Below are 72,089 nucleotides of genomic sequence, written 5' to 3' on the forward strand. Positions count from 1 at the left end.
AGTTTTGACTGTTTAGTGGTAGAATTTTGACTGATTCGGTGATAGTAGGCTGGTTAAAGTTTTGGCTAATTCTTTGGTGGTAGACTGGTTATCGTTTTCTTGATTTAGCGGTATAATTGGCCTTTGACTTATTCATTTTTAGAAGATTTGATGGCCTTTGACTGATTAGATGGCAGCAGGCTGATTAATCTTTTTATTGATTCGGTAGTATTGAGCAGGGTGTAATTTTTAATTCGGAAAAAAATCACATGATTCTGTTGACTGACCAATTACCAAGCTTAACCAAGTGTTTATCGTCTAACTAAGAGATCTCATGAAAAGAAATTCGAGTAAAAATATTTCCTCCATTCTGAAATCTGCACCAAACTATGGCCAGATGTGTTGTTCCACACATAATTGAAATTTGTCTCCTCTATAATTATATCGAACCGATTTAGGAATTAATTTAAAAAAAACACGCATTTTATTTGGAATGTAAATATTCTGTAATTGTCACATTATATAAGCCATTAATTGTCGCATTATTCAAATCAATATAAAAATCCCAAATATGCAAAATAAAAAAAAAAATTCTAGAAATTTGCTTTGCAAAAAACAAATGACGAAGCATTTTTATGAGTTTAAAAATTTCAACTTTAAGCCAAAAAGAAATTATTTTTGCTTTTCTTCTTTAAAAAATGATTTATACTATACATCAAAAGAAAAGCTTAAATTTACCATAATTTATTTTTAATAATTTTCTTATAACAAGTAACCTTTAAGTTATTAATTATATTCTTATGAAATGCAAGCATATTTTTTTGTTGTATATTATTAAAAAATTAAAAATACTGGACAAGTTGAACAAACTGATGATTGCTGTTTAAAAGAAACTGATTCCCTTATTAAAAAATCTGCCACTTTGACAGAAAATAACTAAAAGTAAATAAATAAAATAAATAACTAATTCTACTATAAATTTAATGTATCACAATATTCCTTAAGAACTTCTCTAATATTGTGCAAAATATTTAATCGTTTTAAAGGTATGAAATTAAAAAGCTTACACAGAGAAAATTTTCTAAAATTGCGATAATTTAGCCTGTTATTTTTTTTTTTTTTTTTTCATTATTATAAAAAATTTATTGAAAGATATATAATTATTCTTATTATTTAAAGTAAATAAGTAAAAAGTTGAAGTTATTTTAATTCAGTTTAAGTTATTAAATAAATTTTATCTTCATTTTTATCATTATTTTCGTCATTTATTACCATTATTTTTATGACAACATAAAAATTTATATTAAACAAAAATTAATACTAAATAAAAATTATTGTATAATTTTATATTAAATAAAAATTAATTAAAAAATTGAAATCAGCCCTGTGAGCTTTTAACAAATTTTAAAATTAGAGCAAAGCTATTTGATGAGTAGCTATCAAAATTTACATTTGGAGCACCGCCACTTAGTATTGCGCATTACTTGATTAACTTGATTACTCAAGAACTGATTTTAACTTGGGGAGGAACTTAATGAGTTGAGTCTTTTAATGACTTTTTCTCTTACAGGTCACCAAAACATTTAACTGATATCCCTATTTCTCAGGAGTGCAATAAATTGCGGAGGTCAATTAAACAAGGGGAAGGTATGTTAATCTCTTTAAAACTAAACAAATCTATTTAAGTGAGGAAGTGAGGAAAAGTGATGTTTTAAGAATAAATACTTCATTTCGAATACTTAGATTTGCTCGATTTGTCGAAGGATTGGTTTAAAGTAGAGACTCCAAACCTTTTTTCTTTTTCGTTAACCGACAATTTTGCAAGGCAAACTTTTTAATTGCCCCCTTTAAAAATTCTTTTACGATCGCTTACTTTATTTTATAATCGGCGCGGTACAGATGACCCAATTCTGAGTTTACGACAATGAATGTTCATCTCCAAAACATTGTAATTTTGAACCCTACCCAGAAGACGAAAGAACTTCTGAAACAAACATTGGAAAAAACTAACCTTCGTGAAGGACATTTGTTTGCATTTGCGTTACATGGAGAAGCAAACCACAGATACGGAAAGCTGACGCCAAAGAAATTCCAGCAGATGATATATCAGCCACAGAGGATACTTTACGTTAGAACCACGGTTGTTAGTCGCAGGGATCAGAGTTCGTATCAACCAGTCGCCATTGGGATTTGAACTTGGGACACCTCATTGGGTGGCGAGAGCTCTATTCCCTGAGCCACCCCGCCACAATTGTTTATTAAAGAAATTTAATTTTTTACACATTCTTTATTTTTAATCAATACACTTATTTAGTTTATTTATTGAAAACTCCTACTGTACACTGATTTTATATTTGATATTTTTTTGGTAAATCTTTTAAGGAAAATAGCCATTGCGTAAAAAAACAATTATTATTTGATGCGAGTTTTTAAGTAAAGCGTAGAATAACTTATAAGCAAATTATTTTAAAATTTCAAGATTGTAACATTCTGTTCATGATAAACAGAAACATGTAATTTAAATAGAGTTGTATTAATGAGTCGAGTAATCTATTGATTTTCAATACTTATCAAAATTATTAATTTTAAAAGATGCTCGATTTGATTAGATGAGATGATTAGATGATTTGATTTGATTAGATGATTTTAAAAGATGCTCGATTAAAAGATGCTTTGTTGTCAGTGCATATAGTTAAATTAGAAATATTTAAACTCTGCAAATTAAATAGTTTTTTCGTTATAAAAGTATACATAATGCATTTATTATTGTTACGCTCACAGATGTGATGGAAAAAAAATATAGTATAAAATTGAAAATATAACTTGTTAAGTCGTGCTGTATTTCTAAATTTCAGGTATATGTTTAGGTAATATAGTGTGAAAGGGGAGCGGGGAAGAGATCAAAAAGATTAAAACAATGCGTGACATCATTTACGGATGGTAATTAGTTACCGTTCGTTGATTTAAAAGCGACTTTGGCAAAAATTATTTGACAGTTATTCTGTAGTTAATAAACAATTTTGAGTTAAAAAATAACATTAATTAGACTAGACAAACTAAACTAAGAAGTTAACACTAAAAACAAGTGTACAAGTTCGCTACCTTTACGCTACAGAGCGTATGGGAAACCTTTAGACACCTTGGTAAAGGAGAACCCAACTAAAATCAATTAAATTAATTAAATGAATACAATCTAATCAATTAAAAACTTTAAGTTAAAAATAATATCATTAATTTCACAAGATAAATTAAATAATAAACAGTTTTAAACTAAAAACAATTAAAATGGGGGTATACGAGTTCACTACCTTCACGGTGCAGAGGGTTTGGGTAACTGTGAGATCACTTGTCAGGGAAAACCACACTAAAAACAATAACATTATTTAAACAATTAAAAAATTTAAATTAAAAACTAGTTATTTCATTTATTTATAGTTACACAAATATTACAGGTTTGTGTGCTCATAAAACATACAGCTTATTAGCTATTTGAGGAACTGATAGTAGGGGAGAGTGGGGTCAATTGTAACAGGGTACGATTGTAACAGAGCAAAAATTTTGAGTGTCGGGTTCTAGATTTGGTTCCTAGGTGGCGCACAAGGTGTATTTAATAAATCTACATGTACACCCCTGATGGCAACCATTTTTATGTACTTTTGAAAGAGTTACATCACAAAAGATATTTTCACGCCACGCAAGTACTTTTTTTTGGTATTAGAATATTATATTGTAACAAAGTAATTTTGTTTAAACAAATAAAAATATGTAAGTGGACACTTTAATTAACATTTCAATAAAAAAATGATTAGTTTTACTAATTAACTAGCATTGTTTTTAGCAAATGAAGCTGAAATGGCGTCTTGGGGACAATTGTAACAATAAGTAAAGGGACGATTGTAACAGCTGAAAATAAATAATCTTATGTTTACAAACCATTACTTAACTCTTTAAGAACCACCAATAGTTTCCTATATCATTTATATTATGTTGCATGTGCATTATGTTATTTGTCACCTTTCACAGCATAAATTAAAATTTTTAACCCCTTAAAGTTAAAAGTTTAACCCTTTAGGTCTCTGCTCATTATTATTTTTACTCCTAAAATATCACTACTATTTTGATCAATTAAAAAATATATCACAACTATGATAATATGTATAATTAACTATGTTTTAGTTGAATTTATGAACTGTTACAATTGACCCCGTAAGTGGGGACAATTGTAACAACTGCACGACTGTCAAAAATTGTTAATAACTAATATAATAATATTTAAAATCAGGTATTTATTTTTTTTCTAGTAGAGGATAGTCTACTTTACTCGTCTGTCAATTAATACTAATAATATATTGGATTTTTTGTTAGTTAAAAATAGTTAAGTAAAAAATGTTACAATTGACCCCACTCTCCCCTACAAGTTAGAGACGGACATCGCGCAGATGCATCCAGGTCGGGTTCGTTCTTTCAGCGTTAGGCGGAAGGGCGAGATCACACGGTCTGTCCCAACTAAAAACAATTACATTATTTAAACAATAAACAATTTTAAACTGAAAACAATTTATTTCATTTATTTATTGTCACATAAATATTACAGGTTTGCGTGCTCATGTAACATGCAGCTTATAAGCTATTTGAGGAACTGATAGTACAAGTTAGAGAAGGACATCGCGCAGATGCATCCAGGTCGGGTTCGTTGCTTCAGCGTTACATAGCGTTAGGCAGAAGGGTAAGATCACACGGTCTGTCCCAACTAAAAACAATTACATTATTTAATCAATACGAACTAAAAACACAATTAAACAATCATTTAAAACATTATTTTTATAACAAGCACACTTAAAATTAGAAAATTTTCTTTTGTGCAATATACATTCTGTGCTAAAATCAATCGAAACGCAAAAAACAAAAATATTGATTGTCGAGTTTTAATTAGAGTTATCAAACCACAATATCCTAATTATCGAGAGTCTGTACACAAATCTCTTAGATTACAAATTAAAATCTGAGATCTGAGTTTGGCTCTGCGTCACATCTGCCTTTAACTCTTAAAGAAATTATGAATATGTGAAATTTTCTTAGAAAATCAGTCTGAGTCTTCTCTTTTTATCGTCTTCTGTATTTAAATCATTCTTATTAAGGCTTTGTGCACTCATTCTGTTGTAAATTATTTCTTAAAATGATTAAAATATTAAACCATTTCTGATGAAATGAATAGTTAAAGTGGAAACAGTAATTGCATATTACTATAATGAAAGTTTTATTAGTATTTATATGCTTTTCATTACATTTAATTCTGATAATTATTTAATTCCAAGAAAAGCCTTTGTTTTTCATAAAATCCTTTAATAATGGTAAAAATTTCATAACAGATACATAGAGAACATATGTATTTTAACAAAATTTATTCCCCCAATTTATCGAGAGTAATTGATTTTGGCATAGAAGGTTTTTTTTTCAAAAATCGAAATCCGTTTAAAGGCGAAGCTACTTTTAAATGATCTATTTAATTCGTATTTTATTACATCTTTATGATGAAATATGAATACTTTTTGTTTTTATGAATACATTTGCATGCGGAATCTGAGTCAAAATATAAAACAGCACTCTAGTTTGCTTACGAATAGTTTATTTAAATAAAATAAAATTAATTGTATAATGGTCTATTATTCAAAACAAAAAGAAATTAATCATTACAATATAATAATTTATATGTGAAATATGATTTAGAACTGAATTTTAAAACTACATACTTTATTTTATGCACATTTTAAAGCATAATTTCATGAGAGTTATTCCTATTTTTGCATCACTGAAACTCAACCAATTAATATATTTTTTCTCTTCTTTTTTTCCTTTTCTTTTGTGTTTATTCTGTATTTTTGTTGGCCCCGTCGACCGGTACGTGATGTCGAATCTGTTTTATCTCCCGAACTAGGCTCCTTGGCTACTGTTCTGAAATTTGCACAGAGAAAATAAATCTGGTAAAATTACCATACTGTATGGTAATGATATTTCTGATAAAAAAAATCTATGATTCTGGTAGTAAAATCAAATTATACGGTAATTAAACCATTCATTTTTCAATTTTTCTATTCATATGGAGATGATTTACCGCTGGTATGGTAAGGTATACCAAAATTATCATTCTGATTACCACACATTTCAATAAAATAGTACAAAATTGAAAATACAAAATTTAACCGAATAAATGGTTTTTAATGTCATGCTCTAACAGAACATGATAAAAATTACCAAATTTTATCACATTTGCCAAATTTTATCACGTATTATAAAAACATATTTTATCGTTAATTTCACCAAAATCATGACCAAAGTGTTTCGCTGAAAATTACCGTGCTTTTCATTGCTTCCGTAGAGACAGTAACACGGTAAATGCTACCATTTTCTGGTAGTTTTTACCATACGTTTCTGCTCTGTGTGATGCTGCAATCATAAATTGGTGTTTTGGTTTTTCTTTTCACCCATGGTTAAAAAAGTATTGTTTCATATTAATTTTTTATAATAATAATTTAATTTTCATCAATTTATGTTTATTCCTTTATATCTGCTGTTCAAATATCAGGACGCTAGCGCAAATGGTTCCGAAGTTATTAAAAAGGGACTCTTCTAGTCAATAAAACAAATTTTCCTTATCACTTTTTAGTATTTAATTTTTTTGCAGTTTTTATTTCCTTTATATGCATAAGAAAATTAATCTCAAAGTATTTTTCATCATTTTTATATTTTTCGGGGAAGTTTCAATGACCCTAACGACTCATAAAAAAAAAAGTTTATTCAAAGGAAACTATTTAAAAGTAAATAATATTATTGCAACGTATATAATAGATAACAAACCAGCAGGTAATTTCCTGGTAGTTTTGACCATACTTTTTTCTCAAAGAGCATCGACTTCAAGGATCAATTTTGACACCCAATCATAAAAATCGTTCAGAAATTTTAATTAGTTCATTTAAAAAAAATTGAAAAATGATTTTTTAGCATTGGCTTAACATTAGTCATTGTTATAAATAAAACTGTAGTTGATTCTGTTTAAAATTTTATTGTGTGTTCGTTGATATTCAATTAATTTTTTGTAGTAATCAACATGAATAGCATATAGATCAGTGCTACGTCACTGAATTAGTATTCCTAAAATTACCTGAAACCAAGTGTACATTTTGTTTATAGTTGTGTTTTTATAACATGTTTTCATTAAATGCTAAATAGTTTAAAATCAACAGTAATGAAAATTAAGAAAAATAAGTTAAATACTAAAAGGACAGATTTATGTGATCTTGTCTCTTTTATATGTAGTACAAACATAAATGACCTATTATCGAATTTTTCTGCCAGTATTAATTTTACAAAGATGAGAAAATATTAAGAACATAATAACGCGAAATTTTTTTAAAGTCTTGACAAATATTAAAATGAAAAATTATGACATAAAATTATTTCAAAAAGTTTTTAAAATTTGTTGCCAGATTTTTTTATTAACTAGAATTATAAATTAAACAAGAATTTTCGACTAACTATAATAACATCAAATATACCTCCATCTTTTCATCTGTTTCTTCATTTTTTAAAAAATTTTTTTAAATTTATTTGGAAGCTCTAACACCACATTTTAAGATAAAAATTATATAAAATGAACATAATACAGCATGGTTATTTCAACAGAATTTTTACTCTGTGTAGGTTTACTTTTTACGTTGTATATGTTGAGTTGCAATTAAATATGTTTCTTTTCATATTGTTAAAGTTACTATAAATTGAGGTATCTTTTCATAACTTTTCATAACGTATTATACAGGGTGTCCCAAAAGGTCGTTTACAAACTTAACATGCTGGTCTGTCATATCATGATGAACAAGATTTACATAGGAACTTGTGTCCGAAAATTAAAACTGCGACCGCTAGAGGGCGATAATTGCACGAAAACGGGAGAGTGGGAAAAACAATCATTTCAGGCGTGGACGTTGAAGGAGAAGGATGAATGAGTTTAGGAACGCAGAAATGGCCGACATGCATTACGTATACGGCGCTGCTGATGGAAATGGACGAGCCACGGCACGGACGTACCTTGAGCGCTTCCCAAGCAGACGTCAGCCAAGTCATGTTTTGTTTGGACGATTGCACCGCAGATTTTGTGAATCAGGTGCTTTCGTAGCACGTAGCCACATCAGTCAAGAACGTGCTACACGCACACCAGTCGTAGAGGAAACCGTGCTACAGGAGTATGCCATCAACCCGCAAAGAAGTCTCCGAGAAGGCGAACGTGTCTTGGGTGTAACTCGTTCCACCATAATGCGCATACTGCACGAAGACATGCAACACCCTTACCACTTCCAAAAAGTACAGGCATTGTGCGCTGACGATTATCCCAAACGCATTGCATTCTCACGCTGGTATTTGCAACAGCGGGTCCACAGCCAGATTTTCCATCATGGATTTTGTTTTCTGATGAATCCTGCTTTACACGGGATGGTGTCGTGAACCTGCACAACATGCACGTATGGGCGCATGGAAACCCAAGATGTACACGTGCCCATGCACATCAACGTTTCAGCGTAAACGTTTGGGCTGGTATTATCGGTGACATGTTGATTGGCCCTTACCTTCTACCTGAACGCCTCGACGGAAATACCTATCGCATTTTTTCAGAAAGAGTTTTGCCGGATCTGATGGGTGACGTTCCAGCCGCTACACACCGAAACATCTGGTTTCAGCATGATGGAGCGCCTGCCCACTTTAGCTACGCTGTTCGAAAATACCTCGATAGGATTTATCCTAATCGCTGGATCGGTAGAGGCGGACCAGTCCCATGGCCGCCGCGATCCCCCGACCTGACTCCCCTGGATTTCTACCTGTGGGGACACATGAAGTCCATAGTGTACGAGACACCTGTAACATCGGACATGGATCTTATCGCCAGGATCGCGGAAGCGACAGCACGCGTCCGTGACACTCCTGGCCAATTTGAACGGGTTCGTGAATAAATGCGCCGACGCTGTGAAACGTGCATTGTGGCGAATGGAAGGAATTTTGAGCATTTGCTGTGATGTAATGATGTTTTATAATAAAAATCATATTAACACCGCTATCGATATCATTTTTTTTCTCCTCATCCAAACCTGCACTTATCGCCCTTCGAGCGGTCTCAGTTTTTATTTTCGGACACAAGTTGCCTATATAAATCTTGTTCATCATGATATGACATACCAGCATGTTAAGTTTGTAAACGACCTTTTGGGACACCCTGTATAATTTGAAGCATGATTGTCTAAGTTTTTTCCATAAATTTTATAAGTTGGAGAACAATTTATTTGTTTGTTTAAAAAGTTGAAGTAGATTTGAATTAGTGTGAATTTGAAGTAGTGTGAATTTGAAGTAGATGCTGCCTTCATAGAGTAAAAAACAAGTAATAACAATATTAGTAGAATATAATTTTATACGTTTGCTTTCATACATTGAATAAAGTGGGTATAGTTAAGAAATAATTGTATACGTCTGAAGAATTTTTGAATAAGTTTGCTTTTATATAGTGAATTAATAGAAGCATACAATTTGATTAAATTTTTTTTAATACGTGCACTGAGAAAAAATGATCAAAACTACCAAAATATGACAAAATTTACCATATTTCTGGCTCTATGGGAACACTTAAAAGCTCGATAATTTTTATTGAAGCACTTTGATAATGATTAATTATCAAAAGCCATTTACTACATTAACTAAATGCAAATAAACAATAAAATATTGTTTTATACTATATGATAAAATTTGACAAAGGTGGAAAAAATTTAGTAATTTTGTAATGATATTTTAGAACATGGCGTGAAATCTATTTATTCTGCTAAATTTTCTTTTCAGTTTTGTATGTAGTTCTAAAAGTATAATAATTAATTTTGAAAACCAGAATTTCCGGTAAACCGTTAGCATATGAACGGAAAACATACGAAGTGGAAAAATTTAACGGATAAATACGGATAATTTACGAAAAAATTTAAATATTGCTATTTCAGTTTCAATTTTTGTAACCTGAAATATCATTATTATAAAGTACGATAATTTTACCAGAAATTTTTTTCTCTGGGTAAGATTATTTTTTACATTATATATGTTGAGATACGATTAAGAATGTTTTCTTTTTTTATCTTCTAAAAACCAGGGGTGCAATTTGCACAAGTTTACAATAAATTGAGGTATATTTTCATAAGTTTAGTTTCAAATAGCATATAAATTAAGGTATGATTTTCTAAGTTTATTTCCATAAATTATATAAGCTGGGGTGTAAACTCATTAGTTGGTTTAATAAATTAATTAGATCTATATAAAGCTTCTTTCATCCAATAAAAAAGCAATTATAAAATTAGTAGAATATACGCTTATAAGTTTGCTTTCATATATTGTACAATTGCGGGTTTATTATTATACGTATAATTTTATAATTTTACTATAATATAATTGCATAAATTTACTTTTATATAGTGACTTAATAGAGGCATAGAATTTGATTAACTTTACATGGTATTAATTGAAGTAATTGACGGTTACATGCATGTGTTTAGTATCATACATTGTTTAAGTTTTAGTATCATACATTGTTTAGTATCATACATTGTTTAAGTTAAGTTCATACATTGTTTACTTCTGTGATTTCTTCTATGGTATAAGTTTGAGTGCAACTATGTAATTTTAGGAATCTTTGTGAAAGTTTTTTGTCATACAGTGAGATAATTGCTTAAGTTTACTTACAAAAATTAGATACAACGAAGTATAATTGTATAAATCTGTTAATTTGTAAATAAATACATGCGTTCTCTTTCCAAAATTTTCCAATTTTGATAATAGCAGTAAATATTTACTCCTACACATTGCATAGTACTCGGTAAAGATTAATGTAATAAAAAAATAAAAATAATTAAATTAAAATAATTCAATTCAGCACAGTATCAGTGAGTATTTTTAAGGCAAATGCAATGAAAATTGGTTTAATAATTGTGTCAACACAAAAAAAAAAAAAATATAAATGAAAAATAAATATAAATAAATATAAATAAATAAAAATAAAATAAGACGTTAAAAAATACAAATCTAAGTAAATACTTTTTTTCAAAAGCTTTTCGCAATTTTTTAAAAACAAATTAAACATCAATATAAATAAAGAAAAAATTTTTTTGCAAAATGTTTTCATTAATCATTATAGCACCAATTCCTGTTGAAGTTTAAGTGATTCTTGAAGAAAAAGCATTGTCATTCAAATAAAGCTAGAATTAAGACAAGGGAATTGACAGGTGTTAACTCTGAAACACAATATACTATAATTATTGCCACTGACAAAATTAAGGGAGGTATCAACTCATGTGGAAAGTTTTGGCACGAGACTTCTTTTTTAATGAATTCAGATTGTTTTCAACATCATTATTCAACAATACATGAATTAATCATAAAATAAATAACTGAAAAAGGAGGATTAACTTTCATTTTTTGGCCATTAGCTGCAACAATCACCTGTTGTTTACTAACAGTAAGCTGTTATTTTGTTACATTAAAAGGGGACACCATTATCAATTGTATAGAACTGAATTTATTAAGTTCAGATTGAAAAGTTTGAATCATATTGTTTATTATATGAAAAAAGATTAGTTGTATCAAAGTAATTTGTTTAATAAAATTAGGAAAGCTTTTATGAACATTACTTTTAGAATGTTTATAAAAGCTTTCCTAATTTTAATTAACAGTGAAAATATGTCTAAAGTGATTTTAAAAATATTTCAGCCTTTCGGACCCTAGGAAATATTTTAATGTATGAAATATTTTAATGGAACCTTGCTAAAAGGAATAGTTTAAAAATGTTTCATACTAAATAATTGCAAGCTGTGCTTAAAATGAATGTTCTCATTTTGCTTAACTATAGCCAGGTGTCTATTAGCAAAATTTTTAAGTTGTTTGGTTATTGACAGATGGAAATATTTCATATTGAAAATACTTATGCTATATAGTGCAATGTATGTAACCATATCATTGATTTTTTATCTGCTCAATTCATAATTCAGGGCCGAAGGTGTTAACAGTGCCGTTCCTGGCGGGTATGCAGCGAATGCCCCGCACGCAGGAGCCCAATTTAAGGGGCGCCAAATTCAACTATTCGAAAAAAATCAAATTATAGCAAATTATTAAAAATCAAATTATAGCAAAGCTGTAAACTTTGATTACAGGAAGAAACAGTAAACTAATATAAGAAGTAACTTCTACACTTTGCTTCTACACTGGAATTTATGACCTATATTGTACGTTAATAGTCTATTTTATTTGATGTCGAAAATAAATTTTTTGTCATATTTTTTCGTTGTTTTATTTTATTACGCCCATTTTCATTATCAAACACTTACACTAAAGTGACTTTAGTCTTTAAGGAAACTATTCAGTTTAAACCTCAAACTAAAAATGATTATGAAAATTGGCCTTATCATCAAAATTTAAGCATAGTATATAGGGGCGCACAAAATTATTCTTGCACGCAGGCGTTCGCCACCCCAGGAACGACACTGGGTGTTAAGGAAGTCCTTATCATGTGGAAAAAATTTACATGAATATAGTAGGTTTGTGAGTATAACAATAATAAGAATAGTGTGTTTATTTGGACGAAAAAAGGTATTTAATTTACAGTTTTAAAGTGTTTTTATTTTAACTTTATGAGCTGAGAAAGAAAAGCATTGTCAAAACTACTAGAACATGGTAAAATTTACAGTATTTCTGGCTCTGTGCAAGGACACCAAAAAGTTCGTTATTTTTCTTCATAAAACAAACTAAAGCATTTATTTCAATTTCATTTGAAATTCGAATGTTATTTGGAGAAAACAGAAGAAAAACATTTATAAATGAGCTTAATGTTTATTAACATTCAATAAAGATTTATTAGCTGATTATTGTCAGAAATTTTCGGTTAAGTTACCAAATAAGTTTTGTCTCGTGATCATTAGTTTTAATTTCCATATTCAGGTCATTGCTTAATTCTGTTAAAATTAGTGTTTTATTCGTAGAAACATCGCCTTTAGCGAAATGATTTAATCGTGATTGTTTAATAAATTTGTGAGCTGAATGGTTGCAATCAATATTATGAATTTACTTAAGTAATTAAATATTGAAAACCTGTACATATGCATTTATACAATTAACTTTTTTTAAATTAAATAATTTGCTTAGTTTCTTTCTTTAGCAATGCCGATCTATAATTATAATTGAATTAAAATTTAAAAAATAACCTGAGTGATCTTTACTAGCTTGTAGCTCTCATTAATCAAAGACGCAGTTTTTAATATTTAATTGGTTTTTTTTTTCGTTAAATCAATTTAACTTAATTAGGGAGCTTTCGCACTTTTACGTAAGCTTCTGTACGTTCCCGTACGTAAGATTTGAAGCAGCTTGCTCGCTTTTATTTTAGATGCTATGTATCTTTACGTTACGTTATGTTACAAAGACAAAGCTACAAGCACGCTGTTTATAGCTGTTAAATGTTATTTTCTGTTTAAACCTACTTTTGAACTTAAAACATGGACATGGAATGCAAATTTGAAGAAATATATTGATGACATTTAGAAATGAATCGTGTGATATCACAACAATTAGTTGAACGAAGAGCAACTGAGCAAGTAAATGTTTGTTTTGATTTCATATTCTAAGTTAAAACGACGACTTGTGGATTTTTGCGAAAATTTTTATTTTCACTTACGTAAGTATGATATTTTTTCGCGTGTGCATGCGCATTTCACCAGAATTGACGCATGCACATTAAGAGTGCTATAATGACAGATTGAAATTGAATAATTAAGTACGTCAACCTGGTGATTCAACCTGTTTTATTGCCATTCATGAGCAGCATTCAAGGAGGTATTTTCCAACAGAATAATATCCAATCACAGAATGTCGAATTGTTGCCTTGGCCTGCTAGATCACCAGATCGTTCACCAATCGAGCACGTAAAGGACATCATTGGACTACAACTTTAGCGTCACCTACAAGCAGCATTAACTATCCCTGTACTGACAGATCAAGAGCAACAGGCATGGCTCCATACCACAAAATTGCATACGGCATCTGTATAACACAATGCGTGCCCTAGATAGATTGATAGATTCACCATTAGTAGATTATGCATGTTTACATTTGCTGTTATCGTAAAATAAAATTTTATAAATATTTTACAACAGCATTAACACTAAAAACGCAAGCAATGTAAAAATCATATCCTAGCAGAAATTCCTTCTTTTTGATTCTCTCATACCTAGCAAAAATTATTTTATTTTTCTGTTAATAAATTATGATTTTATTCTGCACCCTAGACCGCAACTATTTAAAGAAACGTTCTAATTCGTTGTTTAAATATCTAGATTATTTTATTTATTTTTTTATTTACCTATTGACTCATCACACATTCAAAAGTGAGCATAATTTGGTTATAATTTGATATAATAGGTTATAATTTGGGATAGGTTGTAATTGTGGATATAATAGGTAATAATTTTGGATAGGTTATAATTGTGGATACAATAGGTTATAATTTGGGATAGGTTATAATTGTAGATATAATAGGTTATAATTTGGGATAGGTTATAATTGTGGATATAATAGGTTACAATTTGAACTTCATTTGAACAATTAAAATTAAAATTGATTTTAAATGTATTAAATACCGTTATCATTTGATGTAGTCAGTTATTTGTGCTACAATTTTTAATTCGAAAGGAGTTGTTTTTAAGTCAAATAATTAACACAGCATTTATTATTTTGCTTCAACCTTAAATATTTTAAATTTTTAAGCATGGAAATTAACATACAAAACGCTTTAAAAAAATAAAAATCAAGCTCAGGTGTGACCTCCATATGGCGCAAATCTAGACGTTCAAATTCTCTCTTAACTTAGCTAGATTTAAAAATGCAAAAAAAACTAAATACAAAGCACTTTTTTATCGCTTTATTCTATTTTTCCCCCTCTTCTAATCTACGTTAGTAAAATTCGTCTGCATTAAACAACAAGATAACATTGAGTTAAATAAAATAAAAAGTACTTCAAGCTCTAACAAAGTTAAAATGCAAATTATAATCCCGTAGTCTGTTTGCAACTGAAAAACATTCGTGACCTTGCCATAAAAAATTGCGTGGTATGTTAATAGTGCTGCTTAGAATATCTTTTAATTAAATGTATTTATATTTAACTACATTTAACAAGAAGATAAAAAAAAATATTTGTTTCGTTGGAAAGGCATTTTAAAGTATATAAATACAAAGTTGAAACTTTGTACTGATACAGATTTTTATTTATTTATATATAATGAATTTTTATACGTCGTAAGCTATTTGGTAAATACACTGTAAATAATAAATGTAAATTCTACAGAAAAAAACATCTTTTGTGGTAGAAAAGAAACTGTTTCAAGATAAATACAGACTTTCTTTTAATCGAAACTCACGCGCTTCAAAAAATTTCCGTTTGACTGTAAAGACTTTCTCAGTATATCTGAAGGTTTAAAGCTGTTTCTTCACAAAACCCCTCTGCCACGCACCCGGCTTGTACCAACCAGGGTGTTGACGTAAAATATCCTAAGTAGTAGAGTCCCCTTGCGGTCGGGCTAACCATGGGTGGTTTTCGTGGTTTTCCCCTTCATTTAACGCAAATGCAGGTAAGTTTCATAAAAAAAGTCCTCCACGAAGGTAAATTTCTCCCAATACTTGATCCAGGAGTTCCTTTGTCTTCTGTATTAGGTTAAAAATTACGAGGCTACGGAGTTGAACATTAGTAGTTGTAAACCCAAAATTGGGTCAGCTGTTCAACGACTGTTGTAAAATAAAATAAAATTAGCCTAAAAGGGAACCGTGATGACTCAGAGTGTAGAACTTTAGCCTCCCAATGGGGCGCTCCAGGTTTGAATCCCAGTGATGTCTGGTCGAAGGTTTAAAGCTGTTTCTTCACAACCTCCCGGCACACACCTGGCTTGCACCAATCACAATTGCTGAGGCAAAATATCCTCAGTCGTAGACAGATCATGGTTTAGAATTTTTTTGCCAATGGGCTAACCATGGGAGGTTTTTGTGGTTTCATTGCCATATAACGCAAATGCTGGTTAGTTCTAGTTAAAAGTCATCTATGAAGGTAATTTTGTCCCAAAGCTAGAAGTACCCTAGTCATCTGGGTTAGATTCAAAATTACAAGGCTACGAGTTGAGCATTGATAGTTCGTAATGGGTCAGCAGTTCAACACCGGTTAGAAAATAAAATTAACCTAAAGGCATGTCGACTGTCTGCAAAAGGTCTAAATATTCAGATGGCTTAAAAAATTAGCTCATCTCATTATAAAAATATGGTTGTTGCGAGCAAAAAGCAAATTACTCAATTAGCTCGCAACATATAATGAGTAAAGAAAAAAAAAATTAGGAACTAGAATAGTTTGTAGGAACAATAATATACCAGATTTGAAACATTTTTATGGATTTTAGAACAATAAAAAAATGTGGATCATCTTTTTAATTACCTTATAAGGTCCAACAAAGGATAGGGTATATTTAGTGCAGTGGTCGGAATACAGATTGGCGCGCTACGAGTAGCGAAACTACTGTAGTCGCTACTTTTTTCCGTAGTTTGTAGTGTAGTGTGCTACTTTTTGAAAGATGTAGTGAGTAGTGCGATACACACTTCAAAGATAAAGAGCAACGCCTTACTCCGCTCATTATACTTAATGCACCAGCTCACTTCGATGGCACAGACATCGCTAATATTCTCCAAAGAAACTGTGACACACCCAGCAACAATAACGTAATAAAATACGTCAAATCCATACCTCATAAAAGAGCTACAGACAAGCACCACATCATAGTCAACGTCTCCCATAGACTCGCAACTAATCTCCTTTCGGCTAGATTCATCTTCATAGGACTGAATAAGTGCATAGTTAAGAAAAGATTAATCCTCAGGAGATGTTCATGGTGTCAAGGTCTTGACCACCAGACTCATCAATGTCAACAGGAATTTGCAACATGCGTGACCTGTGGTAGCCAACATCACTCCAGCGAATGCAATTCAAACACCCATCACTGCATCAACTGCTGGCACTCTAATACGTACTTTGGTACTTCACACAATCCCCATCACCCAGCTTATGCTGCAGATTGCCCAAGCTACAAGACTGCACTCTCCGCACTTCGATCAAATTTTAATCCACATTAACTTATCCTCCTGTGCGATTTTTGCACACAGAGATCTGTATCGATTCAAAATTCTACGCCTCCACCCCGGCAGTTTCAGTGACTCCTACATTCTTATAGTCAGTGACTACTTCAAAACTTTAATTTATTCTTCTTGAATTCACAAACTTTCAGTTGAACTCACAATTCTCCATGAGAAATGCTCAAAACTTTCTTATTCACAAACTCTAGTTGAATTGATTCCCTTAAAGAGAAACTCTAAAAACTCCTTTTCTTTTCTTCTACGAGATTCAATTACCTTTTTTTTCCAAGTATTTCAAAATTCCTATTTTACAGCCTCTTAGAGAGCGCTTCATACCATGCATGTAGCAACTCTGATCTTCTCATCTTTCAATGTTACTTATCCATTAAGTTTTTAATTACTGTCATCTATTGTAACTTTCTTCAAAATTTTGTTTTTCATTTACACTTTCTTTATTTTTATTTATTAATTTTTTTTTTTTTTTTTTTAAACTAGTGTGATGCACCTATGTATTATGTGAGCTAGACCTGTGGCCAGACGTGGACTATACGGTTAAGGGTTTTGCAAACCTAGGTACGTGTCCACGTCTGGAAGAAAAGAAAAAAAAAAAAAGTAGTGCGATACAAAAAAACACCAGTTTGTAGCGATTCCTGGCAACTACTTTTTACGTCAGTTAAATAAAGAAGCAAAGTACAAACGCAAAACAATTTTCGAATCTGATTAGTGCAAATCCTTCGCGGGCCCGTCATCGTATGCAATTAGAATGCCTCTCTGACCTAGCCTTGATAATATCTACTTCTGATGGTCTGAAATTCGGTGCAAAATCGGTCAAATTGATCCTGAGAAAACTAGTTTTGAATACCATAAACCGGGGCGAGTCTACCCATTTTTACAGTTTGTCAACTTTCAAGTGGTCAAACTTTTGTAAATATTAAAGAAAAAAGACTTTTAATAGGTGTTTCGGAATTGCTATTTATCCCTCTTTAAAGCTGTGAAATTGATTTTAGAAAATATTAACAGTTACGCTGTTACTGTATAGTTTTATAGAACTGCTGACAAATTTCTCGTATGGGGCGAGTCTACCCATTCTACTAAAATGAATGTTAACATTGTAAATAATCAAATTGTACTATTAAATTGTTATTTTAGTTACTATATAGTATATTTATGAAGTAAAATTCATAACTTTATTATATATTCCATTTTTTTATTCATAAAATAACACAAATTGAGTATTTGATCGATTATCACATTTTGATCACAGTTTTGTTGTTATAATCATTAACATTATAAAATAACATTTCTTTCTGATTATTGTTGATGAAAATAAATTTAAATTAATATTGTTATTGTTTGGCTTTTATCCTTTGGATAGCTTTTTCCATCTCAGGTGGCAATTTTTTGTAACATTATTGTTTATTTTTATTTTTTATATTTATTGCTTTTATGCATTAGTTTTGTTGTGATATTTTTACTTTACATTAAATTAAAATAAAAAGTTATAACAATAATTACATAAACAATTCTAAAAAAAATAATAACAATAGTATAAAAAATTTGCATTTTTACTAAACTATTTTATTTACAACAGGTCAAATATTTAGCATATTCTTATTCGTATTTTGTAATTAAATAAATTAACATTTAAATCTTAGATTCCTCGAACCATCCACCTTTTGCATTTATTATAGCCTTACATATGCGTGGCTTTCGTTCTAACCATCCATTAATCACTTCAAATGATATAGAGTTCTATTCCTGTTGTAAAATGTTCCATAACTGATTTCGATTCGAAATATCAGAGCATCGTTTGCAAGAACAAGCAAATTTTCGATGAAATGTGACATCCCTGAGATATTGTTTTAATTATATTCATAATAAATTCTTTGTAATAACAATAATTACAATAATGAATAAGAATATTTGTTTTCTAATCAATATTAATTATTTGAAAATATAGAAAGCATTAAAATTAAAAAGTTCTTTGGTAGAAGATGTATAGACCAAAAGACCGCATGTGTGGAATGCTCAAAAATCGAGAAAAATACGCTTGTTTTTCAAAATTCTATAACTTCGTAAAAAAAAAATCAAATCGATCTGAAATTTTGAGGGCATACATAGAACGGCTCAAATAACTATTTTCTATTAACAGAAAGTAAAAAAAAAATTTTTGCAAGTTTGGCAAGTGTTTAAACTTAACAACTTTTTTCACCATAAAAACAACCCATGATGAAAAGCTAGATTCAGTTCGCAAAAAGCAAAGTATTGCAATTTGATCATATGTAACTAACAGTAGAGGGTTCACTTTAGAACATACCAAATTTTCCTGCAATTCGAATGATTTTTCGCAGTTCGATGAACATGTTAACTTAGACCTTTTTTTGTAGATTTCAAAATTTTCGCAAACTTTTGACCGGTAGTCTATATAGTACATTTTTGTGTCTGATTTCATTGCTTAAAATATCTTTTGTATTTAATAAATTTGCATGTTTGCCGTCACTCCCTCTAACCATTGAGATTGAGTCCGTTGAATATTGGTTAAAATTAAGTTCTTCAGTTAAGTTTGGCTTCTAAGAGCAGCGAAGTAGTGACTACATTTCGAAAGTAGTTTGTAGTTGCTACATTTTAAAGAAAGTATTTGTAGCTGAAGTTAACTACAATTGTAATAAAGTAGTTGTAGTTAACTACAAGGAAAATATAGCTTTTCCCACCACCTATCTAGTGCTATGCAGACTAAAGCCAAAAACAACGCTAATGAAGTACAAATGAAGACATACTATAGTTTCAGTCCTATAAAAAAAAAACTTCCTCAATGTCTAAACTCCAAATTAAGGCAGAGAAAGGAAGGAGACAAACACGTACAAAGTAGTTTGACCAATAGGGACAGAGGAACAAGTTTGAACAGGAAAATAAAAATGGAGATGAAAAATGAAAGAAAAAACAGGAGGGAAGGGATTTAGCGGGAACCCCAGGGTGCAACAAATTAAAATAGACTTCAAAATTCCAAATATTGGAAAACCGTGGGATACTAGAAAGATCATTAACTAAATTATTAGAATGTTTCAAAATATATAATGACTCCTAAAAATCATTTTCTTTTAAATACATAATGACTCCCAAAATTCATTTGATTTTTCATTATATATCTTCAAACGTTCTAATAATTTAGTGGATGATCTAGTAATTTTAATATTCCATTGTTTCCCAATAATTGGAAGTCTATTTCAATTTAATCTGTTGCACCCCGATTTCTCGTCAAAGCCTCCTGTTTCTTTATCTCCATTTTTATTTTCTTGCTCAAACATGTTCCTATGGTGCTATAACGATTTTTTTAAAATAAAGAGTGTCAGTGTCTATCAAATTAATTTACAACGATGTACATGTAATATTATAATCAGTTGACGTACAGGAAATTTAAATAATAGCATTTGCATCATAATGCACATTATTTTTTACTATGCATCATACCTTATCTTGTCTAATTTGACTCTTATTATCTTAGTGAAAGCGTATTTCGGCTTTCAGATTTTTTTTGTAAATACATTTATGATAACAGCTATAAATACACCCTTCAAATTAATGTCAGACGTTTTCTCTCATAACAAAATAATCCACAAGGCTGTATAACACACTGATAAGTTATGCACCAAATAATAGAAAGGTCACTAAGTGAAAAATTTTAAATATTATCTCCTGTCTAAATGTCTAGTCTGGTTTTTTATCATTCGCATTTTAAACATGTTAATCAATACTTTGTTGCCAACTGCATGAGAATTTTATCAAAACATTATCTTGTTCGCAATTCTCTTCAGAACGTCTACCGTCTGATAAAAAAAAAATCAAACAGTTTTAGTTACAAAAGGATATTTAGTAACTTTTCTTGGAGAGAGAGAAAGTTTTCATAAGTGCTAAAATCTGAAAGTACGAGTTAAAGACTATCCTCTTGTCATGTTGAAATGTAGTAACGCGTCTACTTAGTAGTAACACTTCTAGACTATTAGAATACGATACTCTTATTCATGCACAGATGTCAGCACCATAAAGCTGCTTAACACAAAAAAGTCTATTATTTCCCATCTCTTACGATAGATGAAACAACCAGATAAAAAAAATTCAACCACATGGTAAGTTTAATAAAACACAGCTCAACACTAACCTAACTCCAATACCCATTACCTAATAAAAATCCTAGGTCCAATGTCCAGTTAAATTTTTTTTTGCGGTTTTGAAACCATGCTAGTTGTAAATGATTAAAAAACCGTTTGGTTTTGTATTCATGTTTTTAACCAAACTAGTTGCAAACGGTTTCAAAACCGAGAAGGTAAAAAATTTTCCTTACCGTAAACTTTACAGTTAATTTGGCATACTGCTGCCGGTTAATTTACCATAATTTTAAAATGAAAACTAAAACAGTGCAGCATAGCGATATACACCGAAGAGCCATTACATTATGACCACCCTGCTAATAACATGTAGGACCACCTTTAGCCCTCAAAACTGCTAGCACCCGCCGTGGCATTGATTCCGCAAGGTTCTGATAGGTATAGTCTGAGGTATCTGGTACCAAGCGCTCACCAACTGGTCTTGCAATTCCCTCACATTGCGAGGGGGTAGCGTGGCAGCACGAATTTGGCTTCCAAGTAGGACCACAAATGCTCTATTGGATTAAGGTCAGGTGAATTTGGGGACCAAGACATGACTTGAAAGTCACTGGAATGTTCCTCGACATTTATGACATGGTGCATTATCCTGTTGGTAAACAACATTCCCCGCAGGAAAAACTGTTGCCATGAATGGGTGAACCTGGTCTGTAACTATGTTCAGACGTCAGGGATTGTTCTATGAGGATTTTGGGTCCTAATGTGCCCCATGAAAACATTGTTCCTGGGCGAGTAACCATGAAAACCTAGGCGAGCCCATTGTTATAGATGGAGGGTGGTCATAATGTAATGGCTCTTTGGTGTATATGTTAAGGCAAAAATGTTGTCCTTTTCTCGCTCCGTGAGAAATGTGTAATTTTTTTTTTCAAATTCTTTAACATGAAAGTGGAATTTCGCTTTTCAATATTTATTATTAAGTAAAAAATTTTTAGAGGAAAATAATTTATCTCTCGCATACGATTTCCGTATAAGTTTGGAAACGAATAGTAATTAAATTATTTTCAGATGTTCTGTTAGAAAAACGCTGAGTAAAAGAAGAAGAAAAGAATATTTCTCCTGGCGTGGCAATGAAATTGATTATTCAAAACCATGGAGTATTTTGCATATTTACCTTTGTGCTTGAGTATGAGGGAACTAAATAAGCTAATCCATCTCTGTTAGTTGCCTAATAAATTGAGATGAATTTTGTTGTTATTTGGTGGTGCCGGTGGGGATTCTTTTCCCTTACGGGTCAATGTTCGAAACCTTTTGTCTACGAATTTGACCCCGACGATACTTTGTTCTTTATAAATCGTCTGTAACGTTCTAATTATACAATAACATAGTTTTTAAATACTTGTATGAAGGCTCGTAAGAACTGTAAATATCATATTATTCCATTCATTTATTATTTTTTTCCTTTAAAAAATATTTTATGTCAATTAACTTTTTTAAACTTCTTTAAATAATTTATCAAGAAATCTTTAAATCTATCGCGATGAGGATTAATTTATCTTTAATATTTGATTTTGTAGTTAAATGCAATGAGTAAAGAAAAAAAATAATGTAAAAAAAGAAGACGCTTGACTGTGAATATCTTTTGATGTTACATCAGTTCGAGAATATCACATTAATAAATTGAATATTAATCAGTGTAAAGTTGTGTTAATTAATTAGAGTTACATAATCATTAGGTTAGTTAATCAGGCGGAAAAAAAATTTTTTTTTCTGAATAAAAATGCCTTTTTTGGTTTTTTAAACCTTAAAATAGATAGGAGATAGCCACAAACCGGATCTAAAAGCTTAGTCAGGATACTAATCGAAAGTTTTGACACCTAAATGTTATTCTTACTTTTTATCGTTTTCAAAATGTTTAAAACTAGTTATGTAACTAAAGAAAAAAAACTGTGACATTTATAAAACTTTCTCTTTAAAGCGTTTTATTACTTTTTCTGTTATTCATTATTTTATATTATTACTTTTTATACTATTACTTTTTTTTATTATAATGAAACGAAATTTAAATTGCAAATATAAAATAACTTTACAGCCTTTTAAATCCCACAATTTATTAAGAAAAATTCTAAATTTTGAACAACTTTAATGGAATTTCTTTTAAAATCAAAACTAAAAAACGTTGCTTGCTAAACTTTTTTTTTCCCACAATTTTTTCCTTCAAATTTTAGATTTTCACTATATTATCTTTCGTACTTTGAGATGATACAATGTACAAAAAATGTGTACTTCACGTTTAAAAACGAGTCGATTATTATTAGATAAAATAATAAAAATAATAAGGAATAAAAATAAAAATATATGCAATTGATTAAACAATGAACAATAATAATTGGGTGCAAAAATAATTTGCTTTACGCAATTAATTCTGAGACAAGACGGAAAGAAATCATAAAAATTAAAAATGAATCTCAGAAAAGAATTTAGTAGCGTTTGCCGTTTTACCGTCTTTTATTAGTAGGTGATTCCTTTTTTTATTAACTTCTTATAAACGGGGTAATTTTTTATATTTTTTCCATATGTTTGTTTAATTTAATTTAAATGTTTTTATTATTTTGGCAAGTGATTAATTTCAGATTGTTTGTTTTTAACTTTGATTTAAAAAAAAAAAAAAAGTAATAAAGATTCCCATCACCTTGGCAACGGCTATTGTGAATATTCCTTTACATAACAAGAGTTTCTTTTCAAGCACATTCTTTTATTAGTAGGTGATTATTTTTTTATTAACTTCTTATAAACGGGGTAATTTTTTATATTTTTTCCACATGTTTGTTTATTTTAATTTTATTTTTTTTATTTTTTTGGCAAGTGATTAATTTTAGATTGCTTGTTTTTAACTTTTATTTTAAAAAAAAAACAAAGTAATAAAGATTCCCATCACCTTGGCAACGGCTATTGTGAATATTCCTTTACGCAAGAAAAATTTCTTTTCAAGTATACATTCTTTTATTAGTAAGTGATTCTTCTTTATTAACTTCTTATAAACGGGGTAATTTTTAAGATTTTTTTCATGTGCTTGTTTTATTTTGTTCTATTTATTTATTTATTTTTAAGGCATGTGATTAATTTTAAGATTGTTCTTGATTTTTATTTTAAAAAAATAATATAGATTCTTATAGAAAGTAATATAGATTCTTATCACCATGGCATCGGCTATTATGAATATTCCTTTACATAACAAGAGAATAAGGAAAGATAGGCGAATGCATCAATCAGCATATTAGATAATCAGTTAACTACATGAATCAGCGAATTAGTGCTTCAGTCAATTTGTATGATAATGAATTTAACAATCAGTTACTCGGCAAATTTGACGATATACAACGGAAGTTAATAAACTTATAATTTGTGATAGGGCAGTATCAACAAGCACTGTTTTCATAGGTCTTATTATTATTAAGAAGAAAAGAAACAAATATCTATATATATATATATATTTTTCTTACACGGCTACAGAAAAAGCCTCATTACAACTCCCCGAATGGCTAGAAAATCGACTAATGATTGCCGCTAAAAATTTTACATGCCATATCTAGCTGAGGTGGCTCAACATATAGCGCTTTCAAAAACGGAAACTGAAATAACCAGAGAGAGCATTCTCACCAAATGTGATCTCTGCCGAAATTCACCCTATCAGCTGCGGCAATCTCATACTATTAAGCTAGGCAGAAGTCTTGTCGTTGTCGATCGATCTCTATTTAAGTATTTTGTCGAAAGCGCTTTTTTTCCCGAATTTATATATTAAGAATTTATTTGACGATTTTTGATTTATATCACGAATTTACTTGTTTTATTATTGTTATTAGTTATTCATTGAAAAATGAGTCTCAGTCGTGCTGTTACGCTTTAAGATTTTATACTATAGCACATTTCTAATAGGTTTAACGAATTACATGTCAGTTATTTGAATTCAAATTTAATTTAATGACTTAGTATTTACTAAAAAGATGTAATTTTTTTTAAACAAAATAGTTGTTATATGGATTTGAATGATTGTTTTGAATTCTTAGAATTTTGTGCATTTGCAATGGACCTAAGTTAGTAGCGAGCGAAGCGAGCTTGGTTTGCGAAGCAAACCATATAAGATTGCGCAGCAATTTTCGGGGGTTGGCGAGTGTTAGCGAGCAGGGGGCGCAGCCCACTAGTATATTATATTAGCGTGAGCATCAATCAAATGCATCTCAACTCAAATGTATCATTTTCTTTTCTCGGAGCAACAATTTCTGTGTTGGTTAAAACGAAATCTTTATCTTGAATAACAATAACTACAATGAGATAGAAAAAAAGAATGGTTAAAACTACCAGATATGGTTAACCTTTCTGTAAGAACACCTAAAAGCTTGGTAGTTTTTATGGAAGTGCTATGGTTATTTATTTTTTACAACAAAATATAGTTTTAAAATATGTAATAAAACTTAGTTAATGTGATAAAACTTGGTAATTTTATCGGTTAAATTTACTTTTCAGTTGTCTATTACTTATTGAATGTGTGGTAATAAGAATTTTAATTTTGAAAACCAGAATACCCGGTAAATTGATACCATATGAACGGAAAAAATACCATTAAATACCATATATTTTGTTCTTATTAACTAGAATTATTGGGGTTTTTTTTATTATTGAATCATTACCAGGCAGTGCGGTAATTTTAGAAGATTTATTTTCTCTGTGAAACTTCAATATATAAATACTCTTAATTAAAGAAACTGATCCTGCAAATATGTATTTCTCTACTTCTAATAAATTATATTAAACTGAACAAAAAAATCCCCTTTTTACACTTTAATAGTTTAATTAGAAATTGAATGCATAGAACAATATGTTTCATTATTTCATTTAATTATTCATTTGGCTATTCTATTGAATCAATTATGCATTGTAAAAAGTAAGTAGGAGAATTTACCAATAAAATCATATCCTTATTAGATAACGATGTCATTCAACAGCTATTATTAATAAACTTGTTTTGCATAAGTTCATTTCTTAGATACATAATTTTTCTAGTTAGTAATTATTTCTATTATAAAATATTGTTATCCTATAAACTATTGAATATAGAAATTTATACTTATTTTATATTATTTTACCAGGAATATTCTTACACGAATTCATAGCTTCGCGGCTCCTTATTTACCCTCTTGTCTTTCGCGGTATGGCCCTTAACTCAGGCACTGAGAAACAAATTGTAGTCGACACTTCCAGAATAGGACAAAATTTACCGTATCTCTGGCTCTATCAGAACATAAAAAAGCACGATAATTTTTACCGGAGTCATGGTGGCTCAGAAGATAGAGCGTTTGTCTTCCATTAAGGTGTCCCGGTTTCGATTTCCTGCAATGATTAGTCAATATTAATTCCGCACCCGTTTCGCACCAACCACAGTGCTGACGTAAAATATACTCAGTTGCAGACGGATTATGGGTTAGAGTCCTCTTGCCGCCAGGCTAATCGTAACTTCGTGGCTTCCCCCACCATGTAACGCAAATGTGGGTTAGTCCCGCGAAGTCATCCATGAAAAATCATACACGAAGGCAAATTTCTCCCATACTTGATCCAGGAGTTCCTTTGTCTTCTGGATAAGGTTCAAAATTACAAGGCTGCGAAGTTGAACATTAATAGTAAGCATTATAATAAAATAAAATAGGATAATTTTAACCGAATGGTTTAGTTTTCTTTCAGTAAAATTAGCATTAAACGATGTTTTTTTATCATGCCGTTTTGTAATAAATGTGGTAGAATTTCGGTATTCTTAACATGATACATTAGATCATGACATAAAAACCATTTACTAGATAAAATTTACTTTTCAGTTTTATATTTTTTAATAAATGTAGGATAATAAGAACTATAATTTTGAAGACCAGAATTTCTAGTAAGACTTTACCGTAAGAACAGAAAAAATTGTCAAATTAATGGTTTATACACCGTAAAGTTTTGTTTTCCTTACCAGAATTCTGTTTTTCTTTATACCAGAAAAACAGAACCTATTTTCTTTTATACCAGAAAAATCATAACTATAAGTTCGGTAATTTTTCCAGAATCTTTTTTTTTTCGTGTGGCATCTTAACACATTGCATGCGGGCAACTTTTCCAAAAGTATAATTCCGCTGTTGTAAATAAAAATCTTAAGAAGTGGTGGGTAAAAATGTATCACATCTATCCCAAATCTCGTCATAACAACAACTTAAATTTTAAAAAAAAAATTTACAATGTGCAATTTTTTTTCATTTTTGATTTTCATTTTCATTTTACAATGTGCAATTTTTCTCATTTTCCTTGTATATATTATACACAATATATTAAGAGGAAACACAATCACTGCGCGCTCTTTTGTAAGCTATATCGGGCTAATTATACTAGTTTTAACTGCTAGAAAAACTTAGAAAAAAGAAAGAAACAGGTGAACTTACTTAAATAATGCTGTAGTAAATTAAATAGTTTAGTATAGTTGGAATTCCTTAAATATCCCATAGATTACGCATTGAGTAGTCACCATTTTTAAAAGACGAAAATACGAAATAAAATTCATTGTATTTTCCCAGTTTGTAAAGAAACAAATCAAAATTCACTGCATTTTCCCTGTTATTTTAGGTGATTTTAAAATTCCCTATGCTTTCCAGGTTTTCCCGATACTCCCGGTGAAATTTCCCTATTCCCTATTCTCCCCTGAATAAGAACCGCAAAAAGTGGAACCAATCTCTACAAACTATCGACTAATGCTTACAAATTATAGGTATTATTTAGATAGTAAAAACTAATTATTAATGAAGCAATAAAATGAAATGAAAACGAATTATAAGTATTGTGTAGAATTAAAATTGAGGATTCAAAGTTACTCCTTTTCCTTTGTTTATGAAGTTACAGGACTACAAAGGGAAGTTACATCTAGCCAAACAAAGCAATTTTCCTTCTTCGCCAAGACAGACAATCAAAAGTGGTTTTTTCCTTTAGCTCATAATTCTTACAGATGGATCATTGCGGTGATTGATTGGTTAAATTTTTATCTTTTATATTTTAGTTCTTTTGGTTCTGTCTAAAAAGTGTTATTCAACTCAGTCTCGCCACTGGCGATTTTAGTAAAAATTTTAAAGTTCCTAGATAAAGTCATTATTCAAAGATTAAAGATACATAATTTAACTAATTAAATACATTGATGCATAGATAATTTTTTTTAAATAGCGATAAATAAAGTATAATTCAAAATTTAAGTCACGTTATACGGTATTATTTTATTTTAATTATATGGTTTATCTATGCGTTTAGTTATCTCGTTCCTGCTCAAGTTTGAATGTAATATTTTTAAGTTGCGATAAGTCTTTTTTAAACCATATAAACTTATCTGCCTTTATGAAATCTTTTCAAACAAAATAAACTGAGAATTGATTAACGTTTTGTTAATAATCCAAAGTTTTTGTTTTGAGTGTTTGTTTTGTTTGTAAATATATGTACAACTTATAAGAAAATATAAATTAAATGTTTCGAATAATATTTCGACGTTTCAAGTAAAATTTTGCTTTTAAAATAAAGCACATAACGACTTTTAACGCTTCCTTAAAACCAGATTTTTTTATTTTATTAATTACAGTTCAGGGTACAATTAAAATTTGAATTTTTAAAACATTGATTATAGAGAGTTTTGAGTTAATTTTCAAAGAGATTCAGTTCATTTTAAATAGAAGTGAAAGATGCTTACACAGTTCTGTCAAACATTCAATAACCCCAATTTTGTAAGTAAATTTTTAACAACTTTTCTGATGAAAAATAAACCAAATAAATCAATGTTTAATATTTTTAATACCTTTTCCGCAAAATTATATTATTATGTATTTTACAATAAATGTATAAAATGTATTTTTTGTCATTTGAATAGCTTTTTTTTTTATCCAAAATGTGTCATTAAAATCTATAAATCAAAAATAAAAGTAATAAACAGGTTTTAAACTCTCCTAAAAAGTGTTATAATATGTTTAACTTAATTAAAATATGTCTTTTTCAGTAAATATACAATTACGGGAATAATATGAAAAAAGCACAACTACTTCGATTTAGTAGGAACAACATATGACGCAATGCTAAACGAATGGAATTTAGTTGTTGTTTATTTAGTTATTGTTATTAGTAGTTGTTGTTATTTGTTTTAGTTGTTGTTGTTTATTTAGTTGTATTAAGTTTCAATTACTTTTCTTTATAATGCAATAAAATCTGGCGAGCAGCTATTTAAACGATCGAACACTTCGTTTGTTTATTTGTGGCTTGAAGTTAGGCTCGCAGAAAATGCCGTTCATGGGTTAAATTTAGTAGGAACAACACAACCTGTGACGTAGGCTATATTATACCCAATTACGGGAATAAGCAGACAAATTCAAAATCTCACAGGAAAAGCGTTTTATTCGAAGTTAGACAGTGTATAAATTTATAAATATACGCTGGCTCATTTTTTTTAATAAATTCGTTGATTTATTTTTAAAGTAAATTTTTAATTGGCTTCTCCATACAAGCATGCAAAATATAGTTTTTAAATTTTTTTTCAGAAATTGACAGTTATAAATATTTTATATTATGCAATTACTCGCGTCCGTGAATCCCTTAATTCACACACACGTGCCTCCTCGGTCGTGCTAAATGAGTAATACCTTTGGCTGCATTCTTGTCTGACACCTTAATTTTGTTATCCTTAATTTTCACGGTTCTCGTCTATTGTTCTCGTATTTTAATTGTTATGTATTCTTATTGTTTATGCATTCATATTACTCTTGTATATGTTACCGGCAAAGTATGAAATCCGGCATTGTATAGAATGACTAGGCATTGTATAGAATGCCTGAAATTAGCCGGCAAAGTATGAAATGATTTTTATTTCACACATTGCCTAGGCAATCTATAGAACTAGGAGGCTCCGCCCCCTGCTCGCTAACTCTCACCAACCCCCGAGAATTGCTACGCAATCCTATGTGGTTCACGCCGTGAACCATGGCTTGCTGCGCTCGCTCGCCAATGAACACAATGTTCTAGCACAAAGACATAGTATATTATCATCAAAGACATAGTATTTTATCAAAGACATAGTATTGTACTTATGTAGAAGAATTCTATCAATGTTCTTATTGGCTTTTTAAAAAGTATATTAGCTATTTAGATTATACATGTTGAAAAAGTCAAAACATTAGCTAAATGAGAAACATATTAGCAAAATAAATTATCAAATATTGCAGTTACTCACCTAAATTCAACTAAATGTGTATAATAAATTAGTTAATGCTAGGAATTCTGAAAGTTTTAGAAAAAAATTTTATTATTTAAAAATATAAACTATAAACCCTAACTTTTCCTTGTGAGAGAATATGATTTTGAATAACCCTCAAAAAGTCTTTCATTTTCAAGAACACAAAAATTTGTTTTATCGTCAAATGAAATATTTTTTGGTGATCAGCATTATTGAAATCAATTTCTATATTAATTAACATTTGTGATAAAGTACATAACATTTTAGAACAAAATAAGGATGTTTTACATGTAATAAATTAAAATGCATGGCTGTTAGCATTACCCGAGAAATACCACGTGGAGGTCGCCATGCTGCATTTCTAATCGGGGAGCTTTGATTTTGGCAGTTCCCCTTGCTACTGCCAATAGAAGTTTCAATTAAATCTTTTCCAAAAAACATTTTTTTATGCAAAGCTCTAAGAAATTAACATTAAGCATTTAGAATTTCTTTGAGAACACAATTATAGATTTGGCATCTTGGAGCAATTACTGAAAGGCTGTCAAATGACTTAACTCTTGACAGGCCAACATAAAGTTGTCCATGACTAAAAACTTGTTTAGTCAATACTAAACTGATTTTCTCAAAAGTCTGACCTTGTGACTTATTTATAGTCATGGAGAAGGCCAGCCTAATTAATTCCTAATTGGGTATACTGTAGCCTACGTCACAGGTTGTGTTATTCCTACTAAATTAAACTAGTAAACAGCATTTTCTGCGAACCTGATTTTTAGCAACAAGTAAACATTAAATGAAGTGTGTTGTTATAAGTCGCTACTCGGCAACTTGGAATTGTATTAGTCTAGTTCCTTTTGAAATAATTTATTTTGTTGTTTTATATAAGTTTATGAATTTAGTAAACATAATTAGAACTCAGTTTATTAATTAAAGTAAAAGGTAAATGTTATTCCTAGTAAAATTTTCGCAGTGAAAGTAGTTGTGTTTTTTTTCATATTATACCCAATTGAGTTTAAATTAAATATTATCATGTTTTTAGGGCATGAATCTGAATTGAACAACCTGATAATGCTCACTCTAGTTATTGTTTCCGTTTTTAAAAGCGCTATATGTTGAGCCACCTCATGTGACATTTTTAGCAGCAATCATTGGTCGATTTTCTAACGTTGCCATTCGGGGAGTTGTAATGAGGCTTTTTTTTTGGTTCCGTGTAAGAGAAATATATATATAGATGCCAAATGAGAAACCGGCAAAGTATAAAATACATCTACGATTCGTCAAAATGTCATTCATAAATGACAAATTCAAAACGTCATCCGATTTGATATTAATTTTTTCGTGGATATAATTACATTTATTCGATATTTTAATACTTACTGACGATAGATTAGAAGAAACATCTGTGTAGGGTATACCGGACAAATGTATACCGGACAAGCGCACTTGACCTTAAAAAAAACATCAGTGTAGGGTATACCGGGCAGAGGCACTTGACTTTAAAAAAAGCATCAGTGTAAGGTATACCGGGCAAATGTATACCGGGCAATGGCACTTAACCAGAACTAGTATGACTGGACCTTTGGTAAATGTCCGAAATATATACTAGGTCTAGTTAAGTGCCATTGCCCGGTATATCTTACACTTACGTTTTTTTAAGGTCAAGTGCCATTGCTCGGTATACATTTGTCCAGTATACCTTACACTGATGCTTTTTTTAAGGTCAAGTGCCATTGCCCGATATACACTTGCCTAGTATACCCAACATTGATGTTTTAGGTCAAGTGCCATTGTCCGGTATACCCTACACTGATGTTTTCTTAAGGTCAAGGGTCACTGCCCGATATACATTTGCCCGATACTCCAAACACTGATGTTTCTTCTAATCTATCGTCAGTAAGTATTAAAATATCGAATAAATGTAATTATATCCACGAATAAATTAATATCAAATCGGATGTAATAAATATTTCGGACATTCACCAAAGCGACTATGTGATTGTCAACATTCACCGGTAAAAGTCAACAACCACCAATTTCGTTCATTCACAGTAACATACACATCATTTACATAATAACCTCATCAGGACGTTTATTTCAAACTTTGCCTAAATAGCATCCGGCATTATACAGAATGCCTAGGCAAAGTATGTAATACTTCTCACATTTCATACTTTGCCTAAAAACGTCAGGCATTCTATACAATGCCTAGTCATTCTATACAATGCCGGCGTTTCATACTTTGCCGGATATATATATATATTACGTGCAATGTATGGATAAATTTCCAATAAAACCGTATGTTAAGAAAAATAAATGTAAAATATTATACAATAAAAAATTTGATGACTCTGTTAGAAGTAGATTCCATTTATTTATTATTGAATTGTGTGTGAGCTATAAGCTCATGTAAATTGTCTGTTAAAAGTAGATTCCACTTTTTTATTATTTAATTGCGAGTGCTATTATTTAATATTGAGTATTTATTATTTAATAGCTATAAGCTAGAATTTGTCTCATTTTAATTTAAAAACGAAAACGATGTGGATACTGAAACAAAATTCTAGCTTATAGCTCACATACAATTAAATAATAAATAAGTGGAATCTACTTTTAACAGACAATTTACGTGAGAGAGAAAAAATTTAAAAAGAAAACCTTTCGAAAAAAATATAATAAAATTTAGAATGTAATAAAATCTATTCTAATCGGTTTTTCCAAATGGGAAAAATAAAATATAACCTCACCTCTTTTAGTTCATAATATAAATATTATTACGAAATAATCACTATTAAAAAAAACTTTTTCCCCCGTACATTAAAAGATTATATCGACTGGCAACAATAACAACCTTTATCAGACGTTTATTAACCTAAATGCAAACCTTACGTGAACATCCAGTGTCTAGTTTTAAAATAGTAAACAAGACGTTGACACTTACAGTCTAGTCCTAAACACATAACTCTTTCAGAAATTGTTTATCACCCGATATTTTAAGAGTGATTCACAATCAGAAATCTATTGTTTTAGCCGAAAATTTATTTACTACTGTCTATTAACTTCCTTTGGTTTTAAATCAATTTGATTGTTTACGTATTTGCAAACGTTTTTTCTTACTAACTATAATATTAAAACTAATTTGTTTACTTTCGTTGACTAAATCCCCCTTTACTTGATAAGCCAATGACACCGATCTCATAAATTTTGTCTAGTTTTCCAAATTAATGGTTTGATGTAGTTTTATAATGTTTCAGAGAACAATTTTAGTTGGATTGTTTGTATCTGAAACACCATAAACATCATAAATCTTTTTACTCAAAACAATTTTTTTTCTCTCCAAATTGATTCCCTTTCTTATTCTTCTTTATTTATTTATTTATTTTGTTTAAGTCAAAGTAGTCAAAATTTTTGATGAGATAATGTATGGTTGTGGATTGTAAAAATTTCCGGATCAACGGTAAAAAATACCGGTACTCAGCGTTCCGGTACTTTTTACGGTAAAATCCATTTTTACTGGAACAAAACAAAAGATCTGATATACCGTAATTTTTACAGTAATAATTACACTGTTAGAAATTTCTCGATAAAAACTGTTAAATAGCAATTTATTTCATTGCTGTTTTACCAAAGTCAACCATAGAGGTAAAATAACCATAAAAAATGATATTCAAACTGTTGAGTGTAAGAAAAAACGTTTGTTGATTGTTTTTAACTAATACGGTTTAGCAACCAGAAGCCTGTCCAGGCCAACTAGGCCCATCTTATGAAAACTATTTTGATTCGTGCAGCTGGTAAGACTCTGTAGCTGAGAGGGCTAATCAGCGCTGCTCAACACGGGGTTCGAATCCCAGTTTATTTGATAATATTTATTATTTATTATTTTTCCACATTATTATATAATTCTTCCATTCTTTCAATACATGAAAAGTTTCTAATGTTCTGCACTCTTGAATTGGTGACCATAGACTATTCAAATACGAAATTATCATTCACGCATACTGGCGTAGCACTCACATAGCTCCAATGTCAGTTTAAGTTTTATTTTATTTAAAAAAAAATTTTAAAAAAATTTATAAATTTTCGATAAAAAAGATATAATTTCCTTATCAGCTCATACTATTTTATCCGCAAAAAGAAGTGCTTTCTAATATTGTATCAATATATATTAATACAATAATGTGAGGAGCACTCAAAAAAATATTTATTTGAAACAAAATATTAAGTAATAACATTAAGTAATAAATATCACGTTAAAAAGACAAAAAATAAAATGTAAAGGAAAAACAGAACAAAACATAAAACGAAATCTATGAAGCGAGTAACGAATTCAAATTAACTTACATGAACGAGAAAATTTTCAAGAATGATTGAAAATATATTCTTAATAAGATTGCCAGATTACAAAATATGAAAACAGAAGCACAAATTGAGGTAAAAGCGTTTTGTTTTATGGCGCGTTCTTACTGCAGTACTGAAGAGCGTTTGATTTGTCAAATACCAAGGATGGACCCGAAAAACGAGCGATTAATCCTCACTTCGGCCGGATCACGTTATTGGTCGAAGATGACATCACTGTTTGGGGGAATGGACATGCTGTGTACTACATAGTAAATTGGCGACAAATCTTGATTTGGCTACAGATTTTAAATCTAGTTTTCAAACGCGTTTTCTTGTTTTTATTTATTAATGTTTCTTGTTATTATTAATTATAAATCAGGTGATTTGCGAATATTGCGAAAAAATATTGAAACGAAATAAAAATTTATACGAATCATAAAGATGACTTAAAAACTGGAAGTTTGAAATGAATTTACTTAATTAACATGTTGTTTGATTATGTTATTTGACTTTAAACTAAATTTGCATGTTGTTTGATTATGAAGTTTTTAAAATTATTCATAACACAACAAAATAACGATGTATCAGTAAATTTGAGCTTATATTTATTTCAACTTCGTTACTTTATAACTGTAAAAGATAATTCTCAAGGAAAAGCAACAATAAAAAAAACTTATTTGTAATATTGCTATACCATCTTATATTTGCAAAAACATTCATTATTTTTATTTATCATGTTTTTAGCTTTCATGAATTTCTATCAATTAAAACAAAAATATTGTCTGAAATACTGAAGAGGACATTTACCTATCTCTCCCACCCTAACGACGACATATAATATTACGTAGAAATTTACTAGGAGGAAATAAATTCCGAAGCACGTGTGAATGCGAAATTTGTCGCCAAAATCATGCAAACACTAGCCAATGGCCACCATCTCCCTTCCCCCAAACAGTGATGTAATTTTCGACCAATAGCGTGATCCGGCCCAAGTGAGTATTAATCGCTCGTCCCGAAAATGGATGTGAGCAATGTGATATTATGCTAAATAATTTAAAGAAGTTTATAATTAATAAGATTGATATTTATTTCTGCAATTTTAATGATTTTAGAAAATTAACTTTTATTTAAGAAAAAAAGAGCGAGAGAAAAAGAAACGTCAATTGCCTGTTTTTCACATAATTTTAGCCATGGATTTGCACATGGTAAAAATTATACAAATTAGCGAAGAAATGTTTAGTAAATTTATTTACAATAACATACAATTAAGTCAATGATTTTATATAGAATTTAATTACTTTAGTTGGGTATCCATTGCTTTTGTTATCAAATTTTGAAAGAGTGACTATTTGTTTTTGTGATAAATAAACATTACTACACATTCTTTTAATTCTATGCATTTGATTAAAAATCGTATTTAAATAGATGTTTTTAGAAACATTAGAATTCCAAGTAATTAGTTTATTTATATTAAATTTAAAATCATTTCTTTTATCTTATAAATCAACAAAGCAGATATTTTCTTCTTTTATAATACCCAAATCATTTTTTTAAATTTTTCCAAAATTTTAGGAAATTTAATCTCCTCGAAAATCGGGTTTTGAAATTTAATAACGAAATATAAATTATCTTAATTTCTCTTTGCATTTAGGGACATTTTACTCATTTTAGCTTTTAGACGAACAAAGAATTTCGAAGTATAAATTAATAAAAGAAAAGTTAATAATAAGAAGCTTTTATATACCATTATTATTAAAGGAGAAAACAAAATATTTCATTGGTTTAATATTATAATGTTTATTGAAATCTTTTACCATATTTGAAACGAAATTTACATTTAATTTGTCACTATTAAAAGAGTTTTTACTACTTCCTGATCTCCGTTTACCTCGATCTGTATGCTTATCTTTAATAAGTGTGTAACTTGAGGAGTTCTTAAAGTTAATCTGCTTATGTTGGAAGGTATAGTTTAGTCCATTACGGTAAAATTGTTGCATAAAAGCATGTAGTAACTTTTGTTTTGTAGTCTAAAATCGATATCTTCTACTGTATCTAAAATAATAATTAGCTAAATCTAATTATCCTACTATCTAAAATTATGATTCAATTATAGGTTATTGATAATTTTATTACTATTTATATCTGAACGATGTTGATTAATTGTAATGTTAAGAGAGTAACTGGTTTTTCCAACATATTTCATGTTACAAAAACCACAGGTTAACACATAAATAACATTTTTAATTTTACAAATAGATTTGGAGCTATTGTTATTATGAATTATATGTTGTTGTTTTTTTTTGTCAATATTAGGGCAAGTTTCACATCTTTTATCACCACACCCTGTATTAAGACGGAAAAAATTGGGGAATTGAATGCAGTTCAAAAAATCTTTTTGTTTTCAGAGTAGTAGGATGTAGGACTGGGCGATGTTAAGATTTCAGCATCGTGATGCATCGCCACTCAAACATCGCGATGTTTCGATACATCGCGATGTCACATTACTGTTTCACATTTGGTTTTGCCAAATTTTGCATTCTTGCACACCTTTACTTTTCATTTATTTGATGCCACTGTAAAGTAAGACTAAAACTAAAATTTTAAATATACATATTAGATTTTTAGAATTTAAACTTTGTGTGTTTGGGGAAAAAAGAAAGTAAGATTTCAAGAGATTAAGATTTCAAGATTTTATAAAAAGTGAAAATCTGCCAAATGCATCAAATTTATATTATACGAACTATATTCATTTTATAGGTATTTAATTTCAATAAAGTTATATAAAAAATATAATCAATAAGCGAAAAAAGTAAAGATAGGAGTAAATTAAATGTATGACTTTATATCCTGGTATATCAATGTTTAGTAAATTGATTATTTTCTTCTTTTGGATTAAAATAATTCGATAGACTGTCTTTTTCTATTTAAATAAAACACATCTTTTCAACCTTCAAACTTTTCTGAAAACAATCGGAAGTTTTTAAATTAAAGAAAGAGGGTATTGAATAAATAGCTAACTAGTGAAACGAATAATTCAATAAAATTTTACATGCAGTTTAAAAAAAATGAGAAATTATCTTTAAGGATGAATTTAAAAAAAAAGAATAGTATTTCAACCTTAGCCAACAAAAATCATTGTTAATTTTCAACATTCTTAAAAATGGTTAGGTATCTTAGACAAAAACACATTAAAAAAATTATTACATTAGGAAATAATTTTTCTAGAAAGTAAAATTAGAAGAAATTGGTGCATTTTTTCAGCTTTCATATTGTAATAAATTTATCTTAACAGGGATATTTTAGCAATTAATATTTGATATTTGTGGATAGAGTGCAGCGCAGGAAAAAGAAAATTACTGTTGACTTCGTAATTAAATTTCAAAAAGTCTGATATTTTGAAATTTATTTTTTAGAAACTATTCAACTAATTTCTTTTAGCTTTTTTATTTTAAAATAAAAAATTATATTTTTAAAAAAAATTGTATACCTTACAATTCAAACTTTTTTCGACTATTACTAATAAAAAAATTTATTAAAATCATTTTTACATAAAATTATCTTTGGATAAACGAATTATGTCAGCCAACTGTAGAAATAAAATAGATACAATTATAAAAATAAAATTTTAAATGCGCATTGAGCCAACAATTTAAAAATCTTTATAAACAGAAAAATAAAAAACGTAATAGAAAAAGATAAAATAAAAAAAAAATATGGATTGAGAAAGCTAGAAAACTTAGAACAGCCGATGCGTATAACCTCTTGGCCTTTCATTCTCCAGAATTTCTTGAAGAATATCTTTCAATAATTTATTGAAGGCAGTAGATATATTGAAGGTAATAACCTTCAATAATTTTGAGGAAATAGAGAAAAACCAGTATAAAAACAAAATTTCCTGACAAAGGATACGATGGAAATTATTATGGCTTCAATATTGTAAAAATCAATTATTTGAAAATTTCTTTTCAAAATTATTGCTGACCTAATGTATTATTATGTTGCTAAATTATATTTCGTGGAAATAAAATTTAACAGCACACTCTTATTAAAATTGTTGTAAATAAGGAAGATCGAAAAGCAGTCAAGTCGAAAAAGAAAATGCTAAAGAAATAAAAACGAAACGACTGTCTTAAAAAGAAAATTTGCATTTGATAAGTTGTCGGTTCAAAATCTCGTTTGCAAAAATATTAGATTTCTTTTTTTTATATTTTCTAACAATAATAATAATTTTTCAATAATTGAAAACGTGGTCATTATGCAAAATTGCAGCTTTATATAAAATTATTAATGAAAACATTTTATCCATATTGAAGGAATGCAATTCTTCAGATTTAAGAAAGAAAAATAAATAAGTAAAAAAGTAAATAAATAAAAAGTCTTATCGAAACAGACGATCGTTTCTTCAACAAGACAAAAATAATCTCAAAGTATTGTCAAATAACAAAACATAAATAATCCTCCGAGAATCACTTTCTTTTCTTGGATTTGCACGAAATGAAGAAAGACTTTTTTCATCTTTCATTGGCGATGAGTTAGTTTCACTCCTAGTCACATCGGAAATCATCGTGTGAGCACATCGTTACTTGATAATTCGCGAAGGAAGAAACATAGGGGAAAAGATCGTCACGACAATCGATGTCGCCGCATGATCGGGGGAAATGCTATTCGCGGGTGCTTGTGAACATCGATGTTGAATCTGAAGAATCGCTCTTCGCGGCATCGGGAAACATCGCGCGAACATCGGACTTTCCGATGCTTCGTGAAAGACGCCAACCTTAACATCGGATCGGCGATGATCACACAACATCGATGTTTTCCGATGAATCGATGTATCGCCCAGTCCTAGTAGGATGTCGATCCGAATGCCCCTTCTGAATTTTTACAAGGCTCTAAATTATTATTACTCTTCATATCCATAAAAATAGGCTCAAAGATTAACGTCCCAAAAACACGAAATTAGAAAAGCGAATTAAAAACGGAAGCAAAATTAAAACGAAAGTAAGTTAATTATCGATAATACTAGCGCTAAAGCTGTATTAAAAGGGATCACTAAAACATGGCACAATAAAGACAAAAAAGAAAAAAAGAGAAAAACGAAAAAAATTAAGTTAGAATTGTCATTACCTCATAGTACAGTAATTTCCACAGAATTTTTTTTTCTTCGTGTATGCGAAAATCCGATTCCTAAATCAAAAGTTATTATGGTATTCCATTTTTTATTTTAAGTATAAGAGTGTTCTAAAATACCTAAATTTTATATCAAAAAATGTGTAAGTCTTTAACCGAAAACTTTCTTTGTATTTTATCCTTTCATCTATACATCTTAGAGCATATTCCCCATACTATATCATTTCAAAATTTTGATTTTTCCTTCCCCTTTGAATTTCGATTTTAAAACATACATTTTTTGTTCCTTAATTTTTTGAGCATTTAGGTTTTTTGAACATTAAGTGTAAAAAAAAATTTAAAAAAAAAATTAAAAAAAAAAAAACTCATCCACTTAATAAAACATTTTTAAACGGTCTAATGTTTTTTTTCTCAAAAATGAGCAATTTCGATACTGATTAAACAACAAAAGCAGACAAATAACATGTAAGCAACTATTGAAAGACGACAAATAATCTGTGATTGTTAATTCTATTATCTATTTCTGTGAAAGAAGCTTTATTCATTGTGATTTAGTTCACTTAAAACCTACCACAGTATTCTTTTCAAGCTTTCTATTTGTGATGGATGACTCTTTGTATCTCTCACTTGTCTAATTTTAGATGACTGACTGCTGTTACACAAATGATTGATTATACCACCCCAGTGCTAATCACTAGAGATTATTGCTTTTGCAAACAAAATATGAAAAAAAAATCGCCAGTGTTTGCATGAATTCATGCATTAAACTATTAGTAATAGTTCAGATCCAAAGAAAGTGGGGAGATTTTAACTTTTTATAGTGGAAAATGCTTTTGGTGTAATGAAATGGTATATTCCAATAAAAGAAATATGAAAGAAAATATTTTTTTTTCATTTATAATGCATAAACTTGAAAATAAAATGAGTTTTCGAGGCGTTTGAGCTAAATATCTCACATTCAGACTTGCAGATTTAAGTGCACGTTTTTAGAGAAAAAAAACGATGCTTATGATTATATTCTGTACCGCAATATTTTAGATCGAGCAATTTATATTAAAAATGATGACAGTTTTATTACTTTACCATTATTAACAGCAATAATAACCGTTATAGAAAATAACATGGCAGTTGTCATTGAGTGTATTCCACTAAAATACTAAAATAATAGATTAATTAAATTGAGAAAAAAATTTCCTTTAAAATATACCGACATTTGACTCCTTGTAATAACAATAAATAAATTACTTTCAAACTCAATGTGGCCTTTTTAGAGAGGCCAGAAAACTCCCCAGATCTTAATTCCTAAGAGAAATAATGGGTATCAAGGCAAAGACGCACAAAATATGGATTAGCAAACGAAAAAATAGCTTTATTTGTTCATTGATTGAAGAATGATATTGGAATAAAGAAAGTGTCGAAAACTCTAAGACGCATTTATGCCAAAACGAAAAAGTGGCTGTTTTAAAAGTGATCGGGAAATTCTCCAGACATAAATTTCTTAGAAAATCTATAAGTACCCAAGGAAAGAATTGCAAAAATGGATTTCCGACGAAAAATAGCCTTTTATGTTCATTGATTCAAGTACAGTACAAGAATATACCCAAGTCAAAATTCTTGATGGTACCATCAAAGAATTATGATGGTTTATGTTGATGCTCACCATCATACAATAATTTCCATCTAGTTTTGATGGTTTTTAATGGCCCAACAAATTTCCATCATTACAAAATGGAAAATGTGGCTTTATGTTATGCTGGTAAACCATCAAGCAATGTTTGATTTTTGATGAACCAAGATAAACCTTCATATTTTGATGACAGATGTTGTGTTACCATTATGATGGTCAACCAACAAGTTAGTATCCTGCAGTGCGAACGAAAAAACAACGTCAGTGCCTCTCAGATTTCGAGAAAAGTTACTTTTCAACTATTTTCTTTCTATTGCTGATGCCATAAACGCTAAAATAGAATATCAAATAATTGATAAAACAAAATTTAATTTTGGAAAAAAAATTTCAATAACTAGCTTACTACACAAAAATTCCAAATATATAAAAATCTCAATATTGAATGTTTTGCCACTTACATTGATTTTTCTTTTACACGGTAGTATAGGATTGAAAAAACTTATCGATGATTGTAAATGTTTGGTATATAATGTTTGCCAAATCGAGACGGAGCTGTTTTTATAGTGGCCAGGAAACTCTCCTGATCTTGATTCATTAAAACAGATTTTATGGGTACTCAAGCTAGGTTTCAGAAAAATAGATTTCAGAACAAAAAATAGTCTTATTTATTCCTTGATTCGAGTATAATATAGCAATGATGAAATTGTCGAAATCTGTAAAATGTCTGAAAGATACTATACTGAGAGAAGTGAATCAGCTCTGGCCTGGAGCATTATCAAATATTAATTATGAGCTAAATGTATTTAAATTTCCAATTAACTTTTGTTTTCAAAAAATCCTTGTTAAATTCAAATAATGCACTCCAGTAATAATACGGTATAAAATATTTGTTCTTTATTTTTCATTTATTTGTTTTAAAATTTTTAAACATTAGACAAAAAATATCTTTTTACTTTTTTTGTAATATGTAAAATATTTTTCATAATTGCTTCAAAATCATGTTAATACTTTAACGAATCTAGACAATCCGTTTGGAACAATTAGCGGAAAAGCTGCCGGCGCTTTAAATTTTATTTATTAATTAATATTAGTCATTGACTTTTATTGTTTAACTAATATTGTTATTACAATGATGGTCAACCAACAAATTATGAGTTAAATTTTTGGGCCAACAACTGTCATCATTTCATGATGGGAAATGTTGTTTTAGTAGTATGATGGTCTACCATTAAAGGATGTTTGGTATTGGTTAACCAAGAACGCCCAACATTTGATGACGAGACGTATTAATTTACCACTAATAGACTAGTAATCTTTCAAGTAATATTCGCCAGTAGTTTGCCGTTTTATCCCGATGTTAAATTAATTGACTATTTTCTTCTGTTAACCATCATTTCATTTTAAAAAGTGCGAGCACCTTATAATTCTAAATCTAGTTACAAAAATCTCAACTTATAATAAATTATGGTGAAAGTGAATCTTTTAATTCTTCGAGGTAGGTAGCAAAACTGTTCTAACACAATGTATGTTTTAGAAAAAAGAAAGCTATCTTATTGATATGATTCTGGGCGCTAACAGGTTAATAATAGGGCTTCATCCTTTATTTCACGATAGAATACGTTATAATAAGCCATTTCACATTGAATAATGATGTATTCTTCATCCCATGCTGACAATATTTTGTGCCTAGTATTTTTTTAACATAATGTTTACTTAACTATATTTTAAAATATCCATTTGTTTGTTGTAAGTACCAAGTGTTGGTAAAATAAATTGAAAACTCATTTAATGGAAATTACCCGTAATAGTCCATTATTTTTTTTACCTAGAGAAAAAGAGTAGACCGAGGGTGAGAGGGTGCGCAACATTCTCTTCGCTTGGTAACACACCTACACTTTGTCTACGGTGCGAACACCCCTTCCACAATGCCTGAGGCCTTCTGCTATGGAATCGAGAATATCGCATTTCAGGGAGGGTACCTTTTCTTTACTCTAGGGCAGGGGTGGCGAACCTTTATACACCAACGTGCCATTTTTTCTAAAAAATTGCTTAATGAGGTCATAGACGTGCCGTCAAATAATTTTGACTTCGTGATTATTGGGAAAATAATAATACTATATACTATCAACTCAAAACACTTTATTTACATTGGAAAAAAAACAACACTTTGCAATGTCTCAGTTATACACGTAATTCAACTTAAAGTAAAAGCAGTGTGACTTCTGTTGTTGGAGATTAGATGACCAATAACTTATATTAGATTGTAAGATGTTAGTTTAAGCAGGACTGTTGATATTTTTTTTTGCTAGTTATTTATAGTTAGCTTGTTTTTTACGGTTATTAATTGTTTTTTCAGTATTAATTTTTTTATTAATAATTGTTTATTTTTATTTGTTTTTTGTGAATTTTAGTTTAATTGTTACATATGCTTCATAGCATAATAACATTTGTGTAATAACAATTCATAGTGTAACAACAATTGTGATCGGTGGAGTGCCCAAAATATTGTGTCGCGTGCCATAAATGGCACGCGTGCCATTGGTTCGCCATCCCTGCTCTAGGGCTAACACAATAGACAGAAGAAAAAGATTCCCTTTCTTTCTCCGGCCCGAGTCAAAACCTGTACTAAACAATGACCCCACACCCCTACTTGAAATAGTTATACCCCGTTACCATAGTCACTGCCACGGATCCAGAGGAATGGCTAGGGGAGTTCTTACTTTAGTCAAACTATAGTAAAGGCAAGATTCACTGTTTAAAGTAAAAGAAACCCGCCCACTAAAACCCAAGCAAAGAGAGTGCGTTTGACGTAACATAAAGCTGGGTTAATTCAGTATTGGGACAGTCTTGATGGTTCCAACCAAAGGCATGATAGTTTGTGATGGAAAATTATAATTTGACCAGTAAATTATGTTGATTCATGATGGATTTTTTTTTTTTGGCCCATTATAAAAATTCAACATACTGTAATGGGTATGCTATGTCGGCCCAACATGAAAAAGTGCCAATACCTAACTTGAGATGTTAGGCATATTTGATGATCCCATCGAGCTGTGTGATGGTTTTTGATTGAAATTCAAGATGATAACATTTATGTTTATCCATCAATGGAAAACTATCATGAATTTCTATCTATGATTCACAAACGTGAAGAGTGAGAAAGAAACATTTTGGTATTGATTGATAAATTTAAAAAAAGGAATCTTGCAGTTTAATGATTAGATGTCTCTGAATTCAAATGATAATTTTATGGGCTTATGGAAATAGAATAAATGAACTAAATGCAGCTAGATTTGACACAGACTAGCCAGTAAAGTATAGCTTGATGTGAAGAGAAAGAATTGCTCGAAAGAATTCGATTCTGTCACCAGACAAAACAACCGGCGTGTAAACGCAGAAAGGTGCACGTTAAATCTGTCATGGCTCTCGTTGGTTGTGGTGTGAATGTTTGGAAAGAAGGGTGTTATTTCAGGAGCTGTCCACGTCGCCTGACTATTTGCAAAGTGACCACCATAGCCATTAAAAAGGTAGAGCTCTCCAAAAATGGGGCTAGGCGTTAGGTCATAGTTGAGTGATGTTACGTGTGAAGGTGCACACACACACTTTTCCGTGTTTATCGTTCGTTTAGTTAAAAAAAAAAAGGTTAATGGTGCATATCAAACATATACATAAGTGTTATATTCAACATAGAAATTAAAATATATAAATCAAATCGAAATGTACGTATTGTGTACTGAAAGCTTACTTACTAAAAAAATGAGTGTACTATGTCTTTATTATTACTCGAAACCTTAAAGAAATGCCCAAGTATCATATAGAAATAAGGTAAAACAAAGGTGCCGGGATAGCCTGGTCGGTAGGGCGCTGGGCCCATGTCCGAGAGTTCGTGGGTTCGAACCCCTCCTGCCGAAGACTCCCCGTTTAGTTGGTGACTGATGCATGTTAAAATTCTATCGAGTCGCAAAGTCCTCCATGTTCCCATAACAAATCAATACCTCTGGGGGTACTAGATTGGAGATCGATCGTTCTCTGATTCAGGTCAAAATTACGATCTGTGGATGAATGAATGGATGTATGAATGGGTCCGCCTTATAAACAGGTGTGACGTATGATGTGGCGAAGTCGAATTCTTGGCCATAGATGGCGCCACTGAAAAACAAGAATCGCACACTCTGCCTTAAATTTGCTCGGTTTCACCAAGCAGGCTTGTCCGTGTGGCAAGTGGCATTAGAACCAATCAACCCAACCAAGATTAAACAAATAACAAAACAAATTAAGAATCTCATAAATTTAGTTAAAATAATAAAAGAATACGATAAATTCATCCCCTCGCTCATAAGTTATTATTATAGTTAAGCTTATTACAACAGCGCGGTGCTATATGCGTTCGGTCAGCAAATTTTGCCATTGCGCTGCACTGTGAAAAAAATCCACCTCATTGTAACTTTAACATTAGTGAATAAATCCTTCTCAGTGATTGAAACTGAGTTCTTTGTAATTTAAACACATTAAACTTTCAGAAAAATTGTCTCTATCTTGATTATCAACATCTTGAACTATAATATCGTGCTAATTTACATTTTGTGGCATTGTATCCTTTCAAATTGAGCAATAGTATCGACAACAACGATAGAAAATTACAGCAAATTTTTACAACAATGGGATACAACTCATTACGAAATTTTTAATTGAATGTACCATTTTGATTACCTTAATGACTGATTTTGTAATAAGTGAAAAAGCCAACAAAAATCAAGATCCATGTAATAAGCGTAATATATTTCAGCTGTTTCAATAGTAAATCATTTTATTTATTATCTTTTAAAAGAGACTACAATTTTAAACAAAACGAAGGTTAAGGAACTCTCAGCAGCTTAAAGCAGTTCTGTGGTTTGATATTTTGTCTTACATTTCTTAGAATCATACGTATTTCGATTCAGTTTTGCACAAGCTTTCTAGAGAAAGAGATTATAAGTCCATTTTCTCTAATTATTTATCTGTCAGAGAAAAAGAGATATTGATAAATGATGGCAAAGGAAGTAGGTTTTTGGAAATAGAGAAAATGGGGACAGCTGGAATAATTTTGTTACTTATCTACTAAAATTTCTCTAAAAGTTACAAAAATTGTTAAATTCTATTCTTTTTCGTAATCAATAGCATCAGAACACACTGAGTGGTAAAAATAAATTATAAAACACGGTTTTTATGGCTGAAAGTCAATTCTTATTTGACTTTTTATTAGCTACCATGGATAATTTATTATTTTTATTTAATTTCATTTTACCTCACTTTAATTTCATTTTAATTTCCTTTTACGAGAACCTCCCACGGTTAACCTGACTGCAAGGGGACTCTAACCCATGATCCGTCTACCCCTGAGGATATTTCACGTCAGCGCTGTGGTCGGTGCAAGCCGAATGCGGAATTCGTATCGACCAGTCATCGCCGGGATCGGACCCCGGTTCACCTCATTGGAAGGCGAACCCTTTATCTCTTGAGCCATTACGACTCCTGTATAACTGTATTGAAAAAAATATGTCACAAAAGGGTTTCTTAAGGTAATAAATTACTAACGTTGAGCCTCTATCCCGCGTCTTACGTTTTCCCGTATGCATCATCTTGTTCTGACGGTACCGTCACAAATGCTATTCTTATAATGTTAATAATACTCGTTTGCATCGTTCTTAAAACTAGTAGACTCCCGTTTCTATGTTCAGAAATTCTACTGACATTTGAGAAAAAAAATTGAAGTTAATTTGTTTAGAGAAGAATAACAGTAACTTCTGATGCTAATAATGGAAAAAAAGTGTTATTTTATACAGTTTGGGTAAATCAGTCGATAAAAATGCTGAAACTTGTGTTGTCGGTTCAAGAAAAGGTTGTTGCAAGCGGTTCTAAAAACTTGTCCAGCTAGTAGGGTTTATAAATACTAAAGATTGTGTTTGAAATTATTAAATAAAATTCGAAGCGTTAACAACATTTATCATAAATATCAAAACATTTATCATAAATAAAACAGGTAAGAGCTAACGACAAGCACAAGACACAAACGTTCTATAACGCCAATCTTTAGTTGAAATTCAATTTACTTGTCGTGTCCGTGTTCTGGGGGCCAAATGTTGCAAACGATTCTAAAAACTTATCCAGCTTGCAGGGTTTATAAATACTAAAGATTGAGTTTGAAATTATGAAATAAAACTAGGACAAAACATTTATTATAAATAAAACAGGTCAGAACTAACGACAAGTATTGAGTATAGTAAAGTGCGGCGAGCTCTCTGCTTATCGCTTATAGCTCTGCGTTTAAACGACAAGTACATAACACAAATGTGCCATGAAAAATTATAATCAAGCCAACTGATGCCACTCACAGCTTGTAGAAATAAAATAAATAATGAATAATGCCGCGGTGGCCAAGAGTATCATTTTCTACAAAGGTTGCAGAAGTTGAAAAGAGATGTCGATGAAGACAGAACTTAATACAACTAATTGAACATTTGAGGCAAACATTTGAGGAAGGGCTTAAAGCCTTTAAAGACAAGAATGAACATTTTGTATTCACACGAACTTTCAGAAAATAAACAGCAGTCAATAAATAACAAATATAGAAAATTTATTGACAACCAAGATTTTCAAATATTTGAAATAAATAAATAAATTTATTTATCCTTCTTTTGAATCTTAAATATTTTTGAAGGAAGTACTTAATTTTTTAAACAAAACTGTTCGTCATAATTATTGTAAATTTATTAATTTTTATATATTTTCCAGTCATTATTTAATATTTTACGTTGACGCTTATTCGTAATTTTTCTGTTTCGATTGTTCGTAATGATCATTCCTTGCGAAACGATCGTTCGAGATTTTACTACAAAGAAACAAGTTTTTGTTTTCAAATAGTATGTATATAATCACTTTTCTTTTAATAAGAAAAAGTGATTGAATTCTATCTTATTCACTATAAATACGACAGTTAAAGCCAAATGAATATAGTTGTAAACAAATATAATTTTCGATTTTTCAATTATATTTTTAAATCAGAGACATTTAAAAAATGTAATTTTCTCATTGATTTAGCGGAAGTGTTTAATAAACCCAAATTAGGTACACAACAAATCAAAATATTAAATCCCTTTATTTGACTACAAATACAGAATATAAATGGTAAAAATAGACACTTAATAAGTATAATTTTGCAAAAATACTCAACGAAATGGTGTATTAGCTCAAATGCTGCTTCTCAGTTATAAATTACTTATTTATCACATTAAAATTGAAGAAATACTCGGATTCGATAATATAATAAAATACTGTCAACATTCAGACATTTAGAACACCAATAGCGATTGCAGCAATGGGAACAAAAAGAAATGAACTAAAGTGACTAAAAAGCTACAGTCGTTTGCTCGTACGAGAAAAGTAAAGATTGCTTATGCGAACCTTATAAAAAAAGTCGTTAAGTCGCTATAGATTAAAATATAAGCGATTCAATTTCGTCAAATATTTTAAACATAACATCATCCATTTTTGCTACACGGAGAAAAAAGTCTGGTAAAATTACTGTACTGTATGTGTATGGTACAGACATTTCTAGAAGAAAAAAACTCATAATTCAGGTATTTAAACCAAAATATGAGGTATTTAAATCATGCATTAAGTAAGTTCTCTATTCATATCGTAATGGTTTACCGGAAATAAATTTTTCCAAAATTATGGTTCTTATTACCACACATTTAGCAAAAAATACAAAATTGAAAAACAAATTTTACCGCTTTTAATGCCATGCTCCAAGGTAGCATGATAAAAATTGACAAATTTTCTCATATTTACCAGATTCTATCACATATTATAAAACCATATTTTATTGTTAATTTAACCAAAATTATGACCAAAGCACTTCGATAAAAATTACCGCGCATTTTGGTGTTTCCATAGAGCCAGAAATATGGTAAACTTTACCGTCTTCTGGTTGTTTAGACCATGATTTTTTCTTAATACATAATATTACAGCAGAAAAATTCACGATATCTTTTTCTATGTGCAGCATAAAATATGTATGAAACAAATTTCTGGCTGAAACGAACACCCAAAATATCACTTTGACAACCATGACAAAATAAAGAACAAAGATATTGTGAGAGAAAATGCAATAGAAAATTTAAAAGATGAAAAAAAATCATTCTTTAGACAATTTACGTAAGGAAACAAATTTAAACAAAAGCAATTCAACTTTTCAAAAACAAATTGAATTCAACTTTATAAAATATGTAACATCATTGTATAATATGCTTCATTTATAAAATATCTATTTAAATTTCATTAAGTTAATATCATTAAATCCCAAAATCCTTGCAAATATTCCACAAAGGAATTTTAATTACAGATTGGCAGAAACAGATTATTTGTGAACAAGAATCTATCAAAAAGCATAACCCGTGTACAAAATCCAATTTTTACCGTATGCATAGAAGATCTAAACACACGTAACAAATCTCTGAATAAAACGAACACACGAAATACACCTCTTTAACCACCGGAACTAACTAAAGAATAAAGATATTGAGTGCGAAAAAAATGTAATAGAAAACTTAAAAGAAAAAAAAATCATTGCTTAAACTATTTATGTTGCAAAATGAATTAGAACAAAAACGATTCAACTTTTAAAAAATAAATAACGTCAAGGGAAAATATATTTATTTCATAAAATATCTGTTTAAACTCCTAAGTTGACTCCATTAAATCTCAAAAACATTGCAAATATTCCACAAGGGAATTTTTTTATCGTGAACAAGGAACTATGAAAAAGTATAGCCCATGTACAAAATCCAATTTCTACTGTATCCAGAAAGAATTTATAAACGCGTAACAAATTTCTGTCTAAGCGAAAGCCAGAAATACATTTTTAACAACAGTGACTACAAAAAAAAAAAAAAATTATATTACGGGGGAATGCAAAATAAAATTTTAAAAATGGGTATGCATTACTTAAACTATGTACGTAGCAAATATTCCACAAGGGAATTTTTTTTATCGTGAACAAGGAACTATGAAAAAGTATAGCCCATGTACAAAATCCAATTTCTACTGTATCCAGAAAGAATTTATAAACGCGTAACAAATTTCTGTCTAAGCGAAAGCCAGAAATACATTTTTAACAACAGTGACTACAAAAAAAAAATTATATTACGGGGGAATGCAAAATAAAATTTTAAAAATAGGTATGCATTACTTAAACTATGTACGTAGCAAAATGAATTAAAGCAAGAACGGTTCTTCAACTTAAGAAGAAAAAAATAACTAAATAAACAAAATTACTTAGTAGGACAATATATTTAATAAAATATCGATTAAAATCCTATTAGATTGATAGCATTAAATCCCAAAATCACTACAAATATTCCACAAGATTATTTTAATTATAGATCGGCGGAAAGGAGCATATTTTTTGCTCCATTTGTGAACAAGGAACTATCTATCCCATCCCATTGCATAACCCATGTACGAAATCCATTTTCTATGATTTAAAAACATGTAACAAATATCTGCCTAAAACGAACGCCCGAAATACCTCTTAACAACCGTGACTAAAAAAAGAACAAAGATACACAAAGAGAAAATGTAATAATGAAGAATTAAAAAAAGAAAAAAAAACGATCGAAACTTCTGTGCGGAGAAAACTCCAAATCACTTACGAGATAAAAAGGAAAACTACGTACGGCGCAGAGGCGGTTCAAGTCGGGTGGGAAATTCAGACAGTGAGGGGGGAAAATCAGACGGTCAAAGCTTCGAACGAGACACTCCCTAACACAAAAAAGATACTTTGTTTATAGCCTTATCACGTGATTGTCTGCGTTTGAATCGACTTACTAGAATATTGCCAAAAAGGCGATAAACAGAATTTGTTGGCGACCTAACGCTCATTCGCGCGGAATATCTCGTGAGGTGAACTTGAGCGATAAAATGTGTAAAATGCTTGATAAGGTTATATCAGAGGAGGATTGGTTGTTGTTTTTTTTCACTTCTCAAATGTCTTCCTTTCTTTTAAGTGTGTTTGAAAGAAATAAAAAACAACGTTGCATTATTTATTTTATGTAAGTTAAACGGAAATATAATTTTTTTGTTGAAGTTAAATATTCTCTCTCTGATTTCGGAGATTAAATAAACAATAGTGAGAATGGTTTTGAATATTTATTATTTCAGTATTAAAGCTTAACTTATAACTCAGGATTTGTAAATCTAATGTAAAGTTTACATATTAACTATTTATAATTAATTTTTCTAATTTAATGTACATTTTACAAATTTGATATCAATATCAGTAATCATAATTCCTTAAGTTTTATCCTTATTTTCAATGTCATTTTCTAATATTAACATGGATTTTACATAGTGGGAAGCTACTTCATGTACGAATTTAAAGCATTCACGTATGAATGCTTTAAACAAATATATGATTCATGAATTCACAAAGAATTGCTATAACAAATTCATGTATGAATTTGTTATGTAGGCCTAAGGCTAATTACAAATAATATCGACGACCTCTTTTAATGTGACCTGACTTGGCTAAGTCCTAGTATTTTCTAATCATCCTGTTCTTTTTAAGCTTATTTATTACTGAGCCCTGTCCCGCCCCCGAAAAGGGGCATCCAGGGGGTATCTTTTTAAGCTTATAACAATCAGTCCAAACGTCTTTAGACTTATTAGAAAATGTGTGTTATTTAATCAAACTGAATTTGCTTGCGTTTATTGTGATTAACCCTGCGTTATGCCAGAGATTTAAGTTGAGAAATAACATGAATTTTGTTAAGATCCATTTTAATATTTGAATAATTCAGAGATGAAATACTGTAGTAAAAAGGCAGCTGATACAGTGAAAAAGCGTGCACGTTTCATACAGCGTAATTAACCTTCTTTTTTTATTAACTGTTTTAAATGTGAGCTAAACTTTAGAAATAATTTGAATAACTCTTGCTCTCTTCTACGGATTTTCACATTTGCGTAAAACTTCCATGTTTCGACTGCTTTTTTAAATTAATTACTTTTGTCTAATTAATTACTAGAAGTGTCAATTAAATTATGAAATAATATACAGAAAAATATAAACTTACAATATATATGACCCTGTTGCAAACGAAGTGAAATAAATCAGGTTAATTGAGGTAATGTAATTGCTTTTGTGCATATTTTTTTTATTTCAAATGTATATGAAATATTAGAAACAATTTGAATAATTCTTGCTCTCGTTCGCGTATTTTCACATTTTCGTTAAAAAAAAATTATAATTATTCATGAGCATTTTATTAATTACTTTTCTTTAATTAATTACTATCAATTAAGTTATGAAGTAATATCAAAAATGCTGCCTATTTTCTTTTTTAATTGTGCTCGAAATATTAGAAACAATTTGAATTACTCTATTCTTATGAACTGTTTTTCACAGTTAATTGCAAATTTTCTTTTTCAGAGGCTATTTATTAATTACTTTATTTTAATTAACTACTAATTAAATCAGTTATAAAATAAAATAATGAACAAAATTGTTGAAAAATTTACAATTAGCTTTTGACTAATGTACAATTAATTATTACACTATGCATTAACTAATATACAATTAGCCTTTATTAAGGCGACTTTAATGAACTTGCATTCTATCTACAAATGACGTGAAAATAAAGCAAGCTAATTTTGCTGTGAATAACTGGCTTTCTAATTACCCAAAAGATAAGTAGGCATACCACAATTACCTCAAAAAATTTTCATGTTATTAAAAATAAATTGGAACCTCAACAATTATTCTCGCGCATAGCAAAACGACGTCTGCGGTTTACAAAGAACCGGAATTTAAAAAATCCCACATGTTTTAAAAATTCGATATTAATATCAAAAACAAAATTTTTCAAATTTAATTATTATTACTTATAATATGATTTGAAGTGTTTCTGAAATCAGTATCAATTCTCAGCTTACAAATCGACAATAATAATAATAATCTATAATAATAAAATGAGAAGTTTATTATTATAGATGTGTGTCTCTTTCTATAACTCCAGAGCCGTTTTGCCAGAATTTTGAAATTTGGATAGTGAGTGAAAGGGGTCATTTTAGCCCTCGATCCAAAAAATTGTTCAAAAATTTTAATTCGATCGTTCGGGAGAGACGTTTAAAAAATAGAATTCTCTCATTACTTTAGAATTCGCACCATTGATATAAATGAAAATGCAGACGATTTTTTAAAAGATAGCATCAGTGACGTTTTCCTGCTTATAGCTCTCATTAATAAAAAAAAAATGAATTTATAGAAAAGTTCCTTGATAGTTAACTATTTTTTATTCATTATGTCAGATACACTGAATGATTAATATTTACATGGTAGTATGGGCGATTACATCAACAAATTAGCATTTCTAACGTTATCTGTTACCATATGTTAATTTTATTTATAGTTATGCTTTAAAAAGATGATGAAAAACAAAAAAAAATAATTTGAAGTCAACAGTATTTGAAATAACAAAAGTAAGTTGTGTACTGGAAAGCTTTATTAATGAAGATATAGTACCATAATTAACCCCCAGTACAGAGAACGGTTATTCAACTAGTACTTAATAAAAATCTTAACGTATTTTTTACAACTTCAAGTGTGAAGATTTTATAATTATTTGATATAGAATTTATATATAAACCAAGGTTTTACGCTGTAGTGGTCTAATGCTATAATTATTTATGAATTAATTATTTATGAATTAAATATTATTTATTTATTTATTCATTTATTTAAGTTCTTTGACTTATTCTATGCTTAATGTTCTATTGTTTAGAATTGGATTAAAGGATCTGGATAACCGGTTTTAATATATTATGCTCCACCGTATTTCAGAAAAATAACGCCCACCTTTGACAACGGTATTTGCTGTTTGTTGCAAATGTGTCACATGATTTATCTTCACAACTCTGAACCCGACATATTGTCGAAATCTTACTTTACTTTCTTTTTTCTGGGTGAGACATTTCATCAGAGGTGGAGGTTCTAATTACAGGTGCAAATCCTTTTTGCTCCCGGACACTCCTGTGGGGATGGGTAACCAGATGTCATTCTTATAAACAACCCTCCCCCCGGAGCACTGAAAGGTTTTGGAACCTTATAACACGTCGTCGAGCTAAGAAATCGAACTAAAAAACAACGCATACATAAAATAAAGCTTTTTTTAAGATAGGCAATAATTTTAACAAATTTAAACACATTTTGATTAAACCATGTATTTTTTCATTAAACTATGCATTTTGATTAAACTTTTTTTTTCTTTTCTCCAAGCTTTGGACATGTGCCTAGGTCATTATGGACCCTTTACCATGTAGCCCAAAGCTTGGCTACTGGTCCGGCTCCACACCAGCCTATGAACGAGCCCAGTCAGCAAGAATTTATTGACAATTTAGATATTTACAAAGTCACAATGTTTAAAAATACAAGGATTAAATATAATACAAGTTAATTACACATAATAAAAAAAATAAAGAAAGAAGTACAAAAAGAAAAACAAAATAAACTTGAAGGCCGTAAAAGTGACTAAAGTAGAAAATCTGTAAAATGGTTACATATTGAATGGAAAATAAAGAAATAAATATGAGAAAAGATAAATTTCGCCTAAAAGTTGAAATTGAAGTTGTAGTTGGCTTCAAAGCGTTGAAGTTCTGATAGGTAACTGGGACAAGTAGAGTGGGAGGCTTTATGGGTACAGTCATATCGGGGATCGGAGTGTTTATTCGAGTCCGAGCAGTTTATACATAAGTCCTCGGCTGAGTCGCAGTTTTCTTCCATGTGACCGTTTATACCACATTTAGCACAGGTAGGAAATACTTGTTGGCATTGGTTTTGATGATGTCCTAGTGATTGGCAGTTACGACATCGTTGAAGTACTATTCGTTTTTTTATGAAACATTTATTTAGTCCTGCGAAGAAATAGTGAAGTTTGAGAAGTTGAATTGCGATACGATGCGAGGCTCTTACTATGATGTGTTGTTTATTTTGTTGATGTTTGTGCTGCAATGTTTTTATGAATTGAATGATGTCTACATTGTTGTTGTAAGTGCCGTTTTCTTTTAAAAGTTCTAGGATCTCGTCTACGTTGTAATCTAATGGTGCGTGCATTTTGATTAAACTATGCATTTTTAAATTATGCATAATTTTGAAAAAAATTGCGATGCTAACTAGTTGTATTCCTCAAATTTTAAAATAATTTTCAAAGCCATGGAAGCTAATTAAAATTATTAAATTATTTTAATTAGCTTCCATGCTTTCTTAGCTTTTCTCTCTCTCTCTCTCTCTCTCTCTCTAAATGCCCATAAGTCATCATCATTATTAATGGTATACTTTTTAATATGTTTAATTAAGAGTATATACTTAAGGCTTTTATTACATTAAAAAGTAATCGTGTAAAAAGTAGTACATTAAAAAGTAATCACTCAACGTATGCAATTAAAATTATGAACACTTAATCCCTATTTAAAATTCTAAGGCACTATTAAAATATAACTTTTCACGCTATTGCTAAAATTAATCCTTAACCTCCTTGGCTAAAAACATTTAATGAGTTTTCATTGTAAGCCAATAATTAAATATGAAGTCCAAAAAAACAATTTTATGGATGAAGATACGATGGTAATCTTGAGAAATGATTAAATCTAAATTTTATCCTATTGTAATCGAAAACAATGTTGTAGAAACAATCATTAATGTCTTTACTAAATTTAAAAATATTTGAGTGGCAACGTAGTTGAGAAGCAAAAACAAAATTTCATGTTCGATAAAAATATGAAATCAAATAAAATCTTACAAATCAAATAAAATCGTTTAAAGAAAGAAAAAAAAAAGGTTTCAAGTAACAATAGCTCATCTCATTTAGCGAAAGATTGCAAGAGTTCAACATATAAATGAAAGAAAAATAATCACTTTGATAAAGATTTTCGTAAAACCAACAAGATCGAGTTACATCGATTTTAATTGTAAATAAATGTTTTAATTTTTCGGATGTTTGGATAGTTGATTCTGGATCTTCTTTTCATATGATAAACCAAAACAAAACCATAACTATTTCGACAGAAATTGGTTTTGCGAATAAATCTGAAGTTACATAAAGAACTATTAAATCTGAAAAGTGGATTTTTAAAAATCTGTTCTATGTTCCAGATTTGAGTAAAATTTCGTAATCGGTTAATGCCATAGAAGAGAATGATGGCGTAGTAAAATTTGCTAAAGATAAGGTGGAAATTTTTAAAGAAGGAGATATTATTTTAGAAGGATAAAAGAATAATTCTAGGCCATATATAAAGTTAAACTAAATGAACGAAAAGATGCACTAGTCACCAATAACGAAAGTAATGTCAATTCATGGCACAGAAAACTTGGGCATTTAAACACTGATATGCTGAATTTGAAAACTGATGGAATTAAGAAGATTTCTCATCCTTGTGAAGTACGTTTTAAAGCAAAACTAACTAGCCGGCCATTTTCAAGTGAGCGTTCTAGAGCAACTAGTCCATTAGAGTTAATACACACACGGATGTTTGTGGACCAATAGAACAATTATGTAGTTTGTGAACCAATAGAACAGTAATGTCAATTCATGGCACAGAAAACTTGGGCATTTAAACACTGATATGCTGAATTTGAAAACTGATGGAATTAAGAAGATTTCTCATCCTTGTGAAGTACGTTTTAAAGCAAAACTAACTAGCCGGCCATTTTCAAGTGAGCGTTCTAGAGCAACTAGTCCATTAGAGTTAATACACACACGGATGTTTGTGGACCAATAGAACAATTATGTAGTTTGTGGACCAATAGAACAGTAATGTCAATTCATGGCACAGAAAACTTGGGCATTTAAACACTGATATGCTGAATTTGAAAACTGATGGAATTAAGAAGATTTCTCATCCTTGTGAAGTACGTTTTAAAGCAAAACTAACTAGCCGGCCATTTTCAAGTGAGCGTTCTAGAGCAACTAGTCCATTAGAGTTAATACACACACGGATGTTTGTGGACCAATAGAACAATTATGTAGTTTGTGGACCAATAGAACAGTAATGTCAATTCATAGCACAGAAAACTTGGGCATTTAAACACTGATATGCTGAATTTGAAAACTAATGGAATTAAGAAGATTTCTCATCCTTGTGAAGTACGTTTTAAAGCAAAACTAACTAGCCGGCCATTTTCAAGTGAGCGTTATAGAGCAACTAGTCCATTAGAGTTAATACACACACGGATGTTTGTGGACCAATAGAACATAATACAATATTTTGTAACATTTTCAGATGATTTCACACATTTTGTTATGGTTTATCCAATTGCAAATAAATTTGAGGTAACAAAAAAATTTGAAGTTATATGTTAGGGAGGTGGAAGCAAAATGGTTGTTTAGTGCTTCAAAAATTTGCTGAGGTGAATATATTTCAAAATGAAATTAAAAACTTGAGGAAATCAAAGGGAATTGTTTAAGATTACACTATTCCTTATTCACTTCAATTAAATGATAAGGCTGAACGCTTGACTCTCAGTCTCCTAGATAAGGCAGGAGAACTATTATTTGACTCCAATCTCAAAGAAGAAATGTGGGGTGAAGCTCTATTAACTGCCTCATATCTGTTAAATCAAATTCCATTAAATGCAGTAAATACAACTCCAACTGAAATGCGGTATCAGAAAAAGCCTGATTTATCAAGTCTGAAAATATTTGGTAGTAAAGTCTTTGCAAAAAATCTTGACTTGTTAAAGAAACTTGAAAGCCGAAGTACTAAACTCATATTTGTTGGTTATGCTCCAAATGATTATAAATTATGGAATAAAGAAAACAGAAGAATAAGAATTTCAAGAGTTGTTTTATTTTAGACACGTGGGCAATTCAAAAAATCGAAGAAATTCAATCTGATGATGATACAGAAATTGTAAAAATGTTTGCTGCAGAAACTGAAGAAGAATGCGTCGAAAATCAGAATCTTTAAGGAACGAATTTAATTCTAAAGAATTACGAAGAGGAAGAAGATAAAGAAAACAGCCAGCATACTTAAAAGATTATGTTCTTCTGTCATATCAAGATGTTATAGATGGACTTGATAGCGAAGGCTAGAAGAAAGCTTTTGAAGACGAAAAAGAATCTTTGGAAAAAAATGAAACTTTGACAGTTGGTGGAAAAAAAAGGAAGCAAAAGGTAAGAAAATACTAAGCAATAATAGGATTTTCAAGATTATTTACTAAGAGGTTGAGACAAATATATGGTGAAAATTTTCTATAAACATTTAATCCCGTTGTAAGCTGCACACCTTCAAGAATTATGTTTGGACTAACGATAAAGTAAGGGTATCATCTGATGAAATTTGACATAAAAACTACTGCTTTTTATCTATGGAAAATTTGATGCAGAAATATACATGAAAATGCCGAAAGATTACGAAGATCAAACAAAAATACGCAAATTACAAAAAGATTTAAAGCCAGCTCCTCTAATTTGGAATACAAGTATCTAAGATTTAACAAAGGAAAAGGGCATAGGAAATTAGGTAAAATCAGAACTGTGCATTTTCATAAATCAAGATAATACCATAATACTCGCCATATACTTTGATGGTGAAATTTTAATAGGTCCTCACAAATCAGCACTTGTTAGTTTCATTGAAAATTTACAAAAAGAATTTGAGATGGCATTGTGTGAAAAACCGAATCCACTTTTAGGAAAAATTTTTAAAAATAATGGAACTGAGATAAAAATTCATCTAGAACCTTCTGCAAATCAAATAATAGAAAAATTCAGAATGCCAGATGCTAAATCAACCATTACTCCGATGATAATGTCAAGTAATAGATAAGAAGATCTTGAAAAAAAAATGAATTTCCCATACAGAGAAATAGTTAGAAGCCTTCTTTAGCTTTCATCAAGAACAAGATCAGACAATACTTTTGCGGTAAATAACAATATCAGATATGATGAGAATCCATCAAAGGAAAATATCACAAAAGCTAAAAGAATTTTAAGATACCTAAAAGAAAGTGTTAAAAGATGGAATCGTTTATTCAAAAGATGGTAATGATGAAGAACTAGTTGCCTATTGTGATTCTGACAATACAGGAGATCCTGAAACTAGTAAAAATACCACAGGTTATGTAATATTTTTCTGTGGAGGTTCACTAAGTTGGTGTTCAAGAAAACAATCTATAGTTGCAACATCACGAACAGAAGTAGAATTTTTGCATCTTTAAATGTAGATAGCCAAAGGACGGAAGTTTGATTGAAAAAAAGTGAATTATGAACAAACGAAGCAGACATTTAGACGTGAGATTTTATTCCATAAAAGAATAGATTGATGAAGGTTTGATAAATATTAAATATTGTCCAACAGGTAAACAAATAGCTCACATTTATGCTAAAGTGCTTGAACCAAATAAGTTTAATAAATTTAAAGATAAATTAATAAAATAAGATTTTCTTAAGCAATATTTGTTTCCTATAGAAACAAAGTTGGATTAAGAACTATGTTTGTAGGTAAATGAGCAATAATAATTAAGGAAGTATGTTGTAAAAATAATTATTAATGTCATTGCTGAACTTATAAAATATTTGAGTAGCAACGTTTTTTAGTTGAATCAAAAACAAAATGTCATGTTCTAAAAAAAAAAAAAAAAGTAAATTGTAAAAATTCCATAAACCACTGTGCCTAAACCTGTGCTACCAATTCTGTATTATCACTTTATTGAGAAGCAGGCAATTTTATACAGAAACTATGTCATGTCACCGACTACAATTTTATAATTGAATATGGTAGTAAAGTAAAACATTTAAATAAAATCCAGAAGAAAAAAATTTTATACCCAAGGGAAAAAATTAAACTTTGGAATATTCGATATTGGACAAAGGCAATGGCGGGTAAACTTGACACCAATCAAAAATTTGCTAGTACTATAAAATATTTTGGATCTTTTATATTAGTAATATTTAATTTGAAGGTAATAATCGGAGGAAATTAAAATAATTAGGAAGATCTCAGGAAATGTTATTTTTCTCTCAACCTAAAAATTTTTAATGCAAACAATTTAAGAAAAATATTTGTAAGATACAATTTAAAAATAATAAATAAATACAAATCACAAAATAAAAACGCTATAATTTGTCTCTTGCTACAGGTCTAGTTTTAAAACTGTCTCAGACAACGACATCCCATTTACCTGAAATTGCCCCCCTTTCTATTTAGACTTTCATCCATTAAATTTAGATAGGTGATGTTGCCCGGATGTATCTTCAAAAAAGCGCTATTCTTAATTTATTAATCTTAATATAAATAGCCTCTCGGACTATTTAAGTCTGCGTTTCTTTGATTACTTACCAAAGGGACTTCTTGATGTTTTTGAAAGTGAAGACTATGGAAGTAAAAAAAAAAAAACAGAACAGGACCTCTCCGACTGTTTAAGTCTATGTTCCTTTGATTACTTACCGAAGGGACATCCTGATGTTGTTGAAAGTGAAGACTATGTAAGTAAAAAAAAAAAAAAAAACAGAACAGGACCTCTCGGACTATTTAAGTCTATGTTCCTTTGACTACTTACCAAAGGGACTTCCTGATATTGTTGAAAGTGAAGACTATGTAAGTAAAAAAAAGACAGAACAAGACCTCTCGGACTATTTATGTCTATGTTCCTTTGATTACTTACCAAAGGGACTTCCTGATGTTGTTGAAAGTGAAGACTATGTAAATAAAAAAAAGGACAGAACAAGACCTCTCGGACTATTTAAGTCTATGTTCCTTTGATTACTTACCAAAGGGACATCCTGATGTTGTTGAAAGTGAAGACTATGTAAGTAAAAAAAAAAAGGACAAAACAAGACCTCTCGGACTATTTAAGTCTATGTTCCTTTGATTACTTACCAAAGGGACTTCCTGATGTTGTTGAAAGTGAAGACTATGTAAATTAAAAAAAGGACAGAACAAGACCTCTCGGACTATTTAAGTCTATGTTCCTTTGATTACTTACCAAAGGGACTTCCTGATGTTGTTGAAAGTGAAGACTATGTAAGTAAAAAAAAGACAGAACAGGGTTCGTACCATATATGGCAGTACTTTTACTTTCGTTACTTATACCGCCGGTACAAGTAAAAAGAACGTACTTTTACTTGTACTTCGTTACTTTATAAATTTAGTACTTTTACTTGTACTTTCGTTACTTTTTTAGGGAAAAAGTACAAGTATTTGTAACGGAAATGTCGAATGAAATCGTTACTTTTTTTTAAAACTCGGTAAACTTTCTAAAAAAAAATTAAAAAGAAAATACATTTTTAAAAAATGCTTATGTTTTTTTAATTTATAAAATTAATGTGCCAAATATATGTATTCACAGCTAACTTCCTGTTTAAATACCCTGACCTCCAGTGGAGCACTTATTCAGCGCGGCTAAGCACGTTATGAGAAATTCTCGCAGCAGACTCAGTGACACCACTTTCGAAATGCAATTATTTTGCAAAATGAATAAAAATATTAATTAGCAAGTTATTTTCATTCATTTTCGAGTTTTATGCATTTATTTAATACATTTTAAATAAAAAATGTTGGATTTTGTTATTGCGTTTTTCAATTTTCTTTTTGAACTCACTAATAATACATTTTTGTCTTAATACATTTTTTACTAAATACAATTTTACCTAGTACATTTTTTACTAAAATTATGTTTATGCCCGACCTTGTCAAACAACGCCCAGTCAAATCTCTAAGAACTTCAGAGCTATTTGTGCTATTGAAAACCATTATAATTACTATTTTAACTCTTGAAAACTCGAAGGTATTAATTTAGCCACTGATACTAAAATTCGTTTACAAATTTTAATTATTCCGTTAGGCAGAAATGTTCGGAAAATGATTTTCTCGCATGACTTCAGCATTAGCTATTGTTACAAATAAACCTGTAGACTGTTCTGTTTCAACTTATACTGCACATTCAATTATTTTTTACTAGCTTAACGATCACAAAGCTATCTGAAACCCCGTGTTTGCTTTGTTTATGTTTGTGCTTTTAAAACGCGTTTCTATAGAGTAAAACAATTTTAAATCAATGGTAATTTAAATAAATTAAAATAATGAACTAAAAATTAAAATCAATAGATAAAGTTTCTTTTTCGTGCAAATCCATAAAAAGTTTGATATTAAAATTATATTTGATTTTAAAATTATATTATACGATTATATTATAAAATTATATTTAATATTCTTCCGAATTTAAAAATAAATTAATGTCCATAACTTTCAAAATAAAAAATAATTAAATAAATAACAACAATTTTGCAGAAACATTAAAGAACATAAGAATATTATTCAATAAAATTTTAGGTTACTTTGAATTTTCGATTTCCTAGAAATGTACTTTTAAATCGTTACTTTTTTTGTTTAGTACTTGTACTTTTACTTGTACTCTTTACTCGTTACTTTTTAAAATAAGAACTTTTTACTTTTTACTCGTTACTTTTTTTAAAAATACTTGTACTTTTACTCGTTACTTTTTGAAAGTAACGTTGCCATATATGGTTCGTACGCACCTGGAAAAAATTAAAAGCTGTTATCAAAAAAATTTTATATTAACATTAATACCACTTTTTAATTTTTTCCAGGTGTGTACGAACCCTGCAGACGTAAATTGAAGAGGAAGTGAGAGTCGAGTACCTAAAAACTTCATTGGAACGTAGAAAAGTAGATTTCGGCTGTCTTTTTTAAGTTTTCTTGGTGATAAACTATTCAAATTATTGGTATTTGCATGATAATCAGTCACTATTTGTAGAAAGAAAAGAAAAATACACACATTATTTAATTGAATATATTTATTTCAAAAAAATTATATAAGGCAATGATGTTTAATCTTAGTTATTTTTAATACCATTTATAAAAAGTAAGATTCTGAAGGGACCACTGAGTACCTGAGGCCCCCGGGCACTGCTCGGGTGTGCCCATGCATGAAGACGGTACTGCACCATTATATTTAACTAATATAAGCCTATTGCAGAATCTTATCTAATCTTGTCTACAAATTGGTGGTGATGATACATGGAATTACATTTTTAAAACAGCTGTTTCAATGCATCATTGAATTAGGCTTATCTAATCAACTTATCATATCTTATGAGTTCACTTTGTTTTACCAACTGAAATTATCATATCAGCGAGTCCTATCTTATCAATTGAACTTTTTTTACTTTGCTGAGCTTTAAAATAAAACTAAATATTTCTAAAAAATGTATTATTTCCTACAAGAATAGAAGTGAGTAAGTTTATGAAAATGAAATTGTGCAACACAAAGACCTTTCAATTATTTTTCTATGAAACTGATTCTAGATTTATTTATATCTATCAGGGGGGAGGGGGCTGAGAACAGCTTTCATTCATAATCAAATATTCCTTTATGTCTGATTTTAGACTTAGAACGAAATATTTTACAAAATATTATTCGTCAAAAATGTTTATTATTATTATAAAAGAAGGAGAGAAATTAGGGATATAATGGGCTGAGGGAATCATAGTCTAACGGACTAAGCACTTTTACACACCATCCTTCACGTTTATTATTATTATTTATTATTATTTTAAAAGAAGAAAGAAATTAGGGATATAATGGGCTGTGAGAATTATAGTATTATAGTTAGACAGATTAAGCATTTTTACACACCATTCTTCACGTTTATTATTATTATTTATTATTATTATAAAAGAAAGAGAGAAATTAGGGATATAATGAGCTGAGGGAATTAAAGTTAGACGAACTAAGCATTTTTACACACCGTCCTTCACTCTTATTATTTTGGGGATTACGACTACTAATGTTCAACTCTGCAGCCTTGTAATTTTTAACCCAATCCATTAGACAAGGAAACTCCTGGATCAAGTATCCGAAGAAATTTGCTTTCTGAGGAGGACTATTTTTTTTATGGAACTGACCCGCATTTGCGTTGCATGGAGAGGCAGAACACGAGAATCTCTTATGGTTAGCCTGATGGCATAGGGTCTCTAACCCATGATCCGTCTACCACTGAGGATATTTCGGGTGAGCATTGTAATCGGTGTAAGCCGGATGCGGATTCGCCTCGATCAGCCATCGCTGAGATTCGAACCCGATTCACCTCATTGAAAATCGAACGCTCTATCCCCTGAGCCATCGCGTCTCTGCAGCATGAATTAGAATGCTGCCGCGTTGCAGTTCTAGCAGTCTGAAATTTTTGTTCTATTTTATAATCGATGTTGAAGAACCGACCCAATTTTGTGTTTACATAGTCTGAAATTAGAGCCATTCTGGCGCACTTTTCCGTTTGCCAAAGTCCAGCTATAGAAACTCTTCTGCATTCTCTACAATGGCTCACCCTTGATTGAAATACACTAATCCCGTTTCTAAATCAATCGCCACCCACAAGACATCGTGACGGTGACCGTTCTGAGAAGCAGACAGTATCTACTTTTCGCCCTCTAACCCGCACCCCTAAGCATTCTCCTCTGGAAATGGTGATAGTTGCCGTACGTGCTTGTATGAGTCTCATCCCATATAGATATCTGTCCTTGAGTTATTGTTTTACTTATCCTTAAATTTTACTAAGATACAGTTTTATTGTATTTTTAAAACTTTTTTAAAGATGCTATTTGATATCCGTTTCTTCCTCCATCATGTCAAATTTTAAGAGAAGAAAATTATTTGAAATAGAAGAACAAAAAAAACATTAAATAGAGAGTGGGATTATTACTTTACTTTTCTTTAGAGGTCTGTTTATTGTTCAATACAATTTTGACTACTTTGAAAAAAACTAATATGAATAAACATTATTTCCTACATAAAGATATTTCGCTTTAGCTGGTAGATCTCGACAAGAAGTATTTATTGAAAAATACTTCTACCTTGTTATTTTTATTTGAAACAGTATTTAATTATATGCATTAGTTTGTAAAAACTATTAGAGAATTATGTTGTAATATGTTATTAGAGTTATGCGAATACAATAATATTTTATGTTGTAAATTTTTACTTTATTGAATGACTTTGCATTATTTCTATATAATGCAGTAAAGTGATAAACCTATTTAAAACTATAATGATTTCACTGAAAACGCATATGTTTATCATTTTTTGGACTTCTTTATCACTGCCTAATTTAAATGTGGTCTCTTGTGATAAAAAAGTTATCCATCTCTACATTAGAATCTCCTTAAATGAAAAAAAATAAAAAATAGGGGTCACAAATTAATATTTAACCGAGGAAAAACTAAAGCATTACTGCAATCGCACAAGTCACTATTCAAGAATGATTATCTTTGAAATTTAGCCAATTTTTTTATTTATTTATTTAAAATTTTTTTTTTCTTTTGAAATACCCGAAATTTGGAAAAAATATCAACTTGTACAAAATGAAATCCGAAAAAATCCCTGACAGACTAAAATAAATATATTGCTGCAAGATTATTTTGTATTAGTGTTAGAGTTTTTGGCAATCTTGCCTGCATTAATATTAATTTTTAGCATGCAACTACTATTACTTTCTTGTGATGCCCTATTTTAATGGCTGACAATGGTTTTATTGTTCTTAAATGTGGAAAATACTTTTGGTATCTTTACTGTATAAGCAAAGTAAAAACATTATTATTACTGTTTATTATACATAAAAATCATTATTTTGTTTGAGGTTTCTTAGTAACAGTTTTAAAGTTAAACTACGTGGATCTTCATTTTGCAATTTAAGAGTACGATTACGAGCTAGTAAAACATCACAACTTGCAAATTAAAACAAACATATCATTAAAACAAGTAATATAAGAAAAAAATTAAAGTTAATTCCTACTTAGACCAACAAATTTTTTTTTTATTTTAGTTACTTTTTATTAAATAATTACAATTAATATAAATATGTATATACACATGACAGAATCACAATATTAAGTGGCAAAGTAGAAAGCGAATTTCCTTACCATTTTCTATTTTCCTTTCTATATAGGGTGTTGTATAAGTGAAATTTTTGTCCCCCATATGAAACTAAAATTAATTAATTAAATTTAATTAATGAATTAGTATTTGAAAAAACTGTATTAACATCAAGTGCGATTCACTTCAAGTTTAAAAAATGCATTTGAGCTTGAGGATTAATAAACTTTTTACTCATCTTTATTCATTTCATTAATGATAATGTAATTAATATAAAATAATAACGATAATTATAATTTATGAATTATTTTAAAAAAGAACTGTATTAACATCAAGTGTCATTCACTTCAAGTTTAAAAAATGCATTTGAGCTGGAGGATTAATAAACTTTTTACTCATCTTTATTCATTTCATTAATGATAATGTAATTAATATAAAATAATAACGATAATTTTAATTTATGAATTATTTTAAAAAAGAACTGTATTAACATCAAGTGTCATTCACTTCAAGGTTAAAAAATGCATTTGAGCTTGAGGATTAATAAACTTTTTACTCATCTTTATTCATTTCATTAATGATAATGTAATTAATATAAAATAATAACGATAATTATAATTTATGAATTATTTTAAAAAAGAACTGTATTAACATCAAGTGTCATTCACTTCAAGTTTAAAAAATGCATTTGAGCTTGAGGATTAATAAACTTTTTACTCATCTTTATTCATTTCATTAATGATAATGTAATTAATATAAAATAATAACGATAATTATAATTTATGAATTATTTTAAAAAAGAACTGTATTAACGTCAAGTGTCATTCACTTCAAGGTTAAAAAATGCATTTGAGCTTGAGGATTAATAAACTTTTTACTCATCTTTATTCATTTCATTAATGATAATGTAATTAATATAAAATAATAACGATAATTATAATTTATGAATTATTTTAAAAAAGAACTGTATTAACATCAAGTGTCATTCACTTCAAGTTTAAAAAATGCATTTGAGCTGGAGGATTAATAAACTTTTTACTCATCTTTATTCATTTCATTAATGATAATGTAATTAATATAAAATAATAACGATAATTTTAATTTATGAATTATTTTAAAAAAGAACTGTATTAACATCAAGTGTCATTCACTTCAAGGTTAAAAAATGCATTTGAGCTTGAGGATTAATAAACTTTTTACTCATCTTTATTCATTTCATTAATGATAATGTAATTAATATAAAATAATAACGATAATTATAATTTATGAATTATTTTAAAAAAGAACTGTATTAACATCAAGTGTCATTCACTTCAAGTTTAAAAAATGCATTTGAGCTTGAGGATTAATAAACTTTTTACTCATCTTTATTCATTTCATTAATGATAATGTAATTAATATAAAATAATAACGATAATTATAATTTATGAATTATTTTAAAAAAGAACTGTATTAACATCAAGTGTCATTCACTTCAAGGTTAAAAAATGCATTTGAGCTTGAGGATTAATAAACTTTTTACTCATCTTTATTCATTTCATTAATGATAATGTAATTAATATAAAATAATAACGATAATTATAATTTATGAATTATTTTAAAAAAGAACTGTATTAACATCAAGTGTCATTCACTTCAAGTTTAAAAAATGCATTTGAGCTTGAGGATTAATAAACTTTTTACTCATCTTTATTCATTTCATTAATGATAATGTAATTAATATAAAATAATAACGATAATTATAATTTATGAATTATTTTAAAAAAGAACTGTATTAACATCAAGTGTCATTCACTTCAAGGTTAAAAAATGCATTTGAGCTTGAGGATTAATAAACTTTTTACTCATCTTTATTCATTTCATTAATGATAATGTAATTAATATAAAATAATAACGATAATTATAATTTATGAATTATTTTTAAAAAAGAACTGTATTAACATCAAGTGTCATTCACTTCAAGGTTAAAAAATGCATTTGAGCTGGAGGATTAATAAACTTTTTACTCATCTTTATTCATTTCATTAATGATAATGTAATTAATATAAAATAATAACGATAATTTTAATTTATGAATTATTTTAAAAAAGAACTGTATTAACATCAAGTGTCATTCACTTCAAGGTTAAAAAATGCATTGAGCTTGAGGATTAATAAACTTTTTACTCATCTTTATTCATTTCATTAATGATAATGTAATTAATATAAAATAATAACGATAATTTTAATTTATGAATTATTTTAAAAAAGAACTGTATTAACATCAAGTGTCATTCACTTCAAGGTTAAAAATGCATTTGAGCTTGAGGATTAATAAACTTTTTACTCATCTTTATTCATTTCATTAATGATAATGTAATTAATATAAAATAATAACGATAATTATAATTTATGAATTATTTTAAAAAAGAAACTGTATTAACGTCAAGTGTCATTCACTTCAAGGTTAAAAAATGCATTTGAGCTTGAGGATTAATAAACTTTTTACTCATCTTTATTCATTTCATTAATGATAATGTAATTAATATAAAATAATAACGATAATTATAATTTATGAATTATTTTAAAAAAGAACTGTATTAACATCAAGTGTCATTCACTTCAAGTTTAAAAATGCATTTGAGCTGGAGATTAATAAACTTTTTACTCATCTTTATTCATTTCATTAATGATAATGTAATTAATATAAAATAATAACGATAATTTTTAATTTATGAATTATTTTAAAAAAGAACTGTATTAACATCAAGTGTCATTCACTTCAAGGTTAAAAAATGCATTTGAGCTGGAGGATTAATAAACCTTTTTACTCATCTTTATTCATTTCATTAATGATAATGTAATTAATATAAAATAATAACGATAATTATAATTTATGAATTATTTTAAAAAAGAACTGTATTAACATCAAGTGTCATTCACTTCAAGTTTAAAAAATGCATTTGAGCTTGAGGATTAATAAACTTTTTACTCATCTTTATTCATTTCATTAATGATAATGTAATTAATATAAAATAATAACGATAATTATAATTTATGAATTATTTTAAAAAAGAACTGTATTAACATCAAGTGTCATTCACTTCAAGGGTTAAAAATGCATTTGAGCTTGAGGATTAATAAACTTTTTACTCATCTTTATTCATTTCATTAATGATAATGTAATTAATATAAAATAATAACGATAATTATAATTTATGAATTATTTAAAAAAGAACTGTATTAACATCAAGTGTCATTCACTTCAAGTTTAAAAAATGCATTTGAGCTTGAGGATTAATAAACTTTTTACTCATCTTTATTCATTTCATTAATGATAATGTAATTAATATAAAATAATAACGATAATTATAATTTATGAATTATTTTTAAAAAAGAACTGTATTAACATCAGTGTCATTCACTTCAAGGTTAAAAAATGCATTTGAGCTTGAGGATTAATAAACTTTTTACTCATCTTTATTCATTTCATTAATGATAATGTAATTAATATAAAATAATAACGATAATTATAATTTATGAATTATTTTAAAAAGAACTGTATTAACATCAAGTGTCATTCACTTCAAGGTTAAAAAATGCATTTGAGCTTGAGGATTAATAAACTTTTTACTCATCTTTAATCATTTCATTAATGATAATGTAATTAATATAAAATAATAACGATAATTATAATTTATGAATTATTTAAAAAAGAACTGTATTAACATCAAGTGTCATTCACTTCAAGTTTTAAAAAATGCATTTGAGCTTGAGGATTAATAAACTTTTTACTCATCTTTATTCATTTCATTAATGATAATGTAATTAATATAAAATAATAACGATAATTAAAATTTATGAATTATTTTAAAAAAGAACTGTATTAACATCAAGTGTCATTCACTTCAAGGTTAAAAAATGCATTTGAGCTTGAGGATTAATAAACTTTTTACTCATCTTTATTCATTTCATTAATGATAATGTAATTAATATAAAATAATAACGATAATTATAATTTATGAATTATTTTAAAAAGAACTGTATTAACATCAAGTGTCATTCACTTCAAGTTTAAAAATGCATTTGAGCTTGAGGATTAATAAACTTTTTACTCATCTTTATTCATTTCATTAATGATAATGTAATTAATATAAAATAATAACGATAATTATAATTTATGAATTATTTTAAAAAAGAACTGTATTAACATCAAGTGTCATTCACTTCAAGTTTAAAAAATGCATTTGAGCTTGAGGATTAATAAACTTTTTACTCATCTTTATTCATTTCATTAATGATAATGTAATTAATATAAAATAATAACGATAATTATAATTTATGAATTATTTTAAAAAAGAACTGTATTAACATCAAGTGTCATTCACTTCAAGTTTAAAAAATGCATTTGAGCTTGAGGATTAATAAACTTTTTACTCATCTTTATTCATTTCATTAATGATAATGTAATTAATATAAAATAATAACGATAATTATAATTTATGAATTATTTTAAAAAGAACTGTATTAACATCAAGTGTCATTCACTTCAAGTTTAAAAAATGCATTTGAGCTTGAGGATTAATAAACTTTTTACTCATCTTTATTCATTTCATTAATGATAATGTAATTAATATAAAATAATAACGATAATTATAATTTATGAATTATTTTAAAAAAGAACTGTATTAACATCAAGTGTCATTCACTTCAAGTTTAAAAAATGCATTTGAGCTTGAGGATTAATAAACTTTTTACTCATCTTTATTCATTTCATTAATGATAATGTAATTAATATAAAATAATAACGATAATTATAATTTATGAATTATTTTAAAAAAGAACCTGTATTAACATCAAGTGTCATTCACTTCAAGTTAAAAAATGCATTTGAGCTTGAGGATTAATAAACTTTTTACTCATCTTTATTCATTTCATTAACGATAATGTAATTAATATAAAATAATAACGATAATTATAATTTATGAATTATTTTAAAAAAAGAACTGTATTAACATCAAGTGTCATTCACTTCAAGTTAAAAAATGCATTTGAGCTTGAGGATTAATAAACTTTTTACTCATCTTTATTCATTTTATTAATGATAATGTAATTAATATAAAATAATAACGATAATTATAATTTATGAATTATTTTAAAAAAGAACTGTATTAACATCAAGTGTCATTCACTTCAAGTTTAAAAAATGCATTTGAGCTTGAGGATTAATAAACTTTTTACTCATCTTTATTCATTTCATTAATGATAATGTAATTAATTATAAAATAATAACGATAATTATAATTTATGAATTATTTTAAAAAAGAACTGTATTAACATCAAGTGTCATTCACTTCAAGGTTAAAAAATGCATTTGAGCTTGAGGATTAATAAACTTTTTACTCATCTTTATTCATTTCATTAATGATAATGTAATTAATATAAAATAATAACGATAATTATAATTTATAAATTATTTTAAAAAAGAACTGTATTAACAACAAGTGTCATTCACTTCAAGGT

The 72,089-nt window shown here is 29.2% G+C and overlaps 1 long non-coding RNA gene across 2 annotated transcripts; it reads right to left on the reverse strand.

Annotated features, from left to right (window-relative positions):
• Positions 1 to 4,462: 4,462 nt before the first annotated feature.
• Positions 4,463 to 51,469, reverse strand: LOC139426800 (uncharacterized). 2 transcript variants are annotated; one of them, XR_015429228.1, is made up of 3 exons: positions 51,358 to 51,469; positions 13,837 to 14,100; positions 4,463 to 4,729 (listed from the first exon to the last, which is right to left on the reverse strand). It is a non-coding gene; the product is annotated as an uncharacterized LOC139426800 (long non-coding RNA). The 2 variants fall into 2 exon arrangements; XR_015429227.1 differs by having other exon boundaries at positions 13,824 to 14,100.
• Between the last annotated feature and the right edge of the window lie 20,620 nt (positions 51,470 to 72,089).

Source organism: Parasteatoda tepidariorum, chromosome 9 (genome assembly GCF_982258835.1).
Source record: "Parasteatoda tepidariorum strain Cologne lab strain chromosome 9, Ptep-v5.0, whole genome shotgun sequence".
Taxonomy (NCBI): domain Eukaryota; kingdom Metazoa; phylum Arthropoda; class Arachnida; order Araneae; family Theridiidae; genus Parasteatoda; species Parasteatoda tepidariorum.